The 58,931-nt window shown below is 33.7% G+C and overlaps 1 protein-coding gene across 2 annotated transcripts; it reads left to right on the top strand.

The window, feature by feature from the left end:
• The first annotated feature begins 12,287 nt into the window (after positions 1–12,287).
• LOC114324255 (microfibril-associated glycoprotein 4-like) lies at positions 12,288–52,740 on the top strand. 2 transcript variants are annotated; one of them, XM_028272050.1, is made up of 6 exons: positions 12,288–12,379; positions 21,823–21,958; positions 33,125–33,346; positions 37,218–37,439; positions 40,489–40,722; positions 52,483–52,740. In XM_028272050.1, the coding sequence occupies exons 1-6, from the start codon at positions 12,311–12,313 to the stop codon at positions 52,650–52,652; spliced, it is 1,053 nt and encodes a 350-aa protein (XP_028127851.1). In that variant the 5' UTR covers positions 12,288–12,310; the 3' UTR covers positions 52,653–52,740. The 2 variants fall into 2 exon arrangements, with proteins under 2 accessions (XP_028127851.1, XP_028127853.1); XM_028272052.1 differs by lacking the exon at positions 40,489–40,722.
• Positions 52,741–58,931: the final 6,191 nt, after the last annotated feature.

Genomic DNA, 58,931 nt, shown 5'->3' with positions numbered 1-58,931 from the left:
CAAATTATTAATTCAGTTAATCAATGTGATAATTTTTCACTAGTTATGTATTCAGTGATTGTAATAATTTATATGTACCTACAACAAAAACTAATACTCAATCGAGAAAAGAGGAAAAGTGTTAAAGTGATTTTTTAATAATATATTGTTACTATGGAACGCTAACAATTTTGAACATATTTAACAACAAAATACTTGGATCACAGAATATATCTTGATGTATTCTCTGCTTCTATCTTCCATAAATAATACACAATAAATAACTTTTTATAAAGTTCACCTCTTAAATCAATTATTTATTAAATACACTATATATCAATATTATTTAATCAACAACTAAAAATATTTCCAATTCATGTCAAATAATTATTTAAAATTGTCACTGATTTTCAGTGTCTGACTGACAATATTCTATTCGACTAAGTGAATTGTATGACAAAGATAGATTTGGAAAATATTATCACGGACATTGTGTTAATTTTATTCGAATCCTGAAAAAACCAATAAATATTTTTGAAAAATCTAAACGCAGAATGAAAGACTAAATTATTACAGAGGGCCGAAAGTCCCTTAGAATAAATAAAATGTTTATTTTGAATGAGATATTTGAAATTAAAAATAACACTAAATTTTCTCTTAGTTTTTCACCCCTGTAACTTATTAAAATAAACATTATAGAAGTTCTCAGGGACTTTAGGCCCTCGCTAATAACGTAGTCTTTCATTCTGCGTTTAAATTTTTTAAAAATACTTATTAGTTTTCTCAGGATTCGAAAAAAATGAATCCCCATATGAATAGCATTGCAGCCGAAAAAACGTACCGATCTTCTTAATAGAAAAATCAGTAGAATATAACAGATCACTGGTACTTATTTTCGTATACTTTGACAAAGCCTTCGACACTGTGGAATTAAACAGCATTATAACTGCTCTGAACAATAGTAGAATAGAATACCGGTTTATAAAGTTAGTACAAACACTGTACCAAAACGCCACAATGCGTGTAAAACTATATGGTACCAGCAGATAAATTCATATCAAGCGAGGTGTGAGACAGGGAGATACTCTATCACCTAAATTATTTATAACCGTCCTCGAATACGCTTTAAAAATGTTAACGTGGGAAAATAGAGGAATAAAAATAGACTGAGAAATGCTCACTCATCTGCGTTTTTCCGACGATATAGTTCTTTTACTACCGAAGATATGGGTGATGCACAACAAACGTTACAAGAATTAGAAGATGTGTATTCAAAAATAGGTGTAAAAATGAACATCAGTAAGACCAAATTTATGACAAATTAAGTTTGCAGCGAACACCTAACCATCCAAAATCAAGTGGTAACATCCGATAGCTATGAAACGGAAGACATTTGACCAATGTGTTCTTCCTATTATGACATACGGAGCAGAAACTCTCACACTCACAAAAACAACGGCACTAAAAATGCGAGTGGCACAAAGGCGCATGGAAAGATCGATGCTCTGCGTGACAAAAAAGACAAAATAAGGAAACAAGACCTAAGGAAAAGAACAGGTATCACTGATATCGTCGAACGTATAGCCAAGCTGAAATGGAATTGAGCAGGTCACATATAGGGCAGTCAATGAGGTTATTTGGCTTCGAATTCCATCCTACTACATCGATTTACTTGATACTTTCACAGTAAGTAGGGAATAGCTCAAGTCAAGAAACAAAGTCTACCCTATATGCTGTGGTGTTTTTATCTTGGGGAGGTTCCCACCCCTTCTCTGGGGTGAAAATTTTTTTGGCCCAAATAACCACGGAATTGGCTAGAGAACCGAATTCTAAGCTAAAATCGTTCCATAATATTTTTTTGAATACTTTTTGAATTATTCGTGGTTGAAATTTGACGATTTTCATTGAAACATTACACCTTTTCGGACAGTTTTTGTGAATTCCTGAAAAATTATGTATCTTACTAAAAAACTATAGAAAACATTTTTTAGCTTATAAAAAAAATTAAGAGATTCGTTCCTTCATAGATCTTCTAGTTATAACGCAAAAAGAGATATGGTAGGTGAAAAGAGTTTGTTTTTTGGTGCATGATCAAATCGGTGTATTCAACTTGAAAAAGCAGAGAAACAGTCGATTTTAGGTGTATAATGTTGCCAATACCTTTTGTAGTGCTTGAAAGACCTTTAAAACGAGCACTATTACATGTCGATTACATTCATACTAAGCGAGATATGGTACAAGAAAAATTTATGACTAATGTATTTTAAGAACAAATGAGTAGTGTATTTAACCCCTCATCCACCGGAATCTAAATTCATCCTTTTTTTCAACAATACCTTTTACCATAGTGTTATTTCTATGTTTAAAAAGTTAGACGGATTTAAAATGAATGGTTTTAGAAAAAAATAAGATCAAATTATAGAGCGCATTTTTAAATTTTCTTAAAAATCTCCCTTTTTTCCATGCAACTTGAAAATGCTAAGAGATACGAAAAAAAGATGCCGAACAAAAATGTAGGGTTCTTTTAGGTAAAAATTTTGTTTTGTATTTCATTACTGTATCTCTTATCATTTTTAAGTTACAGGGAGAAAAATGAAAATTATTCAGAAAATTTAAAAATGCGCTCTATAATTTGATCTTATTTTTTTCAAAAACCATTCATTTTAAACTCGTCCAACTTTTTGAACACAGAAATAACAATATAGTAAAATATATGGTAGAAGGAAAACGATTCATTTAAATTCTGGTGGATAAGGGGTTAAATCTACTTCTCATTTTTTCTTAAAATACATTAGTCATCAAATTTTTGCGCAATATCTCGCTTAGTATGAATGTAATCGACATTTAATAGTACTCGTTTTAAAGGTCCTTTCAAACACTAAAAAAGGTATTGGTAGCCTTATGCACCTAAAATCGACCGTTTCCCTGTTATTTCAAGTTGAATACACCGATTTGAGCAAGCACTAAAAAACCAAACTCTTTTCACCTACAATATCTCTTTTATTTTGGGAACAGCCTCTACTTATCTCCTAATTCAAAGTCTACCCTATGCCGATGTGTGCTTTTATCTTAGGGGCGGTTCCCACCCCTTCTCGGGGGTGGAAAATTTTTTGGTTAAAATATTTTTGGCATTGGCTAAAGAACTTAATTCTAAGCAAAATCTGTTCAATATTATTTTCGAAAAGTCAATATTTTTGTAGTTATCCATGGTTGAAAATTGGCCATTTTTATTGAAAGATAACACCTTTCGAAGGGTTATTTTGCGAATACCTTAAAAACTACGCATGTAACTAACACAACTATATTAAGCATTTTTGTGGCTTATAAAAAACAAAGAGATTCGTTCCTTCATAAATCTTCTAGTTATAACGCAAAAAGAGATATGGTAGGTGAAAAGAGTTTGTTTTTTGGTGCATGATCAAATCGGCGTATTCAACTTGAAAAAACCGAGACAAAGTCGATTTTAGGTGTATAGTGTTGCCAATACCTTTGGTAGTGCTTGAAAGACCTTTAAAACGAGCACTATTACATGTCGATTAAATTCATACTACGCGAGATATGGTACAAGAAAAATTGATGACTAATGTATTTTAAGAAAAAATGAGTAGTGTATTTAACCCCTCATCCACAGGAATCTAAATGCATCGTTTTTTCTACAATACCTTTTATCATAGTGTTATTTCTATGTTTAAAAAGTTAGACGGATTTAAAATGAATGGTTTTAGAAAAAAAAAGATCAAATTATAGAGCGCATTTTTAAATTTTCTTAAAAATCTCACTTTTTCCATGTAACCTGAAAATGATAAGAGATACGAAAAAAAGATGCCGTACAAAAATGTAGGGTTATTTTAGGTAAAAATTTTGTTTTTATTTCATTACTGTACCTCTTATCATTTTTAAGTTACAGGGAGAAAAATAAAAATTTTTAAGAAAATTTAAAAATGCGCTCTATAATTTGATTTTATTTTTTTTTTCAAAAACCATTCATTTTAAACCGGTCCAACTTTTTGAACACAGAAATAACAATATAGTAAAATATATGGTAGAAGGAAAACGTTTCATTTAAATTATGGTGGATAAGGGGTTAAATATACTTCTCATTTTTTCTTAAAATACATTAGTCATCAATTTTTTTGCGCCATATCTCGCTTAGCATGAATGAAATCGACATTTAATAGTACTCGTTTTAAAGGTCCTTTCAAACACTAGAAAAGGTATTGGTAGCCTTATACACCTAAAATCGACCGTTTCTCTGTTATTTCAAGTTGAATACACCGATTTGAGCAAAAAACCAAACTCTTTTCACCTACAATATCTCTTTTTGTATTATAACTAGAAGATTTATGAAGGAAAGAATCTCTTTGTTATTTATAAGCCACAAAAATGCTTAATATAGTTGTGTTCGTTACATGCGTAGTTTTTAAGGTATTCGCAAAAAAACCCTTCGAAAGGTGTTATCTTTCAATGAAAATGGCCAATTTTCAACCATGGATAACTACAAAAATATTGAGTTTTCAAAAATAAATTGAACAGTTTTTTGCTTAGAATTAAGTTCTTTAGCCAATGCCAAAAATATTTTAACCAAAAAATTTCCACCCCCGAGAAGGGGTAGGAACCACCCCTAAGATAAAAGCACACATCAGCATAGGGTAGACTTTGAATTAGGAGATAAGTAGAGGCTGTTCCCAAAATTTCATTAAAATCCATGCAGTAGGATAGAATTCGGAGGTAAGATAGTATTCTGGCTCTCACTGACTGGCGTTATAGAGAGATTAAAAGACTCAAGATGGACCAGAAAACTAATTGACTGGCACCCAAGAGAAGACAAACACAGCAGAGGACGACCACCAATACGCTGGATGGACGACGTTAAATGAAAATCCAAGAAATGGCAACAAGACGCACAGAACAGTAAAGAGTGGGGAAAATGGCAGAGACCTATATCCTGCAGTAGACAGAATAGGTTGCATGATGATTATGATAATAAAAATTAGTAACTATTTGGATAAAAGGAAAAAAGGATTTGTGTAACAATTTAATAATAAATTTAAATTAAATTAGATAAATAGAAATTGAATGAGGATTTTTTTTTAAGGTAATCTGAAATTGTAAATTATTGTAAAAATATGGATTTATACTGACGTATATTTATCTAGCTAAGAAAAGTTTGAAACAGAAGTAAGTGGAAGATCAAGTTAATAAAACAAACAAAAAACAAACTGAGCCGCGGGTTGCCTGAATGACACATTATGGAGAAATAAAAATATCGGAAAAGAAATGAAAGGCAGAATTTACAAAACAGTCATCAGAACAACAACGATATATGCGGCACAAACACGACCTGACACAGATAGGACAAAAACATTGCTCGAAATAGCGGATATGAAAACTCTTTAAAAAATCGATGGTAAGACACTATGGGATAGCTAGAATTACAGATATACGACGGAGATGCAAGGTCTTCTTCTTCTTCACGTGCCATCTCCGCGACGGAGGTTGGCAATCATCATGGCTATTTTGATCTTAGATGCTGCTGCTCTAAACAGTTCGGTTGATGTGCATCCGTACCATTCCACCAAGTTACGCAACCACGAAATTCGTCTACTTCCTACACTTCTCTAGCCCTGGATTTTCCCCTGTATAATCAACTGAAGTATGTTGTATCTCTCATTACGCATAACATGCCCCAGGTACTGCAGTTTTTGTGTCTTGATGGTTTCCAATATTTCCAGTCTTTTGTTGACTCTTCTCATGACTTCGTTGTTTGTTATATGCTCGGTCCATGGTATCTTCAGGATTCTTCTATACACCCATAGTTCAAATGCTTCCAACTTTTTAGTAGTCGATGCGTTAAGAGTCCATGCTTCTATCCCGTAAAGCAGAGTCGAAAAAATGTAACACCTTGCCAGCCTAGATGCAAGGTGGACAACATTAATAACTGGATAAGAAACAGAAGAATAGAATGGAATGACCACATAAGCTGAATGACAACAAATATAGTAGTAAGGACTGCCAGAGACAGTTTCCCAATAGGAAGACGATCAGTGGGATGACCACGAAAACGATGGAACGACAACTTACTAGAAGCACATTGGAAAAACAGACAGATTCATGTCTATATAAAAGGAAGAAGAAGAAGAAGCGTTCCAAGGAATAAAATAAAACGATCGAAAACATCTACCAGACAACATAATAAAAGTAAAAGTAAAACATGAACAGCTGACCCAATTGAAGCTGGCAATGGGATTAGAGAGGTGGATTTTTTGAGCCCTTTATTGTTCAACCGGATCATGGATAAAATAATAAAAAAAGTAAGAACTAAAAAAGCATACCAAATGGGAGAAAAAAAACTTAAATTAATCTACTATACAGACGATGCAATACTAATCTCTCAAAGTGAAGATGATTTACAACATATGCTCCACCAATTGAATACAACTGCCAGAAAATTTAACATGTTAATTTCCCCAAGAAAGACAAAATGCATGGTTATAACAGCAAATCCAATAAGATGTAAATTGGAGCTGGAGGATCAGATAATAGAAAAAGTGATGGAGTTTAAATATCTAATCATAACGCCATCTAGCTACGGAAAGCTTGAAACAGAAGTGTAAGCTCAAGTGAATAGAGCAAACAGGGCAAATGGTTGCGTGATTGGCACAATATGGAGAAAAAAAAGAATGTGTGTGTAGGTACTTTGTACACAAGAAGTACACTTTGTACGTAAGAAGTTATCTATCTATTTAATTAGCCTTCTTCGCTTCATCTTTGGACATATGCCTCCCCAATCCTTTTCCATTCTTCTCTGTCTGTTTCTACAGTTATTCATCTAGAGCCCACGTGCTTCTTAACATCATCTGCCCATCTCATTTGTGGTCTTCCTCTGCTTCGTTTATATTGCCACGGTCTCCAATTTATGAGAATTTTGTTCCATCGGTCTTCATTTTGTCTTATAGTGTGTCCGGCAAATCTCCATTTCAACTTTGCAACTTCTTGTCTAACATCCCTAACTTTGGTTTTCTCTCTTATCTACTCGTTTCTCTTTTTATCCACTAGTCTTATGTGCAACATTTGCCTTTCCATTGCTCTTTGCGTCTTTATGATCTTGTCCATGTTTGCTTTTGTAAACGTCCACGTTTGGGAACCGTAAGTGAGAACAGGGAGTACGCATTGATTGTATACCTTGGTCTTAAGATGTTGTGGATATCTTTTGTTTTTAAGGATATAGCTTAGTTTTCCAAATGCCGCCCATGCCAGTCTGACTCATCTTTTGATCTCTGCTAATTGGTTTTCATTGTTAAGTTTTATAATTTGACCCAGATATATATAATCGTGAACTTGTTCTATTTCATCTTGCCCGATCCTTATTGTGATGTCCTCATCTGTATTTGTTATGATTTTGGTCTTGCTGTAATTCATATTAAGGCATATCTTTCCGGCTTCTATGTCCAGTTCTTTCATCATTTCAAACAATTCTTCTTTTTTATCGGTTACCAATACGATGTCATCGGCGTAACTTAGATGGTTCAAGCGTTGTCCACAAATTTTTATACCTTTTTTTTCCATTCTAATATTTTAAAGATATCTTCCAGAACCTGATTGAAAAGTTTCGGTGATATTGTGTCACCCTATCTTACGCCTCTATTTAATTGAATTGATTGTGTTCCTTCGTATACTTTAATTGTTGTTGTGGCATCTTTATATATATTGGCTATTAGGTCTGTATATCTGTGGTCAATTCTGCTGTTAATCAAAGAACTTTTCACTGCCCAATGTTCGACACTGTCAAAAGCCTTTTCCAAATCTATGAACGCTACATATAGAGGGATGTTGTATTCATTTGCTCGTTCTATAAGGATTTTGATACTTAATAAATGATCACTTGTGCTAAATCGCTTTCTAAAACCAGCTTGTTCTTTCGATTGGTATCCGTCGAATTTTGTCGTCAATCTATTGGTTAAAATTTTTGTTAGGAGTTTATACATTACATTGAGGAGTGTTATAGGACGGTAGTTTTTTTTATATCTGCTTTGTCCCCTTTCTTGTGTAAGATAATGGTTACGGATTCCTTCCAGTTGTTTGGGATTCTTTTTTCTTTTAATATTTTGTTAAAAAGGGAATAGAGAGTATTAATTACCACTTTTCCACCATACTTCAGCATCTCTGTAGTTATTCCATATTTTCCAGGCGATTTGTTGTTTTTCATTTCTTTCAATGCCTTCTTTATTTCTGATTTGCTTATTTCTGGCTGTAGTTCTGAATTAACATTTTTTATTTTCGACTTAAGTTGGGTTTTTATTTCTTCTAATGGTTCCTTTTTTGTTTTATATAACTCTGAGTAGAAATGTTGGATTATATTTATGATGTCGTCTTTAATGTTTGTTTCTACTCCATTTACGTCTTTTATTTTGTTTATTTCAAATCTGCCGAGTTTCGGTCTTAAGCATTTCATATTCTTGTTGTTCTGTATTACTTCTATTTTTATTTCTTGTTCTTTTCTTTTAGTTTCTTTTATCATTTTGCTTATTGTTTTATTGATTTCTACATATTCTATAGATTTACTTTTGCCTTCTTCGACAAGCTTTCTTCTTTTATCCATAAGCTTCTTTGTTTCTTCTGATACATAATTGTCCTTTTTAACATCCTTTTTTGCTATTTCTTTTCCTGATGTAACCATCGTTGCTGTAAGTATGTTGTTTATTTCGTCTATATCTTTATCATCACTGTCTAATTTTTCGGTGAATTGTTCTTTTAACAGGTCTTTGTATTTCTCTTTTATATTGCCCTAGTTTGTTTCTATCTACTATATCCGAGTTTCTTATTATTTTTCTTTTTATCTCATAGTTACCGTCGATACTAATTTTTGCTCTGACCATCCTGTGATCGCTAGCTGTTGTGAATTTGTTAAAAACTGTTACATCTTTAATGATATATCGTTCCGTGGACAGTATGTAGTCGATCTCATTTTTTGTGGACCCATTAGGGCTGATCCATGTCCATTTTCTTTGGGGCTTTTTTTGTAAAAGGAGTTCATTGCGTATAGACGCTTTTCTTCTAGGTAGTTCATCAAAGTAGCACCTCTATCATTTCTCTGGCCGTATCCGAAATCTCCTATTTTAGTTTCTTCTTTGTCTAGTTTCTTACCCAGTTTAGCCTTGAAATCTCCTATTACTAGTGTGAGACGATTTTTATGTTCTTCCATAGCCTTTGAAATATCTTCATAAAATAGTTCGATGTCTTCGTCATCATAAGCTGTCGCGGGGGCATATACCTGGATAATTTTAAATGTTCTTCTTATTTTGAGTATGACATAGGCGACACAATCTGATATACCTTTGATAATTTGAACATGCTTACTTATGGTTTTATTTATTATAAGTCCTACTCCAAAATTACAATTCTTTTCATTTCCTTTATAATACAGTAGATTCCCGGAGTTTAGCTGTATTCGGTTTTCTTCTTTCCGTCGAGTTTCCGATAGGCCTATGATATCCCATTTTATATTTTTTAGTTCTTCCTCCAGTTCATGTACTTTTTCATCCGTGGACATTGATTTAATATTGTATGTCCCTATTGACAGATTGATAGATTTTCTTGGTTTCTGTTGTGTTCGTTTTTATCTATCAAGAGCGAATTATTCCCTCCCCCAGAATCAGTGAGGCAGACCTTTGAGGTGTGGGATTCAGAAATTTCCTTACCCACCTGGGGACCATTTCCGTTTGTTTTATTATTCGGGGGGTTTATAAAAGAGGGGGGAATGGCAGTTAAAACACAACGCTTGCCATGCGGGTTGGTGAGTTCTTATTCAGCCGCCCACTCTGGGTCAGACGCTGTTTGTAGCCGCTCACTCTGAGACAGACGCTACTGGTTTGTGATCTTATACTATCCCTAAAATCAAGGGTTGCCAGCTCCGCCATCTTCGCCGTACCGAAAGTATTCTTCGTCGCCTTGGATGCCGTTCTGGACTTCATCCGTGACCCTGGACAAGGGACCCTTAGCAGGTGCTAGCTTCCCGGGTCAGGAAGCTCCTGGAATCTGCAGGGGGCAGGGATTGATTCACTTTCCCTGATAGGACTATCCAATAGAATCCGAGGGACTCCAAAGGAGTTCCTACCCGCTACCCGTGTAAGAAGTTATACTTCTATTATTCTATTATTATATTATTATTCTAATAGAAGTAAGAAGTCATACTTCTATTATATGATTTCAACGAAATAAATATACTTTCAACAGGTTATTTGTATTTTATTTAAAGATTAAACTAATTTTTACTTACTATTTTCCAAAAATGTTTGTTAAAAAAATACCAAAAATTAAAAAAAATTATAAAACACACGGATTCGAACCGCGGACCTCTCGATCTCCAGTCGAACGCTCTACCACTGAGCTATACTCCCTTTGTTTTTACGGATTACAAGATTTCCAGACACAGTGACAAATAGATCAAGTGAAGTATAAAAATACTTAAATATTACTTACAATCCGACAAGTGAGTGCTGGCTCGTTGTGCTTAGAACAAATTGAAAAGTGGAAGGGATTGCTCATTTCTATTGCTGTCGGTTAGAAGTTCACATCGTAATGAATAATATCTACTAGCGTAATTTTCAGATCCCAACTAAATTTTTGATACGGCAACCACGGATTTTCTAACACCAGCGATTAGGGTCACCCGCCAGCTCTCGCTTGTCGGATTGTATTCTGATCTTATTCCCGAGGAACACAAATCCAAAGACACAAAAATTATAATAAATATATTTACTAAAAACACTAATATATCCTTTTTTTAATTTCTTATTATGGTATACAGCCAATGAGAGAAATCTTTTCCTTTATAATATATTAATATATCCTTTAGACACCATTTTTGGACTGATACATACATAACTTAAAAGATTTAGCAACAAACTCATACAGCCTGTGCGCGCATGCGCGCAGAATAATAAAAATTCACTCCCAATCGCCCCTAAAGAAGCATAACTTCAAAAATATCGCAAAAGAAATGAAAAGCAGAATTTACAAAACAGGCATCAGACCAATAATGACATATGCGGCAGAAACACGATCTGGCACAGAGAGGACAAAATGATTGCTCGTAACAGCGGAGACGAAAACCCTTCGAAAAATCGATGGTAAGATACTAATATGGGACATAGATAGAAATATAGATACGACGGAGATGCAAGATGGAGAACATAAATAACTGGGTAAGAAGCAGAAGAGTAAAAAGGAATGACAGCATAAGCCAAATGACAACAAAATAGAGTAGTAAGGACAGCGTGAGACGGTTCCCCAATACGAAAACTATCAGTGGGAAGACCACGAAAACGATGTAACAACTTACTAGAGGCATATTGAAAAAACAGACAGGCATGTCTATACAAAAAGAAGAAAAAAGAAAAGAAGCTGGCCATAGTGCTTGGGCGTGTGATCATATAAGAATAGTGTATTATTCCGTTAGTTTAGTTACGAGACGCTATAGGACAACTAATTTGAAAGGGTAATAGTCATCATCGTCATCATCTTAGTGCTACAGTCCTAAAGGGCCTTGACTTTCTCAAGCTTTCTACGCCATTCTGTTCTGTCCGTTGCTTGCATTTTCTAGTTTCCGACTCCAATCTTCTCGGCATCGTGAGTTACCCGACCCCGTCCATCCACCTCAGCTTTGGTCTACCTTTCTCACCCACCCTTCTACATTCTCATTCCCACGGGTTGAGCTGTTAGAATCTTTTTTTATAATGTTAGATTCAGGGTTCCGGGCTACATGTCCTGCCCACTGCAGGCGGTTCCGCTTAATTACAGTGAAAGGGTTATAGTAATTAAGGTTATATTAGAATTGCTCATTTGTACGTAATGACTCGAATACAAAAAATCCAAATTCAATAATCACCCTACAAACCAATATTTTAAAAATACTCAGATGATACAAAATTTCTTTAAACTTTCAAAATTGTTGTTTCTGCATACAAATTAATAATAAAATGGGGAAAATTTACTTTTTCATACTATTTTTTTATTAAAAATTACTGACAAAAACTTCAACAATTAGCATTTTATTAGTTCCATCAATTTTTTAATCACTGGATATCCGTTGACTGCTCTTTTGAAGCAGATAATGACCAGACAAATAATTTATCAAAATTAATCATTTTTTTGAAACAAAAAGTTAAATAATTGTAGTTCCCGCATTTTTGCCAGATAAGAGAAACCCAGAATTTTTTGTTAGTGGGTGTTATCAAGTGAAAGAGTGTTACATTGTTATTTGTGATATAGTTTTCCTGTCTGTGAAATATTATAAATAGTTCATCAATTTCATTTTATTACAAAAATCAAAATGATTTCCTTGCTGTTAGTTGCCTTGGTGGGTGTTGCGTTAAGCAAGAATGTAGTGTTGTTTGCAGGGGTAAGCTTGGATTTTATTTAGCTCTATTACCTCTTATACATATTTACCGCCTTTTTAAATATTCCTGTTAATATTTTCTGTATGCATTCATCTCGGACCCAATAATCTTTCTATCAAACTCATTTGTTCAATGCATTTTAACTCTTAATTTTAGATTTCTTAATTAAATTTTTGTACCCAACCCCTTATTGTGCTCTCTTAACCTTTCAAATTGGTTTAAGCTATTAAATATTATACTCTAAAGCAACATTTAAAATATTTTTAGATATTTTAAGTCACCATTCATACTCAACTTCATTTGAAAGCGCGCACACTAATAAATTTAGCTACTACTCTACTCCAAAAATATATTCTTCTTTTTTCGGTGCTATATTAGGTCTCCCTAATATTTGCAATTATACCGGGAATTGTTCACGGTCTTCAGCTAATCGGAATATGTAGTTGTTTTTCATTGCGGATTTCTGACCAATCGCGAATTTTCCTGAGCCATGACATTTGATTCCTTCCAATTCTTCTATAGCCCTCGATTTCACCTTTGATGATAAGCTGAAGGATTCTGTACCGATCTTCTCTAAGAACATGCTCTAGGTACGACATTTCCTATTTTAATAGTTTCCAATAACTCATTTTGCATCGTTTGCATCACTGTTCTATGTAACCACATGTTACTTGTTCTAGACAATTCATCGTATTAGCTTTCTTAAGGTGAATGTATACTGCAGATTAAAACATAGCTAGATTTTAAAGACTCTAGCTGATAAATCTAATAAATTGTCTACACTACAACACGATACAACGATTTAAGTCTCTACCTAGTTGTCCCAGATTAGTTTTGGGATTGACATCCATACTTGGTGTGTACACTTAATAGACTGTAGTATAGACAGTAGATGTATGTATCTTTTTTTTTCATTTTTCGAATTTCAGAAACTAATCTACACCTTAAATTGTGCCATTTTCTTCCAAATTACAATTTACATAAATGCCGATTGCATCATCAATTTATTTTTTAAATTTTGCGTTTAAATCTCTATTTATGTAGTCCGTCAGTGAAACATTCCACAATTAGGGATGCATTTCAGTCAATTCTATTAATAATATCATATTTTTATCCCATTTAATTTTTTTATACATAGTACCTACCCACGAACTGTCAATGCTGAAGTATTGACAGTCCGTTGACAAAAATTAATAAACAAACAAATAGACAAAAAAACTCTATTATTATACCGGGTGTCCACTTATATTTTCCCCCATTTTAACTGCCTATAACTTCTAAACGGTTCAAGATAGAAATATGCGGTTTTCGTTGAAATGTTTTATTTCAGTAAAAGTTTTGTTTGAATGGATTGAATTTTTTATATCGCTTTCAAATACGAAATAAAAAATGGCGGATTTTTGAAAACAACTTTGTTGACTTTTTTTTAATGGAACTCCCAGTATATTTTTTTGTAAATTGAAAGTAAGGTCAGCTATCCAGCGATATAAAGTTTTTCAAAATCAGTTGTCAAATCACTGAGTAATTAATTTTTAAAATGAGGGGTGCAACGTGGATATCACATACCTAAATAACATAACTGAGCAAAATGATATTATGTTATGTGATTTCCACATTGCATCTCTCATTTTAAAAATTAATTGCTCAGTCATTTGGCAACCGATTTTAAAAATTTTTATATCGCTGGATAGGTAAATGACCGTTTTCTCACGACACAAAAAATATACTGGGTGCTTTAATACAAAAAGTCAACAACGTTTTTTTTTTTCAAAAATCCGCCATTTTTTATTTAAAAGCGATATAAAAAATGGTCATTTACCTAAAAACTTGAAAAAACGGTCATTTATCTATCCAGCGAATTAAATTTTTTAAAATCGGTTGTCAAATGACTGAGCAATAATTAATTTTTAAAATGAGAGATGCAATGTGGAAATCACATAACTTGCTTGGTTATGTTATTTAGGTATGTGATATCCACGTTGCACCTCTCATTTTAAAAATTAATTACTCAGTGATTTGACAACCGATTTTGAAAAACTCTATATCGCTAGATAGGTGAACGACCTTTCTTTCAATTAACAAAAGAATCTACTTGGTGTTCCATTAAAAAAAAGTCAACAAAGTTTTTTCAAAAATCCGCCATTTTTTATTTCGTATTTGAAAGCGATATAAAAAATTCCATCCATTCAGACAAAACTTTTACTAAAATAAAACATTTCAGTGAAAACCGTATATTTCTATCTTGAGCCGTTTAGAAGTTATAGGCAGTTAAAATGGGGGAAAATATAAGTGGACACCCGATATTATTATCTTATTATTATATTATCTCTCTCTCTCTCTCTCTCTCTCTCTCTTTCTCTCTAGATCAGGTCACTCTATTTAGTCAATCAAATAGTTTATAGTGTCTCTAGCAACAAACTAGACACATTGTGTCCCCTACGGTGTAGCTAGATTTATATTTCTCTACTGAGATCAACTCTGGGATGGTCAGCATATGGAAGACTACGTGATATTTTTAAAGGTGATATACTTTCGTCTTTCTTTTTCTTTTGCCCTTTAATTCGTCCAATTTTGAACATAGGATTCCCCCAGTTTCCTCCATTCGCTTCTGTTTAGTGCTTTCTGTTTCCAGTGCGTTCCTCCTATCTTTTTAATGTCGTCTCCCCATCTCATCTGGGGTCGTCCTCTTGCTCTCTTTCCTGTCCATGGTCTCCATTGTTGTATCGTGCTATTCCACCAATTGTCCGTTTGTCTAGCGTTATGACCTGCGAAGCTCCATTTTAGCCTGGCTATATGTTGGCCTGCGTCTTTGACTTTTGTTCTATTTCTGACCCAGTTGTTTTGCTTTTTGTCTGTCAATTTTACTCCTAACATTACTCTCTCCATGGCTATTTGTGTCTTCATTATTTTATCCATGTTTGCCTTGGTCAAGGTCCATGTTTGGCATGCGTATGTGAGAATTGGGAGTATGCACTGGTCAAACACTCTTGTTTTTAAGTATTGTTGTATTTTTTTATTCTTTAGGACCCATTTTAATTTTCCAAATCCTACCCAGGCCAATCTGACACTTCTTTTTACCTCCGCTGTTTGGTTTTCCTTATTTATTTCTATCATCTGTCCCAAATATATATAATCATTAACCGCTTCTATTGTGGTGTCGTTTAGTATTACGTTTCTATTGTCTTGTGTGTTTGTCATTGTTTTTGTTTTGGCAAAATTCATTTTTAGACCTATTTGTTCGGATTCATTTGCTAGTTCGGTTAGCATGGTTTGTAGTTCTTCAAAACTTGATGCTATGACTACTACATCGTCTGCATATCTTAGGTGGTTTAGTTTCTTTCCATTTATGTTTATTCCCATGTTTGTCCATTCCATTGTTTTGAAAACATCTTCCAGTGCTAATGTAAATAGTTTAGGAGAAATAACATCTCCCTGTCGCACTCCTCTGTTAATTGGTATGGGTTTTGTGGTTTCTTCCAATTGTACTGTCATTGTTGCTTTCTTATATATATTATGTATTAACATTCTGTATCTGAAATCTATTCTACAGTTGTTTATAGCTTTTTCTATTGCCCACATTTCCACGCTGTCAAATGCTTTTTCGTAGTCAACGAACCCTAAGTGCAGATCTATATGGTATTCGTTAGCTTTTTCTATTAGTGTCCTAATTGTTAGAAAATGGTCAGTGATATACCTATCAGCTTAAAAAGAAGAGCTAATCAATGTTTCCTGACTGTTCTTAGATATGGCGCAGCGACACTTACCCTAATAAGAACATCTGCACGAAAACTACAAGTGACGCAACGTAGAATGAAAAGATCATTGTTGGGCATAACGCAGAGATAGGGTAAGAAACGAAGAAATTCGTAGAAGAAATGGTGCAGAAGACATAATAAAACACATAGCCAAAATTAAATGGAAGTGGGCAGGACACGTCGCTAGAATGAGAGATGATAAGTGGACCAAAAAAATCTTGGAATGGAGACCGAGAGCGGATAGACGAAACCCGGGAAGACCACCCACAAGATGGACTGACGACATAAAGAGGATTTGTACCAACTGGATTGCAGCAGCGCAGGATAGATCTGAATGGAAGTTTTTCGAGGAGGCCTATGTTCAGCAGTGGACGAGTATGGGCGGATGATGATGACTGAGATCAAAAATACTTAGACCCCGTTCTCATGACAGGCGCTTAACTCTCGTTTTAATAACCCTCGATTACAACTACATCCATTTTACTGAAGACCCTTCACATGCTAACGCTCGTTTTAGGTCATTAAAAGCCCCGTTGGCATGTGAACGGTCTCAAGTAAAATGTATGTAATTAAAACGTATGTATCTATATAAATGTATGTAGTATTAATAGTCCAGGGTAATAAGGTTTTTTCCATGACACTCAAGCAGCCAGGGTACTGAAGCGTTTTTTCGACAGGTAATACCTATAAGAGCAAATTGTAACTATTTCCTGCGTAGGATCAGGCGGCCATTTTTATTTATAAACAATTAAGTGTCAAAAAATGGCATTTTCCCTTTTTTTTCAAATTTTTTCTTCAAACGTTTTTTCTTCAAAATGTTTTTTTTCTTCAAACAGCAAAACAGTGAAACTTATGGTTTTTTTAGCACAAATATCTTTGAGATTATGGAAACAGCTTTAAAATGACGTATAACAAAGTTTGATATCTGAAAGGTCGGAAATTCAAAAAAAAATATTTTGCAATAACTATTGTAAAAATTAGTGTACAGCTTTGAAATTTTTGTCATATAAGGGTTCTTTGGTGCTCAATATGTGATAAAAATTTCAAAGCGAGGCATTCAATTGTTTAAATTTTATTCAAATTGTTTATCCCAGAGAGAATTTTTTTGCAATAACATAAGTCAGAAAAAAATGACGCTAAAACCATTCCACAGGTGTCAAATGAAGGATCATGAGCTATATTTTCAATTTGGTTTAAAAAAAGCGAATATAAAATGCATTTATTAATAATAAATAATTATGCAAAAGTATCGTAAATCTTTCCTTATAAACTTTTTATTTTCTTATATAAGAAATTATATATATTTATTACAATTTTTTATCAATTATGATATAAATAACATTACTTGGTATTTTTGCACTTAAAACAGGGTAAATAAGTTAATTTTTTTGTAAAAAAAATCTGCCTCCATATTGCAAAAATGAAAATCTACTGGCACTTTAATTTATCTGTTTTGTCCCTTGTTGAGTGTTTAGTTAGATGTTAATTTAAGTTCGCCACCAAATTATTTATTTTAATTAAATGACATTCGAGGATACCTTCTTTTTATTGACGAAATGCCCCTGAGGATGCTCTAGATAGCGAAAGTATACTTGGGCAAGATTTAATAAATTCAGTGCTTGATATCTGCCTTTTGACTTTTAAAATTCATATATTCGAGCATTCAACCATTTCCTATTTTTTTGGAAAAAGTATTCAAAAAGTTTATAAGGAAACTTTTACGATACTTTTGCATAATTATTTATTACTAATAAATACATTTTTTATTCGCTTTCTTTAAACCAATTTGAAAACATAGCTCATGATCTTCCATTTGACACCTCTGGAATGGTTCTAACGTCATTTTTTTCTTACTTATGTTATTGCAAAAAAAAATGCTTTCTGAGATAAACAATTCGAATAAAATTTAAACAATTGAATGAATCGCTTTGAAATTTTTATCACATATTAAGCACCAAAGACCTCTCAGTTGACAAAAATTTCAAAACTTTACACTAATTTTTACAACAGTTATTGCGAAAACAATTTTTTTTTACAATTCCGACCTTTTTCGCAATTATATTAACAATAAATGAGTATATCAAACTTTGTAATATGTCATTTTAAAGCTTTTCCATAATCTTAAAGATTTTTGTACTAAAAAAAATCATAAGTTTCACTGTTTTCCATTGATTTAAAAAAAAAAAGGGAAAAATGCCATTTTTTTACAGTTAATTGTTTATAAATAAAAATGGCCGCCAGATCCTACGCAGGAAATAGTTACAATTTGTTCCTATACGTATTACTTGTCGAAAAAACGCTTCAGTACTCTGGCTGCTGAAGTGTCACGAACAGGGTATATTTTTGCCTTATTACCCTGGCCTATAAGTAGTAAAGCGCCTGTCATGAGAACGGGGCCTAAGGCCTCGTACAAATGCAGGCAGTTATGCTGCGATTTACAAGTTTAAACGCTGGTAAACTGGTGGTTGCATATGTACGATGTTTTGAGGTTGCATTTGTTTCTATGTTAACATGAACCGCGGCGGTTGGGTTTTTCAGGTAAACCGCGACGTCAACGTTGGCAAACCGCCCTTATATGTACGAGGCCTTACTCTCGCTAGGCTGCTCTCAACGTCGTGCCCATTAGAGATTTGAAGTTCAGGACATCTCTAGCGAGAAATATCTACTGAAAAAGTCTACAGTGCACATTCACCATTAGACTAGGTCTCGGTGCCATGTAACAGCAAGCCGAGCTACTTCAATTTAACATCTTTAATCTCTTAACTAGGATCTATTTATTATTTCAGTTGTCATTCATTAATTTTTTTCAATTTTTATTTGCCGTACTTTATAGTATACAGTGAGCACGTAAAGGTTGGAATAAATTCATTTTCTCGGGAATGGACGATTTGGGAAAAAAATCCCGAAACAGGTCAATTTTTATTTTTAAATTACGATCTTTTGGCATATATCTCATACTAGTGACGTCACCCTTCTGGGCGTGATGACGTCATCGATGATTTTCTTGAATAGGAATAGGGGTCGTGTGATAGCTCATTTGAAAGGTAATTTAATTATCTATTCAGTAATATAAACATTTACATACCCATTTTATACAGGGTGTCTAAAAAAAATTTTAAAATTAAATTTATTGACATAAAAAGAAGAATGCATGTAATTTTTATTTAGTCCAAAATACATTTTAATGTTCGTAGAAAACAGAAAAAAATGTTTATTTGAAAAATAATCATTGCTTTTCCCTTAAATTAAATGTTCAAACTGCCAAGAGGAAGGTTGGCCGGCTTTAATATTGAATTTAAGCAAAAAACGATATTTATTTGTTAAATAAACATTATTTCCTGTTTTCTGATACCAGTAAAATGTATTTTGAGTTAAATAAATTACACACATTCTTCTTTTTATGCCAATAAATTTAATTTAAAAAAAATTTTTTTGACACCCTGTATAAAAAATTATGTTAATGATTATATTGCTGAATAGAGAATTAAATTACCTTTAAAACTAGTGACGTCACTAGTATGACACATATGTCAAAAAGTCGCAATTTAAAAATAAAAATTGACCTGTTTCGGGATTTTTTTTCAAAATTCTCCATTTTCGAGAAAATGAATTTATTCCAACCTTTACGTGCTCACTGTATATTATTATAAATATACGCTTTTTGTGTTGTAATAAAATTAATATTATTGACCAAACAATCTTAACTGAATAAGATATACCTAGTAGCAATACAGACTGATAAGTAGACTTAGGCAAATATGCAAATAAAAAAGTATGAAATATGCGCATAAATATGCAGTATTTTATGCAAAAATATGCAGTATTTTATGCAAAATATGCATATTTATCTAGAAAATATGCAAGTAATAAAAAATATTTATAATATTTTTTTATTTACAAAAATACTTACAATATTATAAATACATGACATATACAATTATTTTAACATATATAATATATATTATTTTGAATTGTGGTAAAAATAGATTATCAAATAATGTTCAAAATTTTCTAATAAAAACTTATGGCTTCTATCTGAATACATATATTTGTAAATAGAAAAACTTCTTTCGACATCAAATTCGACATTTTTCAAATTTACTATAATACATAGATGGTTCTAAATTCTAAATTAAGTGGTTCGGAAAATATCCCAGCTAGTACTTGAACCACTTCACAAAGAACCTGGTAACCACTATTTTTTCCATGGTTACTTTAAATTTTTGAAAAATTTCCTTTCCAATAGTACCTTTAACGTTTTCACACAATGACTTAAATTCTTTTATTAAAACTGTACTCTCTAACAATGATAATTTGAAGGATTCTAATTGAGTTATAGTTTTCTGGACAAAACTATAATTTGATTTTATGAATGACAGTTGCTGTTGGAGGATGTTATTTTGGAAGGCTTGCTTAGCTTCCAATAAAGATTGACTGAAAGCACTTGGACACCTGAAATATTTTTCACTTGATGTGGTTTTTACTTTTTTAGCTAAATGTTTCGCGGTTCTGACATGCTGATCTATTTGATTTTTTTTATAATGAAATCTAAAAAAGAATATAAATATTCTATAGTTGTACCCATTTTTAAAATATAAGATTGTAGAAATAAACTAAAAATGAACCGTTTTTGCATAACAATTAAAATATTTAAATTCAATCAAATAAAAATCGGTGTAGTAATCTTGAAAATTTCAAGAAATGACTGTGCAAGGAAGAACCCCCAAATATTTACAAGAGGCTCTTGGTCTTTTCTGTTTACATTTAAAAAAAATACTGTGAGTATAAATTAAAAGCACTTAATTAATTAAGTCCAATATATGATATGTTTTTGTTTTTAGCAAAATTAAAGCAAACTATGCTATTGTTAAAAAAAATGTTAGCGACCTTTCAGTAGACTATTTAACGATTTGAATTTTAAAGAGGTATCCTATTTTTTATCGCAAGGAGTTTAAAAAATGCTTGAAAAAAGAAAAAATACATCGATTTATTGCGAACTAGTCTTGTGTCGGTAGTTTTCTTAAACATAATCTCCAATTTTAAAATCTTTGTTTGTACCACCGTGTAAATTTTTAAAATAAAATAAAAAATAATACGTATGTACTTACGGTTTTGCCACAACATGAGCAATAAACTTTATCCATATCCATAAATCCTGTGTGAGGTTTTATCAAAGTTGAAACATTGCTTATTTTCGGCATTATCAAAGGACAATAATTATTCACAATTAGAAATACACGTTGTTTACGCCTCCAATTTTACAACAAAAGTGAAACCAAGTGAAACTGATCGTCAAAATAAAAATGTTTACCTAGAGACATAAACTGGTAAACACAGACCCTTAATTCCAGGACGAAACGTGACAAAACTATAAGCCGCTGTTTTTTATTAGTTACTATACCAAGAATTTGAATACCAAGTGATTATAAAACAAAATTAAATATTGGCATTTTCATGCTATCTGTAACTTTGAATATTAACCAAATTTTCAAATTATATGCACTTTATGCTCAGTTTTATAAAAATATGCAAAATTTGACATTTTTGCATTTTTTATGCATTATATGCAAAATATGCAATATGCATATTTGCCTAAGTCTACTGATGAGCTATTTAATTTATTAATTATCGAGATCATTAGTAGCAAAACATATTGATCTTTTTGTGAAAGAAACGTATTCCATTTTTAGGCACTCAAATCCGAAAATGATCCTGTAAACATGAAGTTAACAAAATTGCTTGATGTTAAGATCGAAAGCAAATCTGATTATTGGAAGAATGATTTAAGCAGACTTCTTCAATCACAAGCTGAGGAAAATAGTTTAGGTAATGTACATAAATATGTATACAAAGCATAGTTTGTAAATCTTTTTAAAGCTGTGTTTGATATACACGAAAGAAACTTGTCTCAGTTACGTTTATAATGTATATAATAAAATCAGTTTTAAAAGTAAAATTCAACAGACCGTATACAACGTCATTATAGTTATAATTATTTCCCTTTAAATCTTAAAATCTAAAATAATTAAGTAATTTATTAGGTTTTAACGTTTCCAAACGTAATTTCAAAGGCTGCAACTCTAATTTCAGGTTTTTTCATTGCATACTTTTACTCTGATTGTTCATAAAATTCGTCTGGAGTAATCAGTTTTCCCAATATATTGCTACACTTCTCCAAGAAATTAACGCACCACCTTAAAAATGAGTCATTTTTAAGGAAATGCTATTCAAATGGGGATTCATTTTTTTCGAATCCTGAGAAAACTAATAAGTATTTTTGAAAAATTTAAACGCATAATGAAAGAATACGTTCTTACCGAGAGCCGAAAGTCCCTGAAAACTTCTATGTATATTTTTGTAAATTACAGGGCTGAAAAACTAAGAGAAAATATAGTGTGATTTTTAATTTCAAATATCTCATTCAAAAGAAACTTTTTATTTATTCTAAGGGACTTTCGGCCCTCGATTATAATTTAGTCTTTCGTTCTTAAAACCCACCAAATTCCATTTGCATATCTTAAACCTGTTTTAGATCAATGAATGAATCGTCAGTTTGTAAGAAAAATTTTAACAGCCCCTATCTCGGAAAACAAACATTTGCGGACATAGGTTTATCAAGCAAACTCTCATTATTTTTTCATGTAGTTAAAGTAATGTAAACCCCTTAAAGTTTGCCATACTTATTTAAAAACACCCTGTGGTAACGAAGAACAGGGCTAGTTGTTAAAGTACCTAACTTTTTTGTTATCCAACATAAGCAAATGAATCAAAAAACAGAATGAAGAAAATCTAAGGCTCTCGTTAGGTCTTATATTCAGTATTTTATAGATGCTAGAGTAGGAACCTGCTATAGGTAGCAGGCAGGAACTCCTTTTGGATAGTCCTATCAGGGAAATTGAATCAATCCCTGCCTTCTGCAGATTCCAGGTGTTTCCTGACCCGGAAAACTAGTACCTGCTAAGGGTCCCCTGTCCAGGGTCACGGATGAAGCCCACAACGGCATCCAGGGCGGAGAAGAAGGTCTTCACAACGGTCTGGAGGACGGAGGTGGCAGCCCCCTGGTTTTAGGGCTTGTATAAAATCGAACCTGGAAATCGGCAGCTGGTTTTTCAGTATCTGTATTGAGCGGAAGTCATTTAGGCCAGAACGGTCAATACAGAATAGTACTCGGTGCGGTGGCAACCACTTAAACAGCGTGTACACAGCGGTGTAGAAAGCCAAGGGAATGACTACTACACTATTTTTCCCAGGTTAATCAATATGGTTGAGGAAATAAACGATGGCCCCGAGTACGGGCGCTTCTTAAATGGGGCAGGGGTGCGAAGAATCTCCCGCTTGGCCAAATTTGATATACAGAGAAGTTGTAGAATAGGCACATGGAATGTGCGGAGTTTATATGAACCAGGAAAAACACACAATGCCATAAATGAGATGAAAAGGCTGCAAATATCAATTCTGGGTATCAGTGAAATGCGATGGCCCGGATCTGGCCAGTGCCATGTGGATGATCATGAAGTATATTATGCAGGAGAAGAGAGTAATTACCACCGTCATGGTGTAGGATTCATAGTCTCAAATGTGTTAGGGCGATATGCCAGGTATCTGAACGAGTCATAATGATTCAGTTGAACGCGAAACCCAGAAACATAATTTTAATACAAGTGTATGCACCGACAGCGGAAAGTGAACTGGAAGAACTTGACAAGTTCTACGCCGATGTAAAAACTGTTACCGACCAACTCAAGACTAGAGATCTCACCATTCTGATGGGCGACCTTAATGCTAAGATAGGAAAAGGCAGACAAAGTAATATTATTGGCTGTTATGGACTGGGCGATAGAAATGAAAGGGGAGACTATTTCGCAGATTTTTGCAAAGAACATAATCTATGTATAATGAATACCTTTTTCAAATTACCTAAAAGGAGATTATATACGTGGAAATCTCCAGCAGATACTCCCAATAATATCGTAAGAAACCAAATTGACTACATAACCATCAGTGAGCGTTACAGAAATGCAGTAAAGTCTGTAAAAACCTATCCTGGCGCCGATGTGCCATCTGATCACAATATATTGTTAGCCGAAATAAAATTAAAACTTAAACTGATAAAACAACAACGATCCTCTAACAAACTGGATACCGATGTTATTAGAAACAACAGTCAGGGGATTTCAAACAATTTAGAGAGCAATTTTGAGAAGAGCGAACAACAAGAATCCATCGAGGGTCATTGGAACCAAATCAAAACGATTATAAGCAACTCAACTCCAAACTTCAAAGAGAAAAATCAAAAGAAGCAACAGTGGATGAACGATGAGATTTTGAATTTAATGGAAAAAAGACGCAAATTTAAGAATCAAAACATCGAAATGTATAAGCGCATTAATAAAGAGATAAGGACTAAAATACGAGCGGCAAAAGAAACATACTTTGAAAACAAATGTTTAGAAATTGAAGAGTTGCAGAGAAAACATGATTCATTTAATATGTATAAAAAAAATAAAAGAACTCACCGGTCAGAACAAAAAACATGCAAATAACATCGTTGATAGAGACGGAAAACTGATTATCACTGATTTGGATAAAATAGACAGATGGAAAGAATACATTGAGGAACTGTTTAATGATGAAAGGCCCGAGCTTGAAATTAACGAAGTAGTTACAGGACCTGACATAACTATGGACGAAATTGAACAAGCAATAAGATTAGCAAAGACCAGAAAAGCGACGGGACCAGACGAAATACCGAATGAAATAATAAAGCTCTTCGAAAATTCAGGTAACAGATCTCTCCTTCATCTTTTTAATAAAGTTTATCAAACTGGCTATATACCAACGGATTGGCTGCTGTCGACTTTTGTGACGATACCTAAAAAAGCAAACGCGAAAAGATGTAGTGACTACCGAACCATTAGCTTGATGAGTCAAATTTTAAAGATATTTCTACGAATTTTGCACTCTAGGATGTACCAAAAAATAGAAGAACAGCTTGGTGATACACAGTTTGGATTCCGCAATAACCTTGGGACCAGAGAAGCACTGTTTAGTATTCAGGTTATGGTACAGAGATGCAGAGATGTCGGACATCCGGTTTATATGTGTTTCATTGACTTTGAGAAGGCCTTTGATCGCGTCAAACATACTGAAATGATTGCTATTCTTCAGAAAGTGGGTATTGATGATAAAGACCTACGCATTATCAAAAATCTTTACTGACATCAACGTGCAAACATCAGGATTGGCCGGGACACGTCTGAAGAACTTCAAATACGAAGAGGAGTAAGGCAGGGTTGCATTTTGTCCCCACTAATATTTAACATATATTCTGAGTTTGTTTTCAATAAAGCAGTGGATAATGCTCAATGTGGTATCAAAATGAATGGCGTCAATATTAATAATTTGAGATATGCGGATGACACGGTGTTAATTGCGAGCAATTATGAAGAACTTTAACATCTGATTAATAGGATTACCACAACGTGTGATGAATATCGACTCAAGCTAAACACCGCAAAGACCAAGGTGATGGTTGTCAGTAAGACGCCAATACAACCGGAAGTAGTAACAGCTTATGGTGAACAATTAGAGAGAACTAACAGTATCACCTACCTTGGTTGTAATCTAAATGAGAACTGGGACATGAGCAAAGAAATTAGAATACGTATAGAGAAGGCCAGAGCTGCATTCTTTAAGATAAAGAAACTTTTATGTGGAAACAACATTACTTTGAATCTTAAAATTAGATTAGTGAGATGTTATGTGTTCTCTACTCTTTTGTACGGTGTCGAAGATTGGACTTTAACAGATACTCTTCTCAAGAAATTGGAAGCCTTTGAAATTTGGGTATACCGAAGAATCCTACGAATAAGTTGGGTGGATAGAGTTCGTAAAGGGGCGTTTTCCTACAAATTCGCCGGTCGCTGGTAGCAGCGAATTGGTAGCCGCTACCAATTTATTCAGGCATCGTTAATGCGTTTTAAATAGAACTATTCTCCTAGAAGCTACTGGGTCGCTGACCAACGACAGAGTCGTCAGTCGCCGGTCGCCAGTCGTAGGTCTCGTTGGGAAGCAGACTAGTGTCCCCAGTCGCCACAAATAATAGTGTCTTTGTTCCATATTTCTTTAAAGACTATGGAAATAGGTTTACCAGGTAAATATCTGTGTTTATGGTTTATATTTGGTGGACGTACATGCAAACATATTTTTCATAATTGGTAGGTACTATATTAGTTGAAAAAGTCGCCGGTCGCCAGTCGTAGGTCTCGTTCGGAAGCAGACTAGCGTCCCCAGTCGCTACGAATAGTAGATAGTGTTTTTATTTTTTGCATTTTTATTTAATGACGATAGAAATAGGTTTAAAAATTAAATACAGTGCTCAACAATTGATAAGAATCAAAGTAATATTTTACGCCAAAAATAGTTGGGAGTTTGTAAAAGTTTAATATAATTATTAAAATATTAATAACTCGACTTTGTTATCAAGTTTAAATGAAATAAAATAAATTTTGTTATTGTAGCAATCCGTTTTTTCTTTTTTTTTTTTACTATCGTCAGCAAAATTTTGAGCACACAGTAAGGGTCCAGTTGTTTTTAATAATGGAGTATTTTTATTAGTCAGTTACAAACTATGCCTCGAAGACGTTTATATATTGTCGGAATGCAACAGATTGTGATGTGAGGTGGGTCAACGAAAAGTGAAGTGTCTCAACGGTTGGGGTTTTTACAAAGTGTTGTAAATAGAGCTTGGAATCGTTATATCATAAATGGTGTAGGCACATAACGTTCATGGTGGAGGGCGACAACGGAGTACCAGGCCTGTTGATGACCGATATATACGAATTATTGCTAGATGGAACCCAACATATTATATTGCTCGCATCAACTGAACATTGAGTAACGCCACTGAAAGAATAATTTTAAACCAAACCGTTAGAAGAAGGTTGCATATGAGTGGCTTAAGAGCAAGAATATGTTCATATCATCGAGTAATATTCAGGGAACATCGCGGATTAAGAAGACTATGAGCTGAAGAACACAGCGACTGGACAATCAACGAATGGAGAATCTGTATATTTACAGATGATTCTAGATTTCTTATTAACAATTCCGATGTTCGTATTTTGGTTTGGAGGAAACGAGGAGAGAGGTATAATGAAAATTATAGGGTGCCTACTACTACTTTTGGGGGAGGCTCTATTTGCGTTTGGGGTGGTATTTGTTTTGTTAGCCGCACCGACTTAGTGGATCTGACAAATTCTACGATGATGGCTCAAAAATATAGAGATATGGCTGTAAAACCAACTATTGTACCATTTGCGGGTGTAATCGGAGAAAGTTTTGTCCTTATTGACCAGTATCCCGTGTTCAGTATCACGGTATTGACAAAATGAAATGGCCAGTCGTGTCACTAGATATGAACTGCATAGAACTTGTCTGGGCTGTTATAATACAACTAATGTTAGACAATAATACGCTTATAATACGTTAGATGTGAATACGCTTCAACAGTAAAGTGAAACTGTGAAGCACATATGGACAACTTGGGATCAAAATTTTTTGAATGCATTAATTGAGAGTATGTAATACAGCAAGAAGTATAATCCATTCACGGGGAAGTCCACTAAAATATTAGAATTTTTTATTTAAGTTTTGTAGGCCAATTTTCTCGTTATTGTTGATTTTGTAGAACACAATTTTAAGTTCCCTTATTTTAATAAATTGATTTTCTTGTTAACATATTATATTAGTTTTGCTTTTGATTATTTATATTTCAAAATATATGTCTATTGTCTAACTATAACCAACGAAAAAATACTGCAACGTCAACAAACTTTTATAGTTATTTTCCTAACAAGTGCAGAAAGTCATACTTTTCCTCACGCGACTGCAGTTTGCCGAACGACGCGAAGCGGGAGTTCGGCAAGCAGTCGAGTGCGGAAAAGAGACTTTCTGCAAGCGTTAGGAACAATATTTCTTCTACGAGTCTTTAAAAAATGACCAACTCTTAATCAATTAATTTAATTAATATGAAAATACATACACAAATTAATTCTTTGACAAGGTTGTCAAAACCAAACTTTCAGCATAATTGGTTAGCATGACGACGATCTTGGTTTCCATGACGACGATTCAAAACCACTGTATTGTCTACTGATTTGACTTTCGAATATTATGTCAAAATTATTTTATTTCATCGAATTCTCGCGTTAATCTCATTAAAACATGAACACAATAAGATATATTTGGAATAAATTAGTAAAGAATATATAAATATTAGTTTGTTGCATGTATTATAATTACTTTAAGGCCATATTAACATATCTAAATTAACACGCGTGCGGAAAATTAAAACGCGTGTGGAAAAGTAAAACGCGTGCGGAAAAGTAACACGCGTGCGGAAAAGTAAAACTTTCTAAACTAAAACGCCTGCGCGAGAGTAGACATTTTTGCACGCTCGTAGATAAAAATATTTTAAATAATAATTATTAGGATCCTTATCTATTGTTGAGCTGTGTATTTGTGTTTATTGTTTATATTTGGTGTATTTATTTAACTATTTTATACTACATTAGTTAAAAAAACAGACCCATTAATAAATTTTGGAAAAAACTGATAAGTACATAATTATTCATTGTTATTATACCTACCTGCATACAGTAATGGAGGCTTTTACCACAGAAGATGATGACCAACTGATTCATGTTGTTAGCAATTATCCTGAATTTTACGATCCAAAAAATGAATCATATAAGTTGACGGCAAAGAAAGACATTTAATTTCGGTAAAATTAATTAAATAGAGAAGTATTCGCAGCTACCAGCGACTTGGTAGCGGCTACCAATTCGCGGCTACCAGCGACCGGCGAATTTGTAGGAAAACGCCGCTTAACGAAGTTGTTTTGCACCGGATGGGAAAAGTCACAGAAGTCGTCAGAACAGTTAAAAATCGAAAACTTGAATATTTTGGCCATGTGATGCGACATCCAGAGAGATATAATATACTCCATTTAATAATACAAGGCAAGGTGGACGGAAGAAGAGGGCCAGGTCGAAGAAGAACGTCATGGCTTAAAAACCTGAGAGAATGGTATAACAGATCCTCTGCATCCCTTTTCCGAGCTGCCGTTAACAAAATTGCTATAGCCAATTTGATAGCCAACGTTCGATAATCGAGCACGGCACATGAAGAAGATAGATGCTAGAATATTCCACAGGGTGATGCGAACTTTGAGAAAAATTAGAGTTAATTTTGTACACCCGGTATACAATGACAATTTACCTATCTAGCAGCAATATTACTGCAGAGATATTGTTAAAGAATAAGGCTATAACATATTAAAAAAATCACTTAAATCGGACAACAGGTTTCAGAAATTCGAGACATTGACCCTTTTTTAAGGTGGTTCGTTAATTTTTTGTAGAATAGTATAGTTTTTGAGTAAAGCTTATACTTTTCATGTTGTTCTCCATTTGTTATAAATCCTGTATAGCTCCAATTTTTATTGCTACTCATGTAGCCGTTATGTTGCCCCTATTTTCTTTCTTCTAAATATCCTGTTTCCGGGTATTCTTTTCTTTCCATAGAGTTACAAAAACGTATATTTATTTTCTGGGTCCATTCAGTTTTCCGTACGCAGCAGTTAGGTCTTCCTATAGGTTTTGCTATGCTCTTTCACTATCACATTCACATTCACATTTTCACATTCTATCGCAGATATGTCCCCACAAATTACTAATTAGGCTCAAAATTTAATCAAATAGACAAGGCGGAAACGGCGGGTTAGTTTGGAAAAATATTCCCATGAGATATTTTTGCATAAGAAGTCGCCCACGTGAAAAGTGGGCCAATTTTTTTTAACATTTTCAACGAAAACTTTTCGTTTATAAATTTGCAAAAGTCTGTGTGTTATTGCGTTGCCGCTCCTGCAATACTTAGAGCAGGTGTATCGATGGATTCTTGTAGTTTTGTAGTTTTGCCTTCTGAATCCAAATCTGAAAACGGCATTTCGATATATCTAACCGTCTTCGAGATAATCGACTCAAAGTCTAAAATGTGACGTCACAATCCGGTTATCTCCTACAGACGCACTAAACATCAGCTCAAATTGTTGATTAGGAAGTAGGCTACATTTTTTTAAATCTCGATTTGCCAAGCATAGGTTATTTACATTTGAGCTTGACACTTCGTGAATGTCAAACTAAATTTTAAATTAAGTATTAATACACCATCAATGACATTTGATAGTGAATTTAATTATTACATAAAATAAATAAGATGTTCAAAAATACAATTTGAGTAAATATAAATTTTTTAAAAGCAATAATTTATTAACAGTTTTAAAAAGGTTTACACCAGTATACATACGGCCTCCCCTTTATGATAAATGGACTGTTCCATTTGCTATAAAATTAAAATATTATGTATACCTAGTCGTTCCCTAAAGTCGACAAAATTGGCTAGTGATTGTAGAAGGTAATTTTTTTGTTTTTTGAGAATTTTGCCGAAATTGGCAAAATTACTAATTATTTAGTAATAATTATTAACTATTTAGAAATTATTTTTTTGTCGAATTGGCAAAATTATTAACTAAAATCACTAGCCAGTATTGTGTCTGTGTTCATCCTTCTAATGGAAAAACCAAGAACATTTTCATTTATAACTCTTTTATTTTTAATTTGACAAATAAAAGTTATTTTTCATAAAAAGCTCTTCATGTTCTAAGATTTATGATGCAACCATCATATATAGGGTGTCCCAAAAGTAGGGGAACGGTCGAATATTTCGCGAACTAAACATCGGATGGAAAAACTGAAAAATACGTGTTCAATCATTTTCAAAAATCTATCCAATGACACCAAACACCAACTCCCACTACACCCCCTGGAGGTGGGGTGGGGGGTAACTTTAAAATCTTAAATGGAAACCCCTAGTTTTTCTTGTTTTTCTTGCAGATTTGCATTCGTTACGTAAAAAAAGCAACTTTTATCCAAAACATTTTTTCGAACTGTGGATAGATGGCGCTATAATTGGGAAAAACGATTTATCCTGATACCATAGGTAAATTATAGAAACGGTCTAATATCTCGAGAAATACACTTCCAAATAAGAAACCAAAAAACAGGTTTTTAATATTTTTCGAAAACCTATCGACAAACACTAAATATGACCCTCCAACCCACCCCCTGGAGGTGGGGTGGGGGTTAATAAAATCTTAAATAGCAACCCCCACTTTTTATTGCAGATTCGAATTCGTCATGAAAAATGAAGCAACATTTATTCGAAACATTTTTTAAAAATGCTGATAGATGGCGCTAATAAATCGTATTTTTCCAATTAAAGCGCCATCTATCAACAATTCTAAAAAATATTTTGAATAAATGTTGCTTAGTTTTTCATGACAAATCCGAATCTGTAACAAAAAGTGGGGTTGTTATTTAATATTTTAAAGTTACCCCCCACCCCACCTCCAGGGGTGGGTTGGAGGATTATGTTTAGTGTTAATCGATAGGTTTTCCAAAAGTATTAAAAAATTTGTTTGGTTTCTCATTTGGAAGTGTATTACTCGAGATATTAGACCGTTTCTATAATTCCATGTTATCAGGATAAATCGTTTTTCCCAATTATAGCGCCATCTATCCACAGATCGAAAAAATGTCTTGAATAAAAGTTGCTTACTTTTACGTAACGAATCCAAATCTGCAAGAAAATCTAGGGGTTTCCATTTGAGATTTTAAAGTTACCCCCCACCCCACCTCCAGGTGGTGTAGTGGAGGTTGGTGTTTGGTGTCATTGGATAGATTTTTGAAAATGATTAATAACTTATTTTTCAGTTTTTCGATCCGATGTTTAGTTCTCGAAATATTAGACCGTTCCACTACTTTTGGGACACCATAAAAACATAATTATTAATTCTAAACTACTTTTCATAATAGAAATTTTCCATATTATGAATTAAAATACGTAAATATACAAAGTTTTCGTTATGACAATGGGGCAGCTTGTTTTTTAATCAAATTTCAAAAATTAATATTTTTGGCCCGGACTATTTTTTAGATTTTTTTGACCATTCTGGACAAAAAAGCTCTCTTATAATTTTTCTCTAAAGTTGATCTTTTTCGAGTTATAAGCAATTTAAAATTTGAAAAACGCTAAAATGGCCATTTTTAATAACTCTGTTAAAAATTATTATTATGAAAGTCAGAAAGTGACTAAATCAAAGTTTAAAGTCGCTGCTACATGATCCTGAAGAAATCTGTGTCATTAATTTACGACTAAGCTGTTATTTTTAATTAATAACAATGAGCGGTTAGATCGTATTGACGCCGCTGTAAATGTTAGTGTGAGTAAGATGCACAATTGGACTGCTGGAATGGCTTCTCTCTTGCACTCAGAATTTACAGCGGCCGCACACGTGCATGTCGCTTATGATTATTACTTAAAAATAACAGCTTAGTAATAAAATAATGACAAAAATTTCTTCAGGATCTTGTAGGGGAGGCTTTACACTTTGATTTAGTCATATATTGACTTTCATAATAATAACTTTTAACCGAGTTATTTAGCCTTGAAAATCGCAATTTTTCGTTTTTTTCAATTTTAAATTGCTTATAAGTCGAAAACGATCAACTTTAGAGAAAAATTATAAGAGACCTTTTTTGTCCAGAATGGTCCAAGAAATCAAAGAAAAGATTGTTGGGGCCAAAAATATTGATTCTTGCAATTTGATTAAAAAAAATTGTTAAAAAAAAATTGGCCCACTTTTCACGTGGGCGACTTCTTGAACCTTATTCTGGAATATCCCACGAATGTGATTATGCAATAAAATCTCATGGGAATATTTTCCCTTCGAACCCGCCGTTTTCGCCTTGTCTAAAATCTATTCAAAATTTAATGGCTACTATATCAAAAGCTGTATGTTACTGTGTGATTTCCGTAACTTTGGTTACATTTCTAGCATTTCTAGTTGTTTAAAATTGTGTGATATTTTAGGAAAAAACGAAGAATATGTGCAAGTTCCTCTAAAGCTATCTTTTGGAATCGAAAGAACAAACAATAAAGACTCTGGTGAGGAAGGAATGGAAAGTATTTTTCAAACTTGTGGATCTTTAGTTGGAAGAAATCAGTTACCATTCTGCCGCTTTAATCCCCATAAGGTCCAAAAACTGAACTCTAATTCATATCCAAGAAGCTGTAGAGAAATACTGGAGAGTGGTAAGTAAACTATATACAGTGATGAGCCCACTAATAACCGGCAAAATAACGCAAAAGATGGAAAATCTATTAAGTTGTGAGATAAAAGAGATGAACCTAGTGGAGGTGTTAAATTTAGCGATAGTAACTTATAGATTGACATTATATTGATTGTTTCCCAACTTTAGACGCATCGGACGAGTTTGAGAAATGCCACTGTCACAGTGACAGTTTTAGTTGACATACTCCTCTGATACGTCTAAAGGTGGGAAACAATCAATATATTTTCAATTTATATGTTACTATCGCTAATTTTTACAACTCTACTACATAGTTTTATTTCTTTTTACCTCGCAATTTAATATGTTTTCCATCTTTTGCGCTAATTTGCCAGTTATTTGCGCGCTCATCAACTCATCACTCTATAACATCTATCATAGAAATAATTCAAAAACTGTTAAAGAGAGAGAAAAACGTACTATTGCAATATTTCGAATTCGTTCTTCTTCTTATTGTATTGCATCCGTTTTGGATTTGGCGACCATCATGGCAATCTGTACTTTGCACACTACTGCTCTGAAAAATTTGTGGTTGTTGCGTTAAACCAAGTAAGTAGATTTTTCATCCATGAAATACTCGACCTGCCTGGTCCGCGTTTTCCTTCTACCTTTCCCTGTTAAATTAGTTACAGCAGTCCACATCTCTTGCTGGTTCTTATGATTTGACCGAGCTATTCGATTTTGGTTGTTTTTATTGTGGTTAAGAGCTCTTTTTCTTTTGTATTCTTAATCAAATTATTAAACATATGCTATAGATTAGTAAGGTGGTCGGTATAAGATATCTTCGGGATTCGACGATAAAGCCACATTGAATTTATTCTTTTTCTTCTTCTTCAAGTGACATATCGGAATTATCGTGCCATACATTCCAACGGCTTTTTGATCTTCTGCAATATGGAATAATTATCCTGCATTTGATATCCGAGTCCATTTACGAATGTTTTTTATCCAAGATACTTGTTTTCCATTTATACCTCTATGACCCTTCATAAAAAAGACAAGCAAAATGTTTGAAGAGTAACAATTTCTATTAAAAATTCTAAACGACAAGCAGAAATGGCAGAATAGTTCCCTTAGAAATCACCTTTATACACTCAGATGCAAAAAAACGCAACGGAGAAAATTTTGGTCAAATTCAAAGTATTTCAGTTTTTTATTTTTAGCCCTATTTTGATGATTTTTATAGCACAGTGTGTAAAACTTTATATATCTTATTTTGGTATAGTAAGTTTTTTTAAAAAAATGTATTTGACTTATTATACGGGGTTAATCAAAAGGTGGTTTTTTATCCTAATTTTGAAACATCCTGTGGAATAATTCCGTTAGCAGATTTTCGTAATGGATTGTTTTTCGGTTGCAACCATGTCTTCTAAGTATTATGTTTTTTGTTTCATGTGAAAATATGTATTGGTTCAGTTTTAGGACCGAAATGACTTTGCCACACACAATTGACGGCTTTTCCTATTATTACCATTATCTTTTGTGTTAATTTATAAAACGATGATGGGAGCTTTGGTGATTGATATCGAAGGAATGTCATATCGACATCCCAGAAGCACGGTATTTAAATAATGATTAAAAGCAACGACATGATCTTGGTTTTAATGAACAATGATAACAATAACAAAACATAAAAGCAACTTAAATGTAACTTAAACTAAATACTCAAATAAGAAAGAATAACTCCTAAAAAATAACTTATAAATACTTTGTATTGGCTTCCCTAGCCTCTACAACTGCCTGCACACGTCGGCTCATGCTGTCTATGAGGTTACGAATATCTTCTTGCTGGATGTTGTGCCATTCCTCTTCTAAAGCCTAGTGAAGTTCGTTAATTGAGGCTGGTGCGAATTCGAGACTTCTAATATTTCTACCAAGCATGTCCCAAACGTGCTCTATTGGGTTCAGATCTGGCGAACACGCTGGCCAGTTCATTCTATTAATACCAACTTCCTGTAAATATTGCGTGACACTACGTGATTCGCTAAAATTTCCTCAATATACCGGTGTGCAGTCAACGAACCCTCAATAAATACCAATTCAGTGTGCGCATCTCGGGATATTCCTACCTATATCATCACCGAATCCCCTCCATGGCTAACGCGGGGACTGAAAGCGCACTCCGCAAATCTCTCTGGAGTTCGACGCCAGACGCCATACTCGTTCTCTCCCATCTGATGAGTGAAGACAGTATCTCGACTCATCCGTAAAAAGAACATTATTCCATTGTTCTAAATTTCAATGTAAATGTTCCCTGGAAATTTGTAGTCTAGCCACTCTGTGCCGTGGAAGTAATTTGGGCCCAATTGCTGATCTGAAGCTTTGCAAACCAAATGCATGTAATCTTCGACGAACTGTAAATACACTTACATTATTGCCTCGAACCTGTTGAAGCCGATTTCTTGTTTGCACCGCTGCGCTGTTAAATGACGATCCCGCAAAACGTTGACTCGTATAAAACGATCATCTAAAGCGGTAGTTTTGCGCTTCCTACCACTTCCTGCTTTACACATGTTTGTTCCAGTTCGTATAAAACTTTTCACTACCTTTGGACGGTAGAGCGATTACTGTGTAGTACTTTAGCCACATATTCATAATTTCGCCCATCTTCAACCAGAGCAACGGCTTTCGCACAATCTTCGACACTAAGAACCATGATCAATCATAGGTAAACAAAACGTAAGTGTCAATATGATTGATAACAGTCACCAAAGCCACCTGGTCGTATTACAAAATAACTCCAAAATAATCATAATTTAAAAAGTTCTAAATTGTGGGTGGCAAATGCATCTGGTTCTAAAAAATTAATCAAGGCATATTTTGACATGAAACAAAAAACCAGCGTTTAGGGCCGGCGTAGCGCAGGTGCTAGCGTGCTTGCCTCGCATGCCGGTGGTCCGGAGTTCAAATCCTACCGCCGGAAAGAACAACTAGACATTTTTAAAAATGGCTATAGGCCCCAGGTCGACTCAGCCTGAATAAAATGAGTACCTTGGGTAAAACCAGGGGTAATAATAGGCGGTTGAAGCGTAGCACTGGCCCTGTTACCTTCCTTGTATACCGTAGGCCCTAGATATAGCGGACTACCCTGCTATACTCCCAAAGCCGCGTGCGGTATAAAACGGGAGACTATTATTATAACAAAAAACACAATGCTTAGGAGACATGGTCGCAACCTAAAAATAAGGTTTTACGAACATTCGCAAACGGAATTATTCCACAGGATGTTTCAAGGTTAGGATAAAAAAGCAACGTTATAATTACCCCGTACAATAAGTCAAATATAAAATTTTATCAAAAAGCTGACTATACCAAATTAAAATTTATTTATACACAGTGTGCTAAAAAAAGCATCAAAATAGGGCTAAAAATAAAAAAATTAAATTACTTTGAATTTGACAAAAATTTTCTCCGTTGCGTTTTTTGCATCTGAGTGTACCTACAAAAAAAATACAAAATCAAAAAAATGTTACATAATTTGGATCCCTTTCATTTGTTTGCTAAAATCAATATTTGAGGTCATACGTAGGTCAGAAAAGACTTTCCAGAAATTGGTTATATAGGATTTGTTTTTGTTCAATATCTCGGGCATATTAAACTCTTTGACAAAATGGCAAGGACATAAATTGTTGTAATTACGATTTCCTACAATTTACTGTTTGCAAATATTTTAGATCTTTATTCATCTAACCCGATTGGAGTTCATTATGTGACAAATTTGACAGAATTAATATGATTTTTAAGTTAATTTGACTATATGTGTGTAACCAACAGTTGATGTAAGAACATTACCACTATGATAGTTAGTTTACCCTAGATAATTATAATTTCAGGTAAAAATCAGTCTGGAATATATGTGATTAAACCCAGAACAAGCAGTAAGCCATATTCTGTTCTTTGTGATATGGAATCAAGAGGCGGAGGTTGGACTTACATTCAGAATAGATTTGATGGATCTCAGGACTTTTATCTACCGTGGAGGGACTACAAGTTTGGTTTTGGAGATCTGGATGGTGAATTCTGGATGGGATTGGAAAACATTTATCATATGACAGGTAAGCTGCTCATTATGTTTCTTCTTTTTACTATTTACTATCTACGATATAGTACAGCATACATATTGCATCAACAATAAACTCTTAAGCAATACAACAAAAATCAGCTGAAGTTTTCATCCATTATTTCACTTATCTGTGGCAAATTTATCCAATCTTTTATATTTTCTATTAACTGTTCCTAAGTAGTATCAAAGAAATTTTCTGAGTTAGTTCTCTTGGATTTTTCTCCGCATCTGCTTAACGATAAGATGGCGTCTTATTTTAGGGACAAAGAATAATTCGTTCTAGGGAGCTACAAATTAAATTATTAAATAAAGTACATTTAGCTCATTTTGGAATAGTCAGGATGAAATTACAGCTCTTGCAATTTTTGGTGGCCATCATTGAATAGAGAAATTTAATATCTAAGCAGTAATTATTCTCTGCCTTTAGGGGTGGGAAAAACCTACCGGTTATAACCTTAAAGCAGTTTTTAATTTGCAACATGCTTTTTTTGTCCTAGTTATAACCGGTTTTTTCTTTTTAAAGTAATAACCGGTGAATAACCGAATAAGTTACTTATGGAGAAAATAATTAATTCAGAGAAAATATCAATGTTTGATCCCCATCACATATACATATATTTTATACTAAGGATTTCCACAGTTTTCACTGTATTCCTTCACTCTACCTTTCTCTCCAGCTCGTTCTGTCCTGGCAGTTCCCTTCCTGTAGATTTCTTCTCTCCATTGCTTCGTCCACTACATCTCTGAAGGATCTTCGGGGTCGGCCTCCCTTTCTTTTTTCTATCGGGCTTCACTCTGTTATTCGGTTTATCCAACGATTTTGGTCTGCTTTTCTGACATGTCCGTACCAGGTTAATCTCTTCTGTTCGATGTAGTCTATTATGTCTGGGGACACTATTCACTCCCATTCTTCTCTTAATCTTTATGTTATTTATTCTATCTCTCCCTGTTACTCTGCAGCTATAGTTATAAACAATATGCTTAGTAATTTTTGCTCGTTATCGTTTATTGGAATAAAGTACCTACTGGTCAGCCATAACGGCCCGCAACGAACATCTAGAAAGGTTTGTGGTTGCTGCTGCTCTAGAAAGGTTTGTGGTTGTTGTGTTTAACCACGTACGCAGATTTTTCAGCCAGGAAATCCTTCTCCTTCCTGTTCCTCGTTTTCTTCTACTTTTCCGTGCAATATTAGTTGCAGCAGCAATCCAGATCTTTTGCTGTTTCTCAAGATGTGATAGAGGTACTCGATTTTGGCTGTTTTTATTGCGATCAACTGCTCTTTCCCTTTTTGCATTCTCAAAAAGACACCCTGATTAGTAAGGTGGTCGGTATAAGATATCTTCAGAATTCGACGATGAAGCGACATTTCGGAAGCCTCCATTTTCTTGCAGGTGCCGTATGTGAGAGTCCACGACTCAACTCCCTACAAACAGTAAAAGAAAAATAATACATCGAAGTAACCTGATTTTTATGGCTATTAATAAATCATCACATTTTAATAGCTTAGCCATTTTTTGAAATGCTGATCCTGCTTTCTCTGTCCTATATTTGATTTCCATGGAATTGCCCCAATTTTCATTGACGTTCGTACCAAGGCAGGTGTACGTTTTTACTCTTTCTATTTGTTGACCGTTCACACTGATTCGTCCAAATTGCTGTTCCTTCTTAGTGATCATTGTTCATTTTGTTTCTTCAATTGTCTCCAATTAATTGTCACTCCATTTATTTTTTTCAAAATTTTAAAATTACAAACTTTTAAAAGAATTAAAAATTAATTAAAAAAATATATACGTCTTTTATGAAACCAAAGTAAATATCACTTTACTTACATGAAGTTTCAAATTATTTTTCTTAATAAAGTAACCAATATTTTCTTCAATTTTTTCGAAAAATTTACTTATGGGGTAATAGGAAATATTATTTCGATTAAGGATATTTGAATCGTCAATAATTATGCCTATGAAAGCGACACGTATCTACCATAGATAACCTTTTTAACATGGGTTGTTCATAAATTTCTTTCAAAATACACTCAAATTGTATTAAACATGTTATTTATTTAATATAGTAGTCGGGGAGGAAAGTATGCTAAAAGTTACTCGAGCGTTATGGGGGCCTATTGGGTAGGAAAAATTAGGTCATAAAATCAAAAAAGTTAAGTAAAGTTTTACATTTAAGTGGAGACTTTCTATTTTTTAATTTAATTTTCCATTTCCAACAATCATTTTTTCCGATTATAGCGCCATCTGTCCATAATCCGAAAAATGTCTCGAATAAAAGTTATTTATTGTTACGTAAGGAATCCAAATCTGCAATAAAAAATGTAGGCTCCTCTTTAAGATTTTAGAGTAACGCCCAACCCCAGTTCCGCGAGGGGACGTGTTTAGTGTCATTCGATAGATTTTTCAAAAATATTGAATACGTGTATTTTGCAGTTTTTCAATCTGATGTTCATTTTGCAAAATATTGCTGGGATTCTATTCAAATTTTTAAATTTACCCCCACCTCTCTCCGTGGGGTCGATTTTAATGTAATAGATAGATAGATTTTTGAAAAATATTGAACACGTATTTTTTATCTAACAATAAAAAACTGAAAACGTTTGTTTTCTATACTTCCACAAAATTTATTATATCTAAGTGACTACAGCTGTTTCGGCGGAGTGCCTTTTAGTTTTTTGATCTGACCTTTATTTCTCAAAATATTTGCTTTTTTATTGTGAAACTTGTGACTCACCCATTTCCTTACGCTCCGCTCAAACCGTCAGATTTTTTAAATATACACTGTTCTGCATGTAATTAACTTACCATATCGTAATCTGATGATTTCGAGTTTTTTTAAGGATAGATTTTTCGAACCCCCCTTAACGAACACCCCTGTATGAAGATCCAATATATGGTAGGGGTACATTTACAGGGTACAGGGTTTCTCCCCACGTGATTTTCTGACGCTCTCGAGTAACGGCAAAAATCCTTGCTTGGGCTCCCCTACCCTTATGATTTTACCATATATTTTGAAAAACAATATTTTCTTGCTTTTAGGTTTCGAAACAAATGAACTTCTAATTGAATTAACAGATAGAGATAAGAAAACAGCCTATGCACAATACAAATCATTTGCAATTGGACCTGAGAAAGATGGCTATAAACTAAATACAATAACTGGATTTTCAGGAGATGCAGGAGACGCTATAACACCACATTTAAATTATAAGTTCTCTACTTTTGACGTAGATCAAGATGGACATGCTACAGCTAATTGTGCACAAGTCTACGGTAATTTTGATATTTTGTGTTGCTAAAAGTGGCTGAAAGATGACCACTTTCCCAGCACAAAATTTTGTTTATTAATAATTATTTATTGTAGTAGTCTACTTACTGCATGCCGATTCTAAGGGCCTCCAAATACGGATTGCAAAGTGCAGCCGAGACCCAACTGCACGAGTGCGGTGGTGTTGCGGATGGACTCTACTGCAATCCGACTGCACCTTGCACCTTTAGGGCCTCCATATAAGGACTGCAATGTGTAGTCGAGACTCAACTGCACGAGTGCGGTCGTGTTGCGGTTGGAGTTGACTGCACCATGCTGTCCCGTTAAGTTCTTGTGCGCCTGCAATACGACCGCACCTATTCAATTAGTTGTAATATTAGCCCAGTAAAGAACGGGACATACTGCGATACCGTGTAATTTTCGGGGGCAACTCCGAATTGGATGAAAACTTGGATTCAGTTTCTTCTTACCCTCCACTTCAAAGTTAAATTTGTGCCGTTGGTTGCTTTTACTTGAGAGGTGACAGTAACCCCTTCTCGGGGGTGAAAAAACATACTTCCAAGATAAGCCAGGAAATAGATAAATTGACTAAGCAACTTTCGTTCTATAGAGTGTTTTTATGTAAGTCGATACTTTTCGAGTTATTTGCGATTGAAAATGTTTATTTTTCGACAAAAAAAACTACTTTTTCAGTCGGTTTTTCGAAATAATTGTGTATTCGTGAAGTCCATAAATCCACCAAAAGCAAACTTGTAGCTCATAAAATATACGCTTTTATTCGTCTAATTCCAAATCGAATATTTCATTCTGAAATTACCAAAAAATGAAGCACTTTTCGTGAAAACCCCATTTAAACTATTTTAAAGTATAAACAAAGATTTATTTTAATAGGGAACTTGCCTAAATTTTTAAATATTAAAATGATATTAAAAAATATAGGGTACCATGATCTTAAAACGCTTGCATGCGAAAAAAACAAATATTTTTAACCCGTACGCTAATTACGACGCTTTGAAAATGCTACAAAATTCAAATATCTTACGAGGCTCTTGAACGTCCTTCTATTGGGTCGAAGTCACGGGCCACGGTCAACAACGGGCTAGCAGTCGGACACAACGCGATTAGGGTAGGTATCACGGGTATATTACATTTTAATCGTCTTTAATGGAAAATTCCTAGGTATTATTTATTTATGTTCATCTTATATATTGTAATAAGTAGTTCCCCAATCAGCTTAGTTTTAAACTGAAATTGATAAAGTTGAGTGCTACCTTGTAAAGAGTTTAAAACGCATATGACGGATGAGGGTATTTTAAAAGGTTAATCTTTCTAACTTACCTAACGTTGATGTCTTCATGGTGGCAACTTTTATAAAAAGTAGTGAAAGCTATTCTATTGGAGAAATGCGAGGTGTCAAGGCAAATAAGTAAGAGTTATTAATAAGCATGTTTAAACCGTTTATAACAATAGTTTGGTAACACCATTATATTATAGTATACGTTTTATCCCGTGGGTTTGATCTACCTACCTCTACGGAAACCTGGAAAACCTGGAAAAGATTACGGTGTAATTGGCATTATAATAAAGATTATATTTTATTGTAATGTTTATTAGTACCTACTGGAGCCTTTCATTATTGTGTTCAAAGCCTTCTGCGAAAACATTATGGTGATTAGCAGTACCGATAGAACGTGTACATAGCCAACAAAATCCTTCTTTACAAAGTTAATAATACGCATAAATAAGAAGTATCATTATTGTAATTTTACAAGTTAATATCTTTATCATCTCAGCTTATACTTACACCGCATCCTTCGGTAGACCGCAAGCTATAGTAGAAACCCGACTGTAGACCGCATACTATAGTAGCACCAATACTTTTTAGTTAGTCTTACTTTTATTACTAAAAGTTTTGTTTATTTTTAAGTTACTTGTTTCTTCTTTGTTCTTCAACACAAGAAACGACAAAAGTAATTTCATAAAAAAGAACTTTTTGATGCATGTCAACAGAGATAAAATGTTAATATTTTGCCTGTCACAGAAAATATCATTTTTGCCGCAGAGTAAAACAAGATATTTCAACTATATTATTTATCTATGGGCAAACTGCATTAAATGCAATAGCCCACCGAACGGGCAAACGATACGAGTGGCCTGTGACGTCAGACCCCAGCTCTCGCTTTTGAAGTTGTTTGTAACGGAAATTTTAGGCGCGGAACATTGATCAGACGTTGTACGTATACTATTCATTGTTAAGACGTAATATTTTGAATATAACATTTTAAAACATAAATTAACAATTTTATGCAAAAAAATTTTTTAGTGCAAGTTCCCTATTGTCTTTAAAAGTCTCTGGCATTAACATTAAGCGAATTACGCTCAAAATAAATTTAGCCCCCTTTTTTGGTCAAAAAAATCATGAAAATCTCCGCGTGTTTAGCTCCCCAAATAAAATGAATCGTTACCGCTTTTCAAACAATTTACTTTACTTATCTATTTTTTATATGGTCTGTCAGTTTCGCCGGTTTAAAGTGCTTGTTTTTGGAAGGGTTATAGTTAAAAGCGCTTAAATGAGTCAATAATTACGAATGTATGCACACTTTGAAGAGCCATCTTTTAACCAATTTTTGTCTTACAGAAAATCACAATGAAACTAACATATTTACAACAGCAAAACCTACATCTTTTTTGTTTGAAATTTTTCGTATGACTATAGTATGTTTTTAAACCAACGACGGGTAACTCAAATTTCCCGCGCCGTAAAGCTTCTTTGTAATTGGACCAACCTCAGGCAAGTTTACTTCACTGTTATCAAATTGTGACATTAATGACATTTATAAAATTTAGACATTATTGGCATTTCATAGGTTAATCAAGTTGTATAGGCCGTTTCAAGACTTTGACGTTTATGACACTAATATGAAACCTGGGAGGCAAACATTGAAATTATTTATATTTGTACTGCATTGAGTTTTTTAAGTTTTTTACGTTTAATAGTTTTTTTATAAAACAGTTATTTTTGTTATAAAATAGTGGTTTATATAACAGTTTTTATATAATAGTTTAATAGTTGTAAAATAGTTTTTTTTAGTTGTATTTTCCGAACATTTTGCTGTTGCCATTGTGTAGCTTTTAGCTGTTGAAGTCCTTTAACGACTCTATTTAGTTTTAAGCAGTGAATAAATAAACCTGAGTGAATATTTTCAAAAGCTGTTGGTATATAGATCTATTTTCCCTCAAGGGGTATGAGCTAACCTACAGTAGAGAAGGTTCTTCTTCTTCCTTTATTGGGTTATATCCCTCGGGATAATTCGCCCAGCTTACTTTCCAAGGGTAACTAACATGGACATAGTTACTTATTTAGGGCTTAGTAATAGTTTCTACACAGGTCAACAAATGAAGGCATTTAAGAGTTTTAATTCTTACAAATATTTTGAGGCAGGATTTGTATATAATTGTGGAGCTATTAAAATAAATAATTTCATCATAGTGGTTGGTAATGTAAGTTTAAATTTTATTAGCTCTAATAAGGCATGGTTCAGCTCAGATATCTTCAAAAATTGCATTTTAAAGAATTCATACCTGCAGTGAAAACATTTCAAGAGAATACACTGGGAATAATGCCGGAAGAGGTGAAATGTTTTTTGATTTTAGACAATTCTCCTCCCTCTGAAAATATTCTATGATCAAAACATGGCAACTTTAGTTGTATGTTTTTGCCAAAAAATACATTGCTTATTCAACCTATGGATCCGGAAATAATTTTAGCAACCAAACGAGTATACCGCAGAAAGTTTTTAGATGAAGTAATTACAGTAGAACCCCGTAAATCCGAACCCCGCTAATCTGAACTTTCGGCAAATCTGAACCAACGGAAAGTGAAAAAAATTTAAAAATTCAAGACAAAAATTAAAAGCATGTTTATTATACAGAGTAAAGCTAGAAAATTGGACAATGTAGGATTAATAGGACTTTTGACATTTAAAATTTCTTAAAAATAAATATTATACTTTAATATATAGGTTTATAAATGTTAAACACAAACTTACTTTGGTTCTCTCATAGTCAACTTGAGTCCAAAGATATTGTCCACACTCTTGCGAGAACGTTTGGCTACTCAAAATCGCAATGAAAGCTTTGAACTACTAGTTAAGGCTAACTTTCGGATAATCTGAACTTTTCGGAATCCGAACAGGCTGTCTCCCCAATTAGTTCGGATTTGCGGGGTTCTACTGTATATGATGAAGATAACGCAGAAGATACAAGAGGGCAGCATACCTTGCAAAACTTAACTGTTACAATTTAAAATCAACAATTGAATGGTGGGCTACAACAACGTTGTAAGCGACAGATTGGGTCAAAGTGAGGTTTTAATGCAATATTATTGTATATCCAATGACCAATCCGAGCATCTTTCAATTAGGCTAAAAACATTTTGCCATCCCCGAGTTTTTCGTACCGCAATATTGGTATCCGTATTGTCATAAATGACTTGTCAACAAGTTTTTTCCATCTCTTGCATAATCTTAATTCTGTCGCTTATAATATTGTTGTAGCCCACCATTCAATTTTACAAGTTTGCTACAGCATGGAAAGTGCTGCAAACATTAAAAAAGTGGTTGGAAGAATTTGTTTGATGGCCATACATTATATTTAGGAGGGAAGTTCCTGATTTCTGTAGTGTAATACATAATAATGCCGAAGAGGAAGTAACCCTCACCGCTGGACTCCACTTGCGATTTGTAGTTCCGAAGATTGAACACATTGTTTCAAACACATTGTTTCAAATACATTGTCAATCCATGATTATTTGGTCGCAAATGGATTGACTTGTATAGGGCTTTTCATTCACAGTCATTTGTTTCGAGCTTCTGCCATATTTCGTATAATCCGTGTATATTAATGTTATACACGGATTATACGACATTTGACAGAGGCTCGAAACAAATGACAATCGATAAAAAGCCCTATTTGAAACAATGTGTTCAATCTTCATGACTACAAATCGCAAGTGGAGTCCGGCGCTAACATCAAAACATTCCATGTATGTTCCTAGAAGGTACACACAGGATATTGAAAAAATTCCTGGAATATCCCCAAAAGCACAAGAACGTTCCCTGAACATCCCAGGAAAATTCTGTATCAGCATTTTAAACATTCCCTGAATCCATGAATGTCCACGAATGTTCTTGGTCATTCAAAGTATATTTTTTAGACATTCCCTGGATATACCAGAAATATATCCCTTGCTGATGTGACAATACCTCCTATCTGTTTTTTCATGAGTTTTGTAGGAGAGACGAAAAACTTTTTTAAGGTCACATTCTGTTTTCATATGTAAGTTTTGACTGGTTTTGTAGTAAATAGATAGTGTAATTTACTACAAAACAAGTAAAAAAATATCATATGAAACAGGTGGTGACCCTAAAACAAGTTTTTAGTCTCTCTTACAAAACACATAAAAAAACGGAGAGGATGTATTGTCACATCACCGACGATATGTGGCCATACCAAATAATACATCCTTGATAAACATAAACATTTTTATTGCACAAAATCTTTTCATACATTTTTAATGTAGTTTACTGATATTCCTACATATTTTTAAAAAATGTGTCACATTTGCTTTGTAATCATTTCTTTTGCCTTTTGTAACCACATATTCCATTCCCTTCCTGTTTTTTTGTACACCACTTCTCTCAGCTGATTCTAAAAAAAATTTAAAATGGTAATTTTTCTATCCTTTACAATTAACAATCAGAAGAAATATTATTTACAGATAATGATATGCATAATAATAATAGGTTTGTTCTAGCATCAGTTTCAAACAGTTTGAAATTATCAGCGAATAGTGGACCAGCGCGAGTAGAGGGGATAGCACTGGTGACTGCATTATGTTGTCTCACTGACCAACTGTTTGCTGACGGTTTTTGACGTTTTTGACTAGTTTGACTGTTTGCTAGAACAAACCTAATAATAATGAATATTTTGTATTTTGACAATGACATCTGATGTGGAAGTCAAAACATTAATAAAATTATTTTTTCAAGTTAACTTTCACATGCGTGTCTTAAAATTGTACTTTTAATACTTATATCATAAATAACTATTAAAACTATCTTAAAACATTGTAATTTGCTAAACCAGTATATTTTACTCTACTGCTACACTAAACTAGCTACCTCATTTTCCACTGTTTCTAAAGACTTGTTTACATGGGTAGAGTTTTGAGGAGAGTAGAGTAGCAGTAGTACTCTACCAAAAATGGCTTGATACCATTCACATGAGGAGAGTACAAGTATAGTACTGATGCTAGTATAGTGAAACCGATTTTTGTATTTTTAAACACTCTTGATTATAAGTGCACCTTAAATTCTTAATTTTTTGCTTGAGCTCGTTTACTCCAAAGCCCCCCTTTGCCATTCTTTCGACGATTTCATCCTCCGCAGCTTGCTGCATACTTTTATTTCTGTAGTATACACTACCTAAATTCCATAAACACTGGTATTCGCCGTATTATAGCTCTACAAGTTTTAAAGTTTCATCTTCGGTGAACTTAATTTACACTATTTACACAAACCACAATTCCAGCCAGAATGACAGCGCCCCCATGTACTACCTACTATACTCTGCCATAATTGAGTGTGTTCCATGGGTAGAGTGCGCAGCCGAGTAGACATTTTGACAGTGGTGGTGGTCGTAGAGTAGTTACTTTGCCATGTGTTGCTAGTCACTCTACTTTAACTCCTACTATACACTCTACTTGCTATTCTACTGTGCTGAGCATTTTTACAGGTAGTTACTCTACTCTATCAAGTACTTGCATCATTACTCTACCTATGTAAACAAGTCTTAAATCTACTGAAGTAACAGTAACCTACAATCATTAATGAAAAATGTCTAAAATCATTTACCCACCTAGTATTTGTAGAATTTAAGACAGTCCAGTGCCTTATAAATAATTTCAATATGAATATTTTTTCTTTTAATTCTCCTTTGATACCACTCCATTTTAGATTTTGGGGAACCTCCTTTGAAACCACTCCATTTTAGATTTTGGGGAACTTATTTCATTGTGTTTATAGCCCATATTAATTGAAGGAACCCAATCTGGATTGTTATTATCGATTAAGTCAGCTGGTTTTCCTATAAGATTAAAATGTTAACATCTTCAAAAATGGTTACTGTTGTAATTGTAACTTACCAGATATAAAATGATTACAGCAGACAGGAAAATTTTCATTTCGCTAATAAAATCTTTACATTGTATTGCATTTAACCATTGTTGTCTCTCAGATGATACCTTATTTAGTTCAGTTTAAAAGTGAACTTTATCTCGACTTTATCACGATTACTTTGCATTTCACACTTCAAAAAACAACACCAATGAAGCATATTATCTTTCTAAATTATACTTCCAGATAAACTGTTAAATTAATCTTTGTACAACACAAAATTACAAAGAAATACAACTAAAATTATCTATAAAACACATTAAGAACTGTTAAGAACAGATAGAATAACATTTATCTTTTACTCCCAGTAGCCATATTGATTTAATTTTGACAGCATGTTGGAACGGCCTATTAGCGAGTTTTTATATTTTCTGCGTTATTCCTTTAAGTTTAAGATTTTTAGTCCTTTTTATATAAAAAAACAGTTGTTTTTAGAACTCTAGAGCGACGTATTGGTATAATATAATATTTTTGGATTACCTCCAAAGGCCTATATGATCAACGAAAAAAGAAGATCTATTTGGTGATATTTCTAGTGACTTTCTTGGGTGTGAATCTGTCTTTCTAGTTTACTCTTCTTGGTTTAAAAACAAAGCTTAATACTTTTTAAGTTATTTTGAAAAAAGGAAATTTTTAGAAAAATCTTAAAAAAGTCAAATTTTCATATAAAAAATACCCATACATTCAAAGTAAATGGTAACGCGGTAACGATTAATTCTATTTAGGTGCCAAATAAAGGGAGATTTTCACAATTTTTTTACAAAAATAAAGGGGCCAACTTTTTTTTCAGTCTAAATCGTTTATTTTTGATGCTAGAAACTTCAGTAAATAATAAAAATAAATAATTTTTTAAACCCTTTAAAAAATCTTAAAAAGTTTTTCCCAAATTTGCTTAATTTTTCGGTGAGTTTACAATAAAATATTCGATTTGTAATTTGACGAATAAGACAAACGAAAACGTTTTTTTGATGAGCTACAACTTTGCTTTTACTTGGTTTCTAGAGTTAACTGATACACCATTTTCTTCCTTTTTTTATAAGCTACACTTGCCAAGAAGATATTTTTCGAAAAAATATTTACTTTTTGAGTTATATACAAAAAACCCAGTTTTTGTAGCTACAAAAATGATGTTTTAAGATGTTTCAATGTTAAACTACTTTATAAGTTAAGAATACGTTCTACATTGATTATTCCTTCGTGTCTTCAACACATTCCTTCATTTTTCAGCACTAGGTTGGGAATCTACAAACAGAAGCAGAATGTAAACATTTTCGGCAGTATTCTGTTCTAGAACTAAAAGAAAACTCTTCCAGTACCACGTCTACAAGCTTGATCCTGTGTCAGACCTCCCTGTTCTCTGATGTGTCCGAAACCACCTAACCCCAACCCTCTCAAATTAGGATATCGGGATTAATGATGCCCAAATGCAAGACAAAGACGAGACCTAGACAGTCTTGGTCTTGGTCTTGCGCCAGTACACCTGGTCTTGTTATTGGTCTTGGTATTGCGCTCCCGGTCTTGCAGCAAGAGTCTTGCAAGTCTCGCAGTTGCCCATTAGCTTACTGCATATCTTAGAAGAACGTAACAGAGAGGTACATTTTAAGCTTGAATATCATAGCCATAGTAAAGACTAGCCAAATTAATAAATACCTAAACAATTGTCACCGGGTGGGGTTTGAACCCACGATCTAAGTGATATCTGGCTATGTTCTAACTAACTAAAGTTAAAACTATCTCTCAAAACCCACAAAAGTCTTGATATTGCGCTCCCGGTCTTGGTCTTGGTCTTGATCTTACAGCAAGAGTCTTGCAAGTCTCGCAGTTGCCCATTAGCCTATTGCATATCTTAGAAGAACGTAACAGAGAGGTATATTTTAAGCTTGAATATCATAGCCATAGTAAAGACTAGCCAAATTAATAAATACCTAAACAATTGTCACTGGGTGGGGTTTCATCCCACGATCTAAGGATACCTGGCTATGATCTAACTAACTAAAGTTAAAACTACCTCTCAAAACCCACAAAATTTCATTTGCATATCTCAACCGGTTTTAGAACACTAAATAAATCGTCAGTTTGTAAGAAAAATTTCAACACTCCCTATTTGGGAAACGAAGAATTTATAAAGTAAACGTTTATGAAGCACACTGTCATTAGTTTGTCGTGCAGAATTACCCATTAATGTTTGCTATACTCATTTAAAAACATCCTGTATTGATGAAAAACATGGCTGGTTAAAAAAGTACCTAACTTTTTTATTATCCAATATAAGTGAATGAATAAAAAAACATATTGCTAAGAAAATATGAGGCTACAGTTCGGTTTTAATTTCAGTATGCTATTGCATGCTTGAACAATAAGTTAGCATAATGCTAGAATATTCCACAGAGTCAGAAAAACATAGTTTGATTGGTACACCCGGTATACAATGACAATAATTGACCTGTCTAGCAACAATATTATTACAGCAATATTTATAAAGAATAAGACAACATATTAAAAAAATCACTTCAGGTTTAGGAAATTTTAGACATTAAAAATGACCCGTTTTTAAGGTGGTGCGTTAGTTTATTGGAGAAATGTATATCGTTAAAATAATATTTCGATATTTTGTTTACACGATATTTGGCATTATCTGTACTTTTGTCTCGTATGTATGTACTGTTTAGCCGAGTGACCTCATAGCACAGTCAGCATAAACAACACATAATAGTCTTACTATACCGATAACATTTCTGGTGTTTGGATTCCTAGAAAACTAATAATGAAAAAATTAATTACTTATATACTTATTAAGTCTATTTTCTATTAGCTAAGGTGACACATTTTTAAAAAGTTTGTATACGATATTCGATATTACTGTAGGCGTCGCAACGCAGGAACGTTATGTTATGATTAGAAGACGACTATTCTCAAAATCTGGACGATTAATGTCAGAGCGACGAATTTGACTTCTGGAAAAGCATGTACAAAATATTTTATTTTTACATTATAATAATGACCTCTCAGTACCTACATGTCAAATGTGTCAAGTGTTTTTATAATGGATATTTTGATTCTTTACGTATGTTTATGGTATTGTTCGTGATGCGCATAAATCCAATTTTCAAATTTTTTTTTCAATTTTTTTTGTTTCTCATAGAGAGTCTAAGAATATAGCCGAACTTATATACTCCCTAAAATGACCCTTTGTTCTAACTGCAAGACGTAAGAGTCTCGCAGGCTTAGTCTTGTTCTTGCTCAACTCTTGCACGCTAAGTCTTGCTAAAATTAGGCGGTCTTGGTCTTGGTCTTGCGAAAACGCAAGAACAAGACCAATACTGCAAGACCAAGACCGATTTTGGGCAACACTAATCGGGATGGAACAGATTGTCAGGACATTACTTCGTCCGATGCCCTTCTTTTGCCCGATTCTGTAGCTTGCCATCACACACTACTGTCATTTTCTGTCCCTCGCACTCATGCGACCACCACTTCCGCCCCTGTCAAACTAGGTTTTCTCCTTCACTTTACTTCTTACGCATACTTCCTACTCCTAGATACCTCTCGACCATCGTCCGTCGTTCGTCGTTGTTTAGTCTCATAGCAGCCCTGCCTCCAAACGGAAGGGAGCGCTGCGATAAGCTGTCACGTGTACTCTTTGTCATTGTCCGTCCGCAGCTCAGTCGACACTCAAATCATTTCAGTTGCCCTGTCTCTCTTTCTTGTGTGCCGTCATTTGTACCTCTCTTGCTCTTTCGGTCGTACTCGCATTTATCCCTGTGTTGTCAACCTCTTCTTTTTCTGCCCCTGTGGTCCCAGTAACGCCGCCTTGATACTGACTAGAACGACATCTAGCTCCTGCTTTTCCTTCTTTGGTATTGTGGGCCTCCTTCTAACATAATTGTGGATTTTGTTCCACCACCACTCATCACTACCTTCACTATAATTTCACCGACTCAAAAACCCTCTAGATTCCTCTACCCCTCATTTTTTTTCTAAAACATCTGATACACTCCAAAAGGGTCTGTGACAAAGCGTCCAAAGCCCCACAACAGAGACGGTTCAAAAAACCAATTTTGTCAGTCAACACAGTCACTGTACACAAGCAAGACAAACAATCCACAGTTTGGTGGAGATATGTAGTTGATGTTTTATCCATCTGACCTCACGGACCAGAAGCATGGGATAAATTCCTGACTGACATCAACAGTAAAAAATCAATCAAATTCACTACGGACAAAGAAAACCACAATTCACTTCCGTTTATGTATGTATTAATCGCCAAAGAAGGTATAGGATATGCCAACCAAAGTTTACAGAACAAGAGGCCGCAATCAATTGAAGCTAAACATATGTAAACACAATATTTAACTTACGACATGGCACAAGAAGAAACAGTTTGAGAACCTGAGAGGAAAAATAATTTATATTTCTCTATTTATATTTTTTTATTGATTCAAATGTGCTGGTAAATGATGATTATCAATTGCATCACTTTTTATTTGAAAGAACTGCTGGATATTAATTAGCTTATATGTTTAATTGTAGAGGGAGGATGGTGGTACACCAGTGGCCACGCCAGCAACCTAAATGGAAAACATATGAACAAACCTCTTTCCGATGCGTACAAATTTCACGGACTAAACTGGAATGGATTTAGAGGACACGATTATAATTTAGCTGGTTCAAAAATTATGATACGTCCAGTTGCAGAATAAATAATACGTTACTTTACTAAATTACTTAATACCAATAATTTATCTTATATTATCCTTAACCAAATAAATATTTTTGTGACGTTTACGATTTATTTTGTTTAATTATTAAATTACGATTTTATCCAGTAGGGGTCAATAGAGATCGAAAACTTTTTGGAAAAATTCAAAAAAGCTTATATTTTTCTAAAAATTGTTTTGTTATCTTATAAACATGTTACAGTAAAAAATTTAACCCGCAGATTTCGTCGCTAATTGTTTATTAATTAAACAATAACAATTATTTTGTACAAATCATTTTCAAAATATCCAAGATGGAGAACATCAAGGACTAGCTAATATACAGGGTGTTTCATTAATAATCGTCCATATAGTAACTGGAGAAACCTTAGCACGAAATACGAAGATTTAACCTAAAACACTTATATAAAATGTGGTTCCTTACTGAGTTAAAGGGTGTTTTATCTAAAAATTTAAAAACTATTTTTGCCCAGCATTTTAAATCTGTCCGACGTATCCTACTTGGCAGGAAATATAGGTACTGTACAAACTACCAAATTATGTTAAACAAATATTTCTGGCTATTACCAGAGGCGTACGATGGGGGAAAGTGAATGGTTGACCCTTTTCAAATTCTACGCCACTGGCGGAATTGCTATTTTAGTTTAATTTTTGGATTCTCCAATATTCTCTACGAAAATAATATCCTCTTCATTCGTAACGATAAAGTCAGTAGTTTTCGAGATCTTTGAAATTAAAAATGAAACGACACGGTTATTTTGATTAATGTAGTGTGCCGCTTCATTTTTAATTATTTCAAATATCTCGAAAACTGGTCATTTTATCGTTACGAATAAAGAATATAATATATTATTTACGTAAAGAGTATTGGAAAATCAAAAAATTACACTAAAATAGAAGTAGAAAGTAGAATTTGGGACGGGTCAACCAGCCACTATCCCTGTCGTACGCCTCTGGTAGTAGCTAGAAACATTTATTTATCTTAATTTAGTAGGGTGTACAGTACCTACACTTTCTGCCAAGTATGATAAGGATACGCCAAATAATTTTAAAGTACTGGCTACAAATATTAATTTTTAAATTTTAATCATATGAATCATATTATTTATCATAAATTAATTAAAATAACTGTGCCGTTTCATATTTAACTTCAAATATCTCGAAAACTAATGACATTATCATTACCAATGAAGAGTATCTTATTTACGTAGAAAGTGTTGAAGAATCTAAAAATGGCACCAAAATAGTAATTTCTTCAGTGGCGTAGATTTGAGAAGGGTCAACCGTTCACTATTCCCTGTCCTACGCCTCTGGTAGTAGCTAGAAACGTTTGTGTATCATAATTTAGTAGGGTGTATAGTAGTCGCACTTTCTGCCAAGTATGAAAAGAATATATTAAATAGTTTTAAAATGCTGAGCAAAAATAATTTTTAAATTTTTATATAAAACTCAGTAAGGAACCACATTTTATTTAAGTTTGTTCCGTTGGTGTGTGTTGACCGAATTAATTAAAAATCAGTGTAACAACGAACGAACGAACATTAAATTATTAATTAACTAGCTGACCCGGTGAACTTCGTTGCACCTTAGATAATGTGTCATAATTAGATAATGTGTCATAATTTTAATTCTAGATCAATTGGTCGAACGCAATTGCTAGAGATCAATAACTCAAAATCAACTGCTCGAAAATGAATTGCTCGATATAAAAATTGATCGAAATAAAAATTTCTAGAATAAAAAAGAAAATTATATGTCCAAATTTTTCTTCACAATAATGCAAAATTTGTAGGTATATAACAGAGGTACATTTAATAGGATAAATTATGTAATATTCCACGTATATAATCACAGATATTAATTTGTGGTTCATAATATGTAATTGTTTATTAAACGCAATAACCTATCAACACTATCTCTATATCTTCTATGATCATTTTGAGGTTGTTTGCCACTTATGGATACTCGTTCTCAGAGGCATCTTTCAGTGCATCACAGTTGTTTTTCGATTTCTTTCTAACGCATTAAGTTGGAAGTGACAGAAAAAATGGTACGTCCGTGATCACAGTTTGTTATAACATTTATTCTAATTGTTGATAGATGGCGCTATAATCGAACAAAAAATGATTTAGGAATTATATATACGACTATAATCTATACAATTTATAAGACTATACAAATCAAAGAAAATACCATTTTATAAATGCAATAAACACAATTGATTTGTTTTTATACCAAATTGCAAATTAAAGGGTTAAACTGCAATACCCTTTTCATATTTGGCTGATTACGATTCTGACAACTGTCACAATTAACTTGAATGTCAGATTATAATAAATGTTATAAATGTGTATTACCACGGACTTACCTTTTTTGCGGTTATTTGTGACATACTGAAAAATGCCTCTGAGAAGGACCACACTGTTTAATTTTTAGTTCATTTAAACTTTGTTCTTGTTCTAGAGCGGAAATAAACTTCTGCCGTTATTTTTCTTATATTTCCAAAGCTCAAACATATTTAAGATTTATAATAAAGATGTTTTCAGCATAAATTAATATACGATTATATATGTGGAATATCATATAATTTGTTCTATTATACTATCTTTCTTATGTCTATATTTTGTACTATTGTGAATAAATATTTTAGATATACAATTTTCTTTTTCATTCGAGCAATTAACTTTAAGTAAATGTGGCCTTTCGGCAGTTGCTTTTCTCTGTAATAATTGTATAAACTCTAAAAAACGTAGGTGTTCTACAAAATATTTTATAGAAAAATTTTTTGATCAACAATAGCCTTTGATTTTATGCTTCTGTATTTTGGTAAAATTTTAAAAGCATTAAAAAGAGTAAACTGACGGACGGACATATTGAGACAGAGAGCGAAGTGTTCTTGCGCTAGTTTTTTGGGGAAAAAATTATTATTGTAGCAGAGATACACGCCTTCGCCAAAATTTATACCAGAGATGCGCCTCTATCAAAAGCATCTGCCAAAATTTTGATTATTATACCAGAGACATGGGCCTTCGGCAAAATTTTGAAATATTTTTTGTACATTAAAAATATTAATCGAAAAATTAAAAACTTCATAATTTCACGGATGGTAGTACAATTTTCGCCCGTTCTTCTTGTGTGCTTAATGTCGTCTCTCGTGCTCTCGTGTTGTCCTACGGGCTCGTTTTGTTATCTCGGAAACTAATTGAGCTAGAGAGACGATTTATATACCGTTGGATAGCGAACAATCAGGGAGTACATAAAAATCGGTCAAGTAGTTTCGGAGGAGTATGGCAACAAATACTGAGAAAGGGAATTTTATATATATATATATATATATATATTTGGAGAACCGGCAGTGAAGAAGCTGAAAAGATGGACCAACCTGACAGAGAAACTAGCGACAGCAGAAGCAAGAAGAACCTTTCTTCTTGAGTGTAGGAGAACTAAGAAGATCCCAAGATTCATCACAGACACCACTTCTAACATCCTTTCTTCAACTTCAAGCTCCACTAATGAAACACTCTACCGCAGAAGCCAGGCATTAAACAGACAGGTGAGGGCACGATTACTTAATTTCCATATATCTAAGGTTCACACTGATATTAAGTTTATTATTTCTCAAATCAATAATGTCACTGCTTTCTTGGATAACAACCTTCCTGACCAATTGTTGGATACTTTTGAGTCATCTTTACATAGAAAATTCAATTTTGTTTACCAAAAATCCATGGTACATCTTCATAAGAAGCTTGATAACTTAGACACCCCAGATTTTAAGAAAATTCCATTCAACCCTAAGTGGATTAAGAATCTTTCTAATATTGAGGTTCCTCAGGACATTCTAAAGTTGTTGTCTTTGGGTCCTAAATTTGGCCTACACCCAACTTTCAAAGATTATTCTGTTAGTAAAATATTGGCCGATGTTGAGAATATTTTGTCTCATGCAGACAGATCTGACCTTCTATCTCTTAGGTCTTCTTCCAACAATATTCTGTTGAATTTTACTAAACGCCCTAGACAACCCATATCGGAGTTAGATAAGATATACAGGGAGACGGTATCGTTTTTAAAAACCCACCCTGATCTTCTCGTTCTCACTAGTGACAAAGGTAATGCCACTGTACTCATGGATAGAGATCAATATCTCAGTCTTAGTCAATCTTTGTTAGATGATGATAGGTACTACCAACCTCTCTCTACCAACCCTTGTTCTAAATTCACTAATAAAATTAATAAATTCATTACTCATCTTAAAAACATAAAGATCATTGACCAACCTCTAGCAAAATCTTTACATAACTATGATGGTTATGCTCCTAGATTTTATTGTCTACCGAAAATACATAAGCCTACACTCAGTATGAGGCCCATTGTCTCTTCAATTAATTCACCCAATATAAATATTGCTAAATTTTTGACTGACATCTTGTCAAAATCTTACAACTATAACAATGATTATAACATTGTAGATTCTTTTCATTTTAGTGAATTTATTAATGACTTTAAACTTCCACAAGGTTACATTTTAGTGAGTTTTGATGTGGTATCTCTCTTCACCAATTTACCTTTAGCTAGTGTCACTACCTCTTTAAGAAATCACTGGAGCTCCATCCAACCTAACTGTCCTGTGTCCTGGGATGTATTTGCAGAACTTTTGCAATTAGTATTTGACACCAATTTTTTAGTCTTTGACGACAAATATTACCTACAAATTTTTGGGACACCTATGGGTTCCTCAATCTCTCCCATCCTAGTCAACTTTGTACTGGATGATTTAGTGTCTGACCGTTTGAGTCTTTTGGATTTCCAAGTCCCTTTTATTAAGCGGTATGTTGATGACCTACTATTAGCCTTACCTCCAGACAAGATACAGGCCACCTTGTCTATTTTCAATGAGTTTGATCCTCACTTACAGTTCACTGTTGAACTTGAGGATCCCACCACTAAAAGTATTCCCTTCTTAGACATGCGTGTCATAAGAATGGGAGACAATACTTTAACTACAAGTTGGTATAGGAAACCAATGGCCTCCAATAGGTTTCTCAACTACCATTCTTGTCATCCCTTGAAATATAAGCTAAACCTTATTAAAGCTTTAAGCTGCAGGCTTAATAGGTTGACACATCCGACTAATCGAAGGGAATCCCTTATACTGCTCAGAAACATATTGATTGAGAATTCCTACCCATCTTCCCTTATTAACAAATACCTCAATTCACAGAGTTATGGTTCTTCTTTAAATGACATACCCAATGGTGACCAACTCAGATCAATATCAAACAACACTGTTCTGCCTACTACTGTACTTGGGACTCCAACTACCCATTACTCCTCTTTACCATATTTTCCTCATGTTACTGAAAAACTGATTAAACTGTATAAAAATAACAACATTCCTGTCAAAATTGCTGTTAAGAATGCCAGGACGGTCAAAAATTTGTTTTCTAAAACTAAAACACCCTTGTCCCTTTTGGAACAAGTTAACGTTATCTATCACATACCTTGTGCTGAGTGTGACTCGTGCTATATCGGTCAGACAGGGAGATCATTAAGGGGGCGTCTTACAACGCACCGCAGTGATATTAACTTATCCAAGCATACGTGTGCTCTTTCTCAACATGCGATTACCACAAAACACAAGGTAGACTTCAATGAAGTTAGGATTCTTGGCAATGAACGCAATCTCGTGAAAAGGCAGTTCTTGGAAATGTGTTCAATACTGAAGCACCCCAATGCTCTTAATAAAAGAACGGACATTAGTAACCTGAGTCAAATTTATCATGCATTAATATTGCAGAATTAGTCATTATCAGTGTCTACTTTATTATGGTCCCCTATGGTGTGTTTCTGTATACATTTTCACTCTTAAATATATTCAATAAAATTTTTTACTTTAACCATAACTATTATTAACTTAATTTTTATTGCTGAAAATTTTTGATAAAATAGTTTAATAAAAATTTTTAAATTAATTGGATTTACATAATTCTCATTAATTACTCAGTTCTATAGTGTGATGAACCTTGGACTGTGGAAGTTGGATGAGTTTATAATTTCGTTTGGCTGGCTAACCAGCTATAACCGAGTCACTTATGGTGATTGGGAAAGATCGTTCCTCACTTGGTTGTTTTTTTTTTATTCGAACCATTCCTTGAAAGTTAAGTGGTGTTTGTTAACCACCTGTTACTTTCTTTTTAATGTTTCGAACTAACAACAAGTTTTCTTTACAATATTATAATACATCTTTAAAATTACCGCTCA

Source organism: Diabrotica virgifera, chromosome 7 (genome assembly GCF_917563875.1).
Source record: "Diabrotica virgifera virgifera chromosome 7, PGI_DIABVI_V3a".
NCBI lineage: Eukaryota > Metazoa > Arthropoda > Insecta > Coleoptera > Chrysomelidae > Diabrotica > Diabrotica virgifera.
Note: the sequence above shows the minus strand (reverse complement) of the source record. Positions and strands in the feature narration are given on the sequence as shown.

What these genes read in the sequence shown, in the direction of transcription:
- LOC114324255 (XM_028272050.1), top strand. Translation starts at nt 12,311, where the DNA reads ATGATTTCCTTGCTGTTAGTTGCCTTGGTGGGTGTTGCGTTAAGCAAG. An exon ending in AGCTGAGGAAAATAGTTTAG is followed by an intron (nt 21,959 to 33,124) that starts GTAATGTACATA and finishes GTGATATTTTAG; the next exon opens with GAAAAAACGAAGAATATGTG. An exon ending in TAGAGAAATACTGGAGAGTG is followed by an intron (nt 33,347 to 37,217) that starts GTAAGTAAACTA and finishes TTATAATTTCAG; the next exon opens with GTAAAAATCAGTCTGGAATA.